A 69360-nucleotide genomic window follows, 5' to 3' on the forward strand; every position below is an offset into this window, starting at 1 on the left:
TTACCAACTGATGAGTTAAATACAATAAAAGTAAAGTAAAAAAAAACAGAATACACTAAAAAGAAAATCACGAATGTTGAAAAAAAACCTTTGATAGCGGAAGTGGAGATCAGTGAGTGTGTTACTTTTAAATTAGACACCAAAAAAAAACAATTTAACTGACCGACAAGGCGTTTATATAGCAGTTAGTCAGCATAAATTGACATGATAGATACTGATAATAATTATGTGTGAACACGTATGTTTTATTTTCAGGGGGAAGAAAAAGTAAAGCTAAAAGAGGATGTCCCGTAAAGCGGAAGTCGAGCACTTCCCGTAGACGAGAGAACGCGCCAATACGATTTTCCGGTTTGCGGGAAGAGGGGCAGCAGCATGGCATCCGAAAGCAGCATGGCTAACGTTAACGGTCGGGAGAGCACGTCCCTGAACGGGGAGCCGGTCGTTAAGCGACCGCGGGAGGGTGTCCCGCAGGAGCACCCACTCAGGACTCCGAAGGAGCCGCAGAACAAAGTGACCGTCGTGCTCGGAGCGCAGTGGGGAGACGAAGGAAAAGGCAAAGTAGTGGACTTACTCGCCATGGATGCGGATATTGTGTGCAGGTGCCAGGTACCAAGCTACGCTGTCGATCTTTTGTCACCTTTTACCCTTAAACACACCACTTCTTACACTTTTCTTGGGCTTGTTGTGAATATAACGCGGGGCTATGGAGAGCCTCGTCACCGTTTAGCTGCAGTTAAATATTCATGACCGACGTCAACAACCTTGGCTGACCTCCCCGGATGTAGAGCTGCTGTGGCGCTAACGAGCACTACTACCTAAGTACGGTCGTTTGTAATCTAATGTGGTGCTTCGAAATCCATACAGTTTTACAGAGTTAGACAAATGACCGTGAACATGACATTATATAATGGAATGACGCACCTACGAATAAAAGTGCTATTGTTTACTTTGTTAAAGCCACACAGCGCCTACAGGAACAGGAGCTTTTAACCCTTTGTTCACACTGAACATGTTTTACCACAACACAACATTGTTGTGTTATGGTCTTATGCTGTGAGCAGGTTATGGATGTTATGTTGTGTTCACAGGGAGGAAACAATGCAGGTCACACCGTGGTTGTGGATTCTGTGGAGTACGACTTCCATCTGCTGCCCAGTGGGGTGCTCAACAAGAAGGCCATCTCATTCATTGGTAAGGGCGAGCCTTGAGTTTTGAAAGTCTCGCTGATGGTGAAGCGTGATGAAGATGCTATAACGCATTAATAATCACCTTTATCAGCGTGAACGTCATACGCAGACAGGCAGACAGTCTTATCAGTCCGTCTGTTTCACGCTGTTAAGGACATTACCCAGATCCTGTGTTATTAAGGCTCGTCTAGATAATAAAAAGACCTCCTAGTCAGTGCAGTTTTACAGCCACAGGAATTAAACCATGTACAGTGTGCTGTTGTGCTTCATTCCTCATCTCTTTATTGTATGTTTTGTTTGGATGTCATGCTTTTAATAGCTTTTGTTTCCAGTAGGCTTACTGTAAAAACAGGAAACTGGGAGAGGGGTGCACTGAGATGTCATCCAAACAAAAGCTGAGGGAAAACATGAGCAGTTTGTTTCCCACACTGGAACACTTGATGCTAAAGTGTATAAGATGAGTTATGCGAGGCTTGTTAAAAGTTCAGTTTCACCTTACAGGTAACGGAGTGGTGATACACCTGCCGGGACTGTTTGAGGAGGCCGAAAAGAATCTGCGTAAAGGCAAAGGTACAGTGTCACAGCATAAAGGATCATTTCAGGGTAGATTTACCCCCCCCAAAAAAAAAAGATATTTGTATTATTAAAACAAAACTGGGACGTATTGTAAAATGGCATTATATAATATTTAAAAAATAAATAAATAAGAGTGAGACGAACCCTTATATATCTTTGTTTTTGGATTTATTTTGGATTTGAAACGGTGAGATGGTGTTGTGTAATATTAAAAACAACATTGTACTAATTAACTTGCTTATTTCACAACCAGCTATGTTAATTAGTAACATTTCTGGCTATAAAAACTGCTTCCCAGAGTGATTTTTTTTATTTTTTTGTAACATTTGCCAGTTTTCAAAATTGCAGATACACAAGGAATGCCATCATTTGATAATAAGCTGATATCTGTGATGGTATGAGTATCTCTCCCTATTTAATGCTGAATAAGATCAGCATTAAATGAGATTTCTCAGGAAAGGCCTTGGATGTTGAAGCAAGATGCTGCAAAAGCACATGCTGCATGTATTCCAGCAGCATGGCTTTCGTAGCAAGAGGCTGGGAGATAAAACTGGCCTTCCTAACAGATCTGAAAACATTTAGAGCTTATTGAAATTAGGAGGCTCCAAACTGGCTGACAGCGTTTCAGAAATAGTGCAGTGAACATGTGTGTTGAATGTCTTCTGACTGTATTGAAAGAGTGTTTGCACCACAACTACAGTGGGGCAAAAAAGTATTTAGTCAGCCACCGATTGTGCAAGTTCCCCCACTTAAAATGATGACAGAGGTCAGTAATTTGCACCAGAGGTACACTTCAACTGTGAGAGACAGAATATGAAAAAAAAATCCATGAATCCACATGGTAGGATTTGTAAAGAATTTATTCGTAAATCAGGGTGGAAAATAAGTATTTGGTCAATAACAAAAATACAACTCAATACTTTGTAACATAACCTTTGTTGGCAATAACAGAGGTCAAACGTTTACTATAGGTCTTTACCAGGTTTGCACACACAGTAGCTGGTATTTTGGCCCATTCCTCCATGCAGATCTTCTCGAGAGCAGTGATGTTTTGGGGCTGTCGCCGAGCAACGCGGACTTTCAACTCCCGCCACAGATTTTCTATGGGGTTGAGGTCTGGAGACTGGCTAGGCCACTCCAGGACTTTCAAATGCTTCTTACGGAGCCACTCCTTTGTTGCCCGGGCGGTGTGTTTTGGATCATTGTCATGTTGGAAGACCCAGCCTCGTTTCATCTTCAAAGTTCTCACTGATGGAAGGAGGTTTTGGCTCAAAATCTCACGATACATGGCCCCATTCATTCTGTCCTTAACACGGATCAGTCGTCCTGTCCCCTTGGCAGAAAAACAGCCCCATAGCATGATGTTTCCACCCCCATGCTTCACAGTAGGTATGGTTTTCTTGGGATGCAACTCAGTATTCTTCTTCCTCCAAACACGACGAGTTGAGTTTATACCAAAAAGTTCTACTTTGGTTTCATCTGACCACATGACATTCTCCCAATCCTCTGCTGTATCATCCATGTGCTCTCTGGCAAACTTCAGACGGGCCTGGACATGCACTGGCTTCAGCAGCGGAACACGTCTGGCACTGCGGGATTTGATTCCCTGCCGTTGTAGTGTGTTACTGATGGTGACCTTTGTTACTTTGGTCCCAGCTCTCTGCAGGTCATTCACCAGGTCTCCCCGTGTGGTTCTGGGATCTTTGCTCACCGTTCTCATGATCATTTTGACCCCACGGGATGAGATCTTGCGTGGAGCCCCAGATCGAGGGAGATTATCAGTGGTCTTGTATGTCTTCCATTTTCTGATGATTGCTCCCACAGTTGATTTTTTCACACCAAGCTGCTTGCCTATTGTAGATTCACTCTTCCCAGTCTGGTGCAGGTCTACAATACTTTTCCTGGTGTCCTTCGAAAGCTCTTTGGTCTTGGCCATGGCAGAGTTTGGAGTCTGACTGTTTGAGGCTGTGGACAGGTGTCTTTTATACAGATGATGAGTTCAAACAGGTGCCATTCATACAGGTAACGAGTGGGGGACAGAAAAGCTTCTTACAGAAGACGTTACAGGTCTGTGAGAGCCAGAGATTTTCCTTGTTTGAGGTGACCAAATACTTATTTTCCACCCTGATTTACGAATAAATTCTTTACAAATCCTACCATGTGAATTCATGGATTTTTTTTTCACATTCTGTCTCTCACAGTTGAAGTGTACCTCTGGTGCAAATTACTGACCTCTGTCATCATTTTAGGTGGGGGAACTTGCACAATCGGTGGCTGACTAAATACTTTTTTGCCCCACTGTATAAAACAAGAGTAAAACAGTTTCTCGACTAACTCCAGCTCCAGCAAATAGTCTTTTCCTTTGCATCTCTATGATGATTAAACTGGATAAAACTGAACAATGTTTGGAACTGTAAATCTGTCATGACAGTCACAAATTTGGGTTTGTGTGCTATTACGATAAATACTCAGGTGTTCAAAAGGCTCAAGGAATGTGTGAAATCCTTCAAAACAGTTTGTCACACCAGACTGAGTCATTTTCACCCTTCCTTAATATTTGGAAATGCTCTAAGGCAAATGAGGAAGAACGGCTGTCCAAAATCCGGTAAAATTGTAAACAAGCATTGTTTCATTATATAAATCATCAGATATTTATTTTACAGGGACTGCAGTCTGCCCACTGCAGAGGAAGGGGAGAAGAGGTGTGCTGCAATATGAAGATGCATAAAAGTGCAGCAACATATATGCCAGTTCTTCTTTAGTTACACTGCAAGGAAGAACAAAAGAAATAAATAAAAAAAAGAAAGAAAGAAATAGTGCAGTGGGTGTCCTCAGTTCACCAATACCCCTTTTCCACTAGTACCTTCTCAGCTCGACTCATTTTCCATTACAATTGAGTACCACTTAATGTGCGGGGAGTCGTTATAGCAACGTAACCGAGAGTCTCGTGATGTCATTTATATGTGACACGAATGCCACAACAAAGGAGCACGTGGAGGCGATGGTATACCTGCTGCTCAGTCTGTGGTTTTTTTGTCACGCTCTGTGATCAGTGTTCTTCTGTGTAACCATTTCACTTGTTGTCAGGTTTCAAAAATGACAGTTTTGATTTTCATTAAGGAGACACTCTCATGACTCTGATGCCACTTACTAGCCAGTTGGTGGCGTGCAGCCTGATGTCACAATTTCGGATTGTCTCAGATTGCTTGGAAACTCCGGCCAAGCAGGTACTAAAAAAGTACCTGGCACCTAATGGAAAACCCTGAAAACAGATCGGACCCGAGTAGGTTCGAGTGGAAAAGGCCTATAAAGTTTACTGAGTGTTAAACGAAGATGTGAGACAGTAAAGTGGTAACCATGCTCTTGTCTCGCCTCTCACTCTCAACATTTAACATCTCACTAGTTCAGTGGTTTTATGCTTTTCATGAAGCAAATGTTTATTAGTCTGTGTGTGTGTGTGTGTGTGCACACGCATCAATAATAATGCAGAAGAAGAGAAAAAAGATGCTTCCTGCAGTAAAAACATTGCACCACGTGAATCGTTGTTTCCTGTGCAGGATTACAAGGATGGGAGGAAAGATTAAAGATTTCAGATCGCGCCCACATCGGTGAGTAAGAGTTTCTCCTCAAAGTTTTGAGTAACACACGTGTTCTTATTGACAGTCCCGTTTGTCCTCCTGTAGTGTTCAACTTCCATCAAGCTGTTGATGGAATCCAGGAGCAGCAGAGGCAGCAGCAAGAAGGGAAAAAGTAAATCAAATATTTTATGACTGTTAATAATAGCATGCAGTATAACAGCATTAAAGACTGGGGATGACTTTGTGTTTAGTGTGCACTTCCTAATAGACTTTGTTGTGTTTATTCGTGCTCCAGTTTAGGGACCACTAAGAAGGGCATCGGTCCTGCCTACTCCTCGAAAGCTGCCCGGAACGGTCTGCGAGTCTGTGACCTCGTCTCAGATTTCAAAGTTTTTGAGGAGAAGTAAGCGCTTTGTTTTTTCTCTACCTCATGTTGCACAGTCTTATCACCTCACCATAACGTGATAATGTGGCCGCCGACAGGAACGCTGTTTAAGTGATTTTGAATCATAGATTGGTCAGATGGCAAGTTTAGGCATACATTTTAAGGATTTTAAAAAAATGGAACATCTCACAGACAAAACATGAGGTGTTATAACACATTAGTCCAGTTATTGTCAGTTTATGCAATCTCCTACCAGCAGGTGGCAGCACCCATCTATGGAAAACAGCTGAAAAAGCTTTTATGGAAACCTTATGTAACATAGTCGTTCTCTCCTGTGTGTCAGGTTAAAACTCTAATCAGTGGAAGCACAGCTGCATAAAGACAGGCTCCACATAAACATGCATTAACGTGTCTAACTAATAATCTGTCCTGCTCGTCATGGTTTGCAGGTTTCGCATGCTGGCGGAACATTTTCGCACCATGTACCCAAACCTTAATGTCGACATCGACAGCGAACTGCAACAGTTGAAGGTGAGATCTGCTTATCACATAGAGGTATTTCATGGTATTATATGGCTCAGGTGTTGGTGTTGGGCCTACATCACAAGAGGAAAAATCACAGGTGTAAAGGTTAATGATGGCTGAATTTCATTTAGCTGCCTGTGTTACTGGGAGTTCTTATATTCATTGTATTCATAGCAGGAAAAACACAGGTGATGTTAACAGGGGTAAGGCTAAGATAGTGGACCTATACCTGTAGTCTGACTATCTTAGCATGTACCGTGCCTGAGTCCCGTCCAGTTTGTTTGATTAGTGTGATAGCTGCATAACATCTTTGTGCATGGCTGTGAGCAGAGTAGCCCCACTCCTCTGCTGTTTAAACCTTTTGTTGTGAGGGTCAACTTATTCAAAGAAAATCAGCTTACAGAGACCGTCTGACCCGACCTCTGTAAACTTTCATCTATCCACAGTTCAGTTTTTTGTTGTCATGCTGTGGCCAGTTTCGATCAGGGAGGGGATGTCAGGGTTTCAGCCATGTTTGCTGGACTTTCATGTATCTGAGAAAAATGATTTCTAATGACAGCACTATAAACGGATTATTTACTTAGTAGTATAGGTAAGTCTTATAGATTTTCATCAAGTGATATTTTTGTGTGTGTTCTCAGGAATACACAGAGAGACTGCGTCCTCTGGTAACTGACGGGGTGTACTTCATGCACAGAGCTCTTACTGGACCCAGTAAGAAAATCCTGGTGGAGGGAGCCAACGCTGCTCTCCTGGATATTGACTTTGGTGAGCATCTACAGGTTTTTAAATATTTGAGTTGAGATGATGGACGTGTTGTGTTTTGTTTGTTTTGTTGCTTCCTCACATTAACAGGTGTTTTTCTGTTCAGGCACGTATCCTTTCGTGACATCTTCTAACTGCACCGTTGGAGGCGTATGCACTGGACTCGGGGTGCCTCCGTCCTATGTTGGCCGAGTGTACGGCGTTGTCAAAGCTTACACCACCCGTGTGGGTGTTGGTGCGTTTCCAACAGAACAGGATAACGTGAGTAAAAAGACACAAATTGTTTTTTTTGTGCTTTAAAAAAAATCCTAGTTACTTCCTGCAGTTTCTACTGTGTGTCCAATATGGACTGTAACATCATCAGTTGCTCAGCCTCTGTGGTCAGCTGCCAACCTGATGTTACAGACGCATGATTGTGGCCAAACTTACGTCAATTCAGATCCCCCAGATTACAGCAAATCCCCGGTACTGTAGAGAGCATGACAGTGGAGTGTGCATGCAGGTGTTACTAGAGATGAATATATGTTTATCTGACTTTCTGTACAAAGTAAAGTTATTAGAGCAAGCAGTATTGGTGTGATTGCCTCTTGAAATCAAGGAATATGCTTCCCATTTATTTATTGTTTTTTTCCCCTCTTTAAACTGACTTTGTGTGTCTCTTTCTTGCTCCGCAGGAGACCGGGAATCTGTTACAGAGTAGAGGCAGAGAGTTCGGTGTGACCACGGGCAGAAGGCGGCGTTGTGGTTGGCTGGACCTGATTTTGGTCAGATATGCCCACATGGTCAATGGCTTCTCTGCGTAAGGAACATTCAAACGATTTCAGAATATTTCCCTCGCTGGCTGATGTAATTACTGGCATCGTTGCTATGTTTAGAAGCAAGTTTCACCATGTGCTCTTTGTGTTGTGATCAAAGCTGAACACAAATTCTTTCTGCAGAATTGCTCTGACGAAGCTGGACATTTTGGACACGCTGCCTGAGATTAAAGTGGCCGTGGCATATAAGGTTAATGGACAACCTCTGCCAAGTTTTCCAGGTAGGATGTTCCCAGGTTTTCTAGATCTGTAGAAAAATGGTATAAATGCAACGGTTCGAAAGAACAGTTTGAGCCCAGTTTAGAGCTTAAAGTCAGGATTTAGTGTTTCTGTGACTCAGTAACTTCTGAAACAAGTGTCACAACAATGTGAAAAGATGTGAGGATGTACACATTCTTCAGCATAGTGCTATCCTTATACATTTGAGTCTAACAGTTGATCGTGTGACATTTTGAAGTCTTTGATTGTTTATGGCTGGTCAGTTATCCAGACCCCTCCACCCAGACAATCACAAACACAACTGTGCTCCATAAAAGGAAGTTGAGATTGATTCCTGACTTCACACAGGATTTGAACAATGCTCTCTGAGGTGGCTGCTCTCTGCTTACATCCATCGTGCCTGTATCTCACATCTCGCTTGTTATTCACCTGATCTGCTGCTGTGGCCCTTAGCAGGCTACATTTGCACATTTCCTACTCAGACCACTTAAACAACAATATGCTGAAAAGTTATTATAGATTTTTCTTTTCTTCTTCTTTTTGTTAGAGATGCCTAGAAACATGTTGCCTACTCCAGCTTTATTGACAGAAATATAATTACTGAAAAGAATCTGGTTTCATGTGAATGGGGGGGGGGGGGGGGGGGGGGTGTCTTTATTTCACATGGGTCAGCTTTTTTTTTTTTCCCCAGCAGGAAGTGCAACATCCTGAGTTTGTCAAAATCTGTTCAGACGCAGCTTTATCGTCTTCATCTCTCTGTTTGTACTGCCAAATAGAAGAAGTTGAATCATGAAGTTAATGAATCAGAAGGGTCTCCTCTGTTTAAAATGGCACCAGAGCTGCACAAAAACAGCACGTTATCATTTCTTTTTGCTCAGTGGGTTTTTGTGGGCCGGTGCGCTGGATTTCCCAGGACCGATTTTTCTCTGAACGATGCTTCTTTTGCAGCAAACATGGACGTTTTGACACAAGTGAAAGTGGAATACGAAACGTTGCCCGGCTGGTGCTGCAGCACGGAGACGGCTCGGAGTTTCGAGGAGCTTCCGGTGCAGGCTCAAAATTATATTCGGTTCATCGAGGACTTCCTGCAAGTGCCAGGTTTGTAAAGAGATACTTTAGTTTAATGGGATGGAAACTGCAGCCAACGTCTTTGTTCGCTTTGCCAAAACCTGCCAATCGAATTTTGGTCCCTGCGTCTTCTCATTTCAGTGAAGTGGGTTGGAGTCGGCAAGTCCAGGGAGAGCATCATCAAACTGTTTTGATCTCTCCGTCTTCTGCTTCCCCCGCCTCCCCCCTGCAGTCCTCGACACCAGCTCAGATGATACCTTGAGGTTTTCATAGGTTTACCAGAAGAGTTTAAAATGCACACTCTACCCGGTAGGAATACTTTACCAGCAAAGGTACCTGTGAAGCCTTTCAGTTGCTGCTTGTCCAACACATCCACGGTAATTCTTCAGATATAATTTATGCATTCCACCGATTCTACGTATTAATGAGGGTCTTGATTTTTAAAAAGCTTGTACAAAAAAGTCAATTATTCTTGAAGCCATTCCTCAGTATATTTTTAACATTGGAGGCTAATTTAGCTCATTTGACATCTGTTCACCATGCAGTTATTTTTTTACCTGTAGAGCCACTGATGAACAGGTGTGGAAGCCGTTTGTATTTAAAAGGTTATTTTCCGACTTTGTTATTAGAGGGTGAGCCATGTTGTGGTTGTGAACTTTTCTATTGAGCAATTTTAGATCACTTTACAAGACCAGACATGAATCAATCTCATTAAGTTTGTAACATGCGCTCTATGGGGATTGTTGGAATGGACGTATTGCTTTGAAACAATTGTTAATAAAAGAAAAAAAAAGCATAAATTGACACTAAGCAACTTTAGTTGAAGACATTTTCACATCCACACACAGATTTGCTACGTTAGTTGATCATTTTATGTATTTGGTCCATCTTGTATGATGCTTACTCAACTTGCTATTAAATAAAAGTCAACAAAAGGAAACCCTGATATTTAGAGAGTCTTCTTCTTTCCTAATGCAGTGAATTGTTTTCTGGAAGCATGTTTTAAAACCTGCTCTGGACAGATCTCAGTATTCCTGATGGTTTTAGCAGACTGAGAGACGAAAGGAGGCTCAGTCTATCAGCAGCTTCATGCATTTTTCAGTCCGCTGTCACCCTGAAATATTTTTTCTCTCAATCTTTCTTGGTTTGCACCCTCTTTAAGTTGACTTCCTCTAGAGTTTAAAAGCTTTTCAGAACGTGGAGGTATTAGATTAGAGTGTAAAGTGGATTCTTTTGCCAATCGATAAGAGGTGTAACTGTACTGGGGCTTCCCAGATATTCAGACTTTCTAATGGGTTAAAGGCCCTGAACAGGCACACAGGTGTTCTCTGCTGCTCATTGGACATCTCAGGATGATGATGGGGTGTTTGTTGGTGGGAAATTAAATGATTAAAGTGTGTAAACTTAATATCTTGTATCAAAACTAGTAAGACGGATGGGGAGATGCAACAACCCACAATTGATTTTGCCATTAAGAGCAGCTTAACTTTAAATACTGAATCACCAGGTTTCTGATGTTTGTGTTTATTTATTTTTTTCAAGTCTTGTTGTTGTTGTAACTTTAAACTTTACAATTACAAAATATTTCCTTTTTTGGTTGGGTTTACTGCTGAACCATCGGGCCGTGCCCCGCCCAACCCTAAAGGTGCCTCCACATAATAAGTGAAATTTCTTGTTGAAAACACTAGACATTGAAGGCTCTGGTTGCCTACATAATCCTCTAACCAATGAACTACCAGGTCATATGTCAGTGGGATTCTGTTCTCTCATTGGTCGTCATTTCAGTGACGACCAACAGTAATCTCAACTATTTTTTTTGTTTTCTTTTTAAATAGCTAAATGTCATTTCCTTTCTATGGCCTCTGATCACCATGGCACTGTGGATCGCTACCAGTATGGATGCAGCTATAAGAGAAACCCACCATATAATGTTACCTACCAGTCCAGTGCCAGGGTGTGGTGTTAGACTCAGTCTGCATGTCAGCTGCATTGCATAGCATTGCCTATATCTCCATATGGCACCACAAAATTATCTGGTTCAAAGTTGGACACACTGGTCACACTGTGGTCCATGCCTTTGGGAGGGGCAAAAATAAATTCACCAAATCACCCCAAATTTTTCCTACCGAACACCACAAAATAGTTTTGAATTCAGTGTAGTCTTGTGCTCTTATTGGCTCAACAATTTCATTATAAATTTATGCAGTTAATTATGAATTTGTTGGAGTGATTGTTTCAGATTTCACTGCTTTGTTTTCTATTATACTTAAACCCATAACAATATGTTAAATACTTAACTTCACAAGCTGGTAAAGGATGAATTCCTGAACCACAGTTTACAATCGGTACATAAAAGTACACGAAGACTTGATTTCTTGATGCTGCTATAAAAAATGAAAAACATCAGTCTGTTGCTGATGTTTGTCCTACTTCTGCACGTTGGAAGTGCATCTTCCCTTAAATTACTAAAATTGCAAACGTCTGCTAATCAGTCAATTTCCAGTCTAAGAAGTCCCTGCATCATCAAAAATGCCAGAAAGTGAGCTTGCAGTAGATGCAAGGAGGCTTAATTGAAAATAAAGTGCTCATAATAGCAGCGTAGTCCTCCTCCTTTCTGCCCCCTTCCCCTCCCTCTCTTTTGTTTACCACCACCTTCCTTTTACATGTAATTGGGAGCACATTTTACATCAGGTCAGTCAGTTTGAGCGTTTGTTGCCTCCAATGTTTGTGCCTGGTTCCTGCTTCCACTTCTCCCGCTGGATGGACCTTTAATGAATTCACCTTCAGATTACCAGATCACACATATAACTGAAAGGACACTTATAAGCACTGGTCAGCGAGAAGTAAGTAACTTATTCGCATGATGACTTTAACTATGAGAAATAACATGAATTGTTATGAATTTTTGATTCCTGCGTAACTTCTCAGAGGAGTATATTTTGGGAGTGCTTTTTCCGTCACTCCCTAAAGTTAAAAAAAAGCTTTTCCAGGTATGATTTATGCAGGAGGTACATTTTAGGGGAGCAACTCCTGATTTTCGCAGAACTCTGTTTACCACTGAATTCTGCATCTGCATTTCTTTCCCCTTTCCTGTAAACCCACTTCTTACTCCGTGCTGTCATGATTTATGCAGTTGGAGTAATAAGACACCTGTTTCACTGCAGTTGGACTGTGTTCAGATTTTGAAAGAACGAGACAGCAGCTCTCACGCAGATTGAATTGAGGAGCTAAACGCATTTAACAGTTTATTTGGCGAGTGCGCGTAATAAATCCAGTGCTGTTGCTCAGCACGCACAGATCGAGTACAAAGTATCTGCAGGAAAAGATGGAGACAGACTTGTCAAGCTTATCTCACTTAGCATAAACTCCTTAGACAAATGCATCTGAATACATAACATAATGCACTTGTCTAAGGAATTGCTATCATGCTGTAATATATACTCACATCCTTTTGTCGCTTAAACTGATAACCCAGCTGGACTAAGGTGTTACTTAGTGTGCTTTTAGTAATCGCTGATTAACATTGATTCATATATTACACCGAACTTTCTTATCAGTAACATGTACATCCTACAAAACTAGTAAAAAGGTGGTGCGCAGTGTAAAATGTAAATGAATCCAGGAACTTTAATTTTAAAAATTGCACATTAAAGATACTCTAAAATGTTGCCTTGCAATTTATTTTGTTTAATATTTTCTGAATAGTGTTTGTTTAAGTTACAGTTCATCCTCTGGGTTGGTTTGCTCGTTAGACATAGGTATTATTATAGATGTAATAACATGTAATAACAATTTTTTACCAAATAAACAAAAACTAATGATACATTCTTTTACATTTTTATTTTATTTCAGTTTTCCAAGTATTTGAAAATCATTTGAATTTAAAAGTTTTCAAAAGTCTTATTTTTATTGTTATATCTGTGAGCTAAGATATATTTTTTTTTACATCTAGTTGTAGTTTTTAGTTTAGTTTTAGGCAACTGTAATATCATTGGAATTAGGTTTTTCTGCATCTACTGCACTGTTTAAGAGCCATAATTGCGTGCATTTGCATGCATGGCAGGAGTAACCTGCACATCTGTGAAGGCACCAGATTCTCTGCGTGTTTGGCAAAAATCTAAAGCCATTCCCATTAAGTTGCGATAAAGTGACAGACCTGAATGAACCGATTATTCTTTGACGTTTAAAAGTTTCACATTTTCACACGTAGTGCTATAATGACCTTATAAATTCAGATTAACATGCCACCGTGTTGATACTCATAACTCTGACTGGGGTTTTTGGTTCTAACACCAAGAAATCCTGGATGTGTCAAATGTTTTTTGCAGTGCATCCCTCAGTTGTTTGCTGTGAATCACACAGTGTAAATAAGCAAGTAAATAAAGCAATTTAAATAAGACAAACACCAGTCACAGAGTTCTTTGAAGAAGTATTAATAAAATCAGCCCACACCAAAAGGAGAAATGGACAGGCATTTCACTCAGCTGTTCTTTTATTGATTTAAACAAACAAACTAAAAGCAGGTTCGCTAAAGAATAGTTGACATGAAACAGCAGTACACACAATCACCACTGACCACCACGGCAGTTGGCTTAGGTGGTCAGTCCCAATATTCTCAATCCCAAAATGTTTTTTCGCCACCACCACCCCACCCTCAGCTCTTCAAATCTCTTTCCCTAATTCAGCTTTAGCGCACAGCAGCACAGTGATCTGTTGTCTGGTTGGATCTTCAGCATCGTTCAACTGTCCTGAAGTTTGGCTTTTTGCACCTGTAGCTGTCGGGGACTTCAGCAGACTGGCTACCGTGGTGAATTGGCAATTTTTGCCAGGGCAGTATCTCAACCTGTGTAGGATCAGCTGAATTACTATTTCAAAGGAACCCTCAGCCTAACCCTGGAAAATGGAGGTGGAAAGATCGCAGTGAATCTGTCCCTAAATTTCTTATGATAACGTACTTTAGACTTCTGGTTAAAATGAATTAGAAGTGTAGGATTATAGATGTGTTGGATTAATTGTTGAGTGGTAATCTTAACTGCCCAACCGGTGAAAACAATCTTCATGTCCTCCTGTGTGAAAAACAGCAAAACCGTTCATCAGATTTAGTGTTAGATGATTAAATAAGGTTCTGGTCACTTTGACACTTTTATCCAGATGAGAGCGATCGTTTCCAGGATGGCAGTGCCTCCAAGCGTTAGGTAAGAGTGGTCACTGAGTTATTTACAGAGCATGAAATGGTCTGTTAACAAATCTCAACCCACTTTAACACTTATGGGACATTTTTTTAAAATAATTAACATCCAGTTAAACAGTTCTCCCCACCGACTTCATTAAGACGCCAATAAAAGGAATATCTTTTGAATGAACGGTGATAAATTTCTCCAGCACAATTCCAAATAATCCTTCTCAAAACACACTGAAGCTGTTCTGATAGCTCAGCGCTTCATTAAGACACTTTATGCTGTCATATAATTTTCTGGACATTTTCCACATTTCAAAGCGGTGTCAACATCAAAACTATTAGTTGAAATATAGTTTTTTTTAAAATACATAAAACTGCTTAGACTGCATAAAGATCACGTTAAAACAAAAATGTTTAAGGTATTTGATTCTTCAAATACCTGTTCACTTTTTTTACAACAGATTGTTACTTCACGTGGTTTCCCACACACCCTGAGCACAAGTTGGCTGCTTTTCCTGCAATCTGTGGCCCAACCCATCCCTAACCATGTCATTTGGGATTGCCAGCTCTCCAGCACTCTGCTTCTTGGTAAAATAGCTCTTCCAGAAACTCAAGTTGTGCACTGTTGAAGAATAATGTTCCCACAAAGCAATTTTTTTCTACAAACTTTGTGGGATGTTACATTCAGGAAATTGCTTTCAATGGCCTTGAGTTCTGAATAAATCAAGTGTCTTTAGCAAAGCGTCATGGGAGCCCATTTTGATCTTAAGTGGGCCTGAACATTGAAACTTTCTTTTCTTTATCAAGTTTAACTACGCATTTAATCCTTCAGATATCTTAATGTAAGACAAATAAGTGCAATGGTATGTCTCAGTTTTTCCACATAAAGAAATTCTGCTTGACTCAATGAAAGAAATCTGTCATCATGACTCTCTGAGCTTAAATTGTAAGCAATACATCTGTAGTTCTGGTTGGTATAGTGTGGTAATGCCCAGGGGAGTGGTCTGTATCAGTATCAGTAGCAATGGCTGTAAAACCTGTAAAAATACAGTAAAACGTCCAAAATAAATGCCCTCCTTAATGTTTTCCTAAGAATGGGCCAGTGGCCCAGACTGGAGTCTTTCCGGGTCGATTCTGATGAACGCACAAGACTTAATTGACATTAAGTGACATGTTGAAGTGAGCAAAAATGTGCTTGTTTAGCATGTAGTTAATACACATGTGGACCTTACAAAAGACTCCAGCTAATGGAAAACTGTTCCAGGGTAAGGCACTGTGAAGATTTATTTATTGTTTTTGTGTTTCCATGGGTGCTTTTTGTGTCTTGATATCTTCAGTATTGTTCTGTAAAAAAATTACAAAAACATAAAGGAAATAAAGTCGAATGAGTAGATCTCTCCAAGCCTTTGATGAGTACTCTCTAAATCTGGGAAGATGGCAAAGTGAAAAGCTGAAACAGAGGCAAACAAAACTTTCTGCAGATGTATTCAAATTTAAACGGAACCTATTATGCTTTGCTGGAACTTTCTGTCATTAATAATAATAATAATAATAATATTTCAGAGACAGAAGCTCATAATGAACATGCTCAGTTTTTCAAACTACAAGGTGCAAGTAAGCACTCCAACATTTTTTTCCCCATCTCTATGCATATGATGTCAGTGAGAATGGTTATCATCCCTAATATAGTCATCTTAGCCACACCTATCTGTCACTTAAGCCTTCTGTTTGCGAGGGGCAGCCAATCAGAAGAAAGTTAGCCACTGTCCAAACTGGTAAGCTGAGGAGCTACACCAAGGCCCGGTATTAGTAAATCATCCAAAGCTACTCTTTCAGATACCAAGAATAAAAGTATAGAGCTGGAAATGAGTGTAATAAATCACCTATAACACCCATCTTCCTGATTTGGGGCGATGTATAATATAACTCCAGGACTCGTAAATCTGCAACAGCAATGTGTTGAGCTGAATGTTACTCTGGATGTCTGAAAGTTCACTTAGTTTTCTTAGAAAGAAACCGTATCCCCAACCCTGTAAACACACACACAGAGGGAACAGCAGCAGTTCTTGCTTGTGAGGAAGACAGGTTATTGAGGGTTGGGTGAAGGGTGGCTGAGCTGGCTTCCCGCTGCAGAGTTTGCAGAGTAACACCAATCAGATGGCAATAAATCTTAAACATTGATCCCACAGAGATACAGAGGTAGCTTTGCAAAACGTGGGATTTCAGCAGAGGTTCTTCTGTAACATGCTCATGCACAGGAGAAACGTTAAAATGACAAAATAAAGCAAACGATCCAAACTGCATCATGTGCATGCGGCACGTCTGAAATCTTTAAAAAAGACACTGAACAAGCTGAGTCTAGCTTCACCACCATCTCCGCCTTCTCTCTCTCTCTGTCTCACTTCAGTTCACTCCCTCACTATCTATATAAAGTCAGTTTGACTGAGTATCTTCTGCTGCGTGTGCACTCAGCACCAGCCATCATTCTCACACACACTCACTCTCACACACACAAACTCCCAGTATGCAGCTGCTCGAACTCCTGAAACGCTTTGCATGAGGTGGCCGTTTCTCTGGAATCTTATGATCCTACATATTGAGGTAAGCACACAGGGGCCGGTCAGTACCATGAATCTTATGGACCCAGAGGGACTCTAAGTGGTAATAAAATGGTATCACTGTGGATGGATAAAGCTTAGCTGCTGCAGAAGCACTGCTGGGACTTAATGCACAGGATAGAACAACTTCCTTCTGTCAGCTGGTCCATGATCAGTCTGTGCTGTAGTCTTATATATGTTTACGTTGAATAACTGCTTTGCTGTGATCAGTGTTTAGATGTTCTTTGGAGTAGTGTAGATAAGTATGTTCTTTAAAGAACTACAGTTACACGGTTACTCACATGCACCTTTGGATATTTGTTCTATTTTACTGACTGTTTTACAAATCTATGAGATTGTATATACAAACCAAATATTTAAGGTGATTTTATGCTGTTAAAGGATGTGCTTCATAAATACTCCTGATTGGAATGCATTTAATTCAGTAAATGGACTGCCCCCTTGTGTAGTCCTAGCAGCTGTAAAAGTCTTCGGAGCCCAAGTGCTTTTTGCAGTCATAGTGTGACAATTTATTGCTCTAATTTTGGATCCAATCCAGCGGACCTGCTGACTACAGCACCACAGTCAACGAACTTCAGAGGATGAGAGCTTCTTTTGTTTTCCTTTTCTGGCTTACAGACCAGTAATGCAAAATGAATAGCAAGTGGCAGACTTATCAAATCCCAGTGAAAATACTACCTTCTTAAATAATTTCCTAAACTTCCCAGAAAGTGTCTGACATATCTGTTGGTTTTTTAGTTCCACCGCTGTTCCACACCAGCACTGTAACTTTTGATCAACATCACCTAAAGGGAATAAACCAAATCATAATTCTCTAACTTTCCATCCAGTGCTGGAAACCCCCCCTTTTTTGGGGGTCATCACTAACTAAAGGCTTCTGTTATACATATGTGTACAGATGATGTATGAAACAACAACAACTGCACTGCCACACCTCAGGGCTTTGTTTCTTTGTCATTGATCCTTGGCGCTGACAGCTATTTTTTTTAAAGGAAGTGAGCCCTTTGCTCCTCTTTACTCATTTGAAACTAACTGCTGAATTACACATAAAAATCTGTCTGTGGTCCCGTGTAGTGTCCCCTCCTTCAGAGTGTGAGGGGGACGGGCTCCCCAGTGGTTACGGCTCTAGGGACTCCATCCTCAGAGCCAGCACAGAGAGGGACTGGAAAAGACGAAAACGGGGGCAACTAGGGCGGCTTAACAGGTGAGCACCACTGTTATGATCGCATCTGTTTTAGCTATTCATGACATGGATCGCTTATCTTTTATAGATACTCATGCAACATCTGTTCAGTTAAAGGCAGGTCACAGAGCAGGCTTTATGTGCTGGATGTTGCATTCAATGTGTGTCAGCAGAGTGGTGATGACTGAGTCCATTTAATGCCTGCTGTGGACCTAATAGTCTGGCTGCTGCAGGCGTGTGGGCAGCCTGGGCTGCTGTCAGGCTCCGTAGTCAGTGTGTAACCAGTCTACTTGTGTGGTTGCTGATATTTCAGCTGCAGCAACTCCAGTGCTGAGGCTGGCAGAGAGAAGCAGCAGCCAACGTTTGGACTGAGTGGAGGTGCAGCCATGCGCTGCTCCACCCTGCTCGCCATCTTGACGGGGGTTCTTCTTTACTTGGTGCTGGGAGCTGTGGTGTTCCGTGCCCTGGAGGCTCCGCAGGAGGAGGGCGTGCACATGAAGCTGCAGGACACACGCCGGGACTTCCTGCTGAACTTCTCCTGTGTCGACTCAGACAAGCTGGAGGTTCTTATAGAGGTACAGAGAGGAGCCATTCACTATCTGGCTTTTATTTCGAAAATGTAAAAATTGTTTCTGTTTCTCTTTTACAATCTCCATCAGGTACAGCGTCATATTGATTGCTACGATACAATACTAAACAATAAGACACGAAACGATACGATACGATACGATACTACATGACACGATATTACCTGATATGATACTGCAACTAACTAAATCGAACAGCATACAGCAAACTTTGAGTTACTGAAACTACACATTTTGCATTCAAAAAGTGACTCTAGCTTTGCCCAGCTGCTGCTTTCTGTTAATCATATATTAACAAACTCCAAACAAGTGTCATGATGACCTCTGATGCCGACTGCCTCTCTAGCTAAAAATACACTTTTGCTGAGTGCGTGACACATACCTGCTTCATGTTTTATACGCACTGGCTGAGTTTGTGGATCCTTAGGATGATCATTCAGATGTGTAACGTGTTCAGTGGAGCTTTGCTGGTGACACAGTGCAGCGGCACAGCACGACGACTATGAGCCAGATAACAGGTGTGGTCAGAGCAGCTATGCAAGGTTCCTTTCATGAGTGTAACTGCGTGACAGCTGATCCACAGATGGGTCGAGCGTTGGCAACCTAGCTGTGATCCTGAGACGCTTGTCCTCACTCTAGAATGAACATTGTAAATTACTGTTTACGCTTGCAAAGCGATCTACGCATGAACTCGGCGACATTTGGGAAAAGGTTAAAGGGATCAAAGGACACTGAAGCACGCAAGCAGGTCTTGTTGTATTTTGTGTTTATTTAGAGGAAGCACATGAGCGATTAGGTGTCTTTTTTTAAAATATCCAAATGAATAGGTGAGCACAGTAAGAAGTCCAAGCTGAAACACTTTCTTGTTTCTCTACTTGTAAAAAGAGCATTTGACAATTTGCTTGATTAAAATCATGTAGATACTAATATATTGTGCTTTTAAAAAAATGCACTCATAATATGCAGCCAGTGATGTGATGATAGCGTCCGTTTGGTTCCATCAGAAAAAGAAAGAAAGGATTGGGATGGTTTGGGTGAACTTTGCACCTCAGTGCACTTATAGAAGTGGGGACACAATGCACTTAATGTCGGCTTACACGAAAACTGCTATTGAGCCACTGTGGATCATGTGTCACCGAACTGATGTTACATTCAGATGTTTCATCTTCTAGTTGCAGTTTCCTCCTCAAGCATCTGTCACATAGCACACCATACTTTATCAAAGATCATGCTATATTTTCTACCAGCAGATATTGATGTGGTTGATCATGTGACATTTATTTTATTGAAGAATTTATTAAACAAAAGTATCATTGCCTTGATGTAGGCATGTTGTGTAATTGTCTAATGTTATTTTTGGACACTGAAAGAATTTTCCGGAGGTCTTCAATTCAGGCAAAATTTGTGCAGCTACTTTCTGATTCGTCACTGTAAATGTTTATCTGAAAACCTTAGGGAGCTCTTCAGATCTTGGCAAGATGACACCACCGTACCAGATAGAGCAGCAGACTCGAGATGTCAGATTTAAATAAGAGCTTCAGCTGTCCCTCCGTATAGACGTTCTTATCACTGCCAACCCCAGATTCTAAATTTATGGATTTGAAAGGCTAATAAATAATGAGGTGTGCTTGGTGAACTTTCTCCACGTGACTTTTTTTCACATGGTCTGGCTATCAGTGCAGGGTCTCCTTTTGTATATCAGTATAAGCTGAGCTTAGATAAGCGAAATTACAACTTTTACAGCTGCCAGTTTGTACGCTGAAATTAAATAAATATAAGAATATAGATAAATATTAAATCTTTCAAGCAATTCATGAAGTCAGTGTGACAACATCCCCTGGCTCAATTTCCTTCTTTATAAAGTTTTGCTGGCTATCTAAACAATCATGTGACATTGACAAATGATTGTCAATAATAAGCAGATTAATTAATACTTCTATATCACATACATTTGATAGCATGTAAAGTATGAACACCATTGTGTTTTCATAGTTGCTGTTTGCATGTATGTTGTGTATTTCACTACATCTGTGAGGGAATTGTGTCATGAAAACCTGAACCTCTCACTTATGGTTAGCATTCCCAGGACGTTTCTTGAACACAGTTACTAAGGATTATATTTCTGGCTCCAAATCATCCCTTTCTGCGGTACACAGAGTACACAGGCTGAGACTGAGGTGCGCATGACTAACCTCATAATTTGCCTCTCGCTTTTAATGTAACTTGAGGAGTAAAAGTAACCTAATTATCGTATGCTAAACCCTCTGGACACAAAACCTCACTGCAGTGTCTTCCTGTATCCACTAGAATGCAGGTAAATTCATGCAAAGTCAGAGCTCACTGATACCCGAACAGTTACAGCACATATCTTGTAATTACAGTGTCACTGATTTGATTCCTACTTCAAACCTACTCTTTTAGTCAGTTGTCACTGCACAAATAGAATTTGAAAGGGTGAGAAGTTCAGTCAGTTTCTGCTAATCTGTTGGGACAGACGTACTTGGCAGTAGACATTTCTACAATCTTCAATCTAAACTTTTAATTGATTGGTTTTAATGATTTCTGCAGAGGCCAAGTTAATTCATAACCTCATCATGCTTAGGTTTATGTTCCGATAATTTAATCAGGGAATTTGATTCTGTGCTGTAAGCGGTTCGATATGCCCGGGACAGAATGGAGCCGTCACAGCTGCTCATCGCCGCTAACTTCCTGCTTTTGATCATGACAGTGCATTTTGTACCCCGTAGCAGGGATGGGTTCATTCATTCGTGTGTTTGTTAATGCCTCTTTTCCAGTGAAACATTAATTATTGGAGTGTTTCATCAACTAAGTACTAACCTTCCCCCCACTGTCCCTTCCCAGGAGGTGGTGGAGGCCACTGGAGCAGGTGTGGATCCCATAGGCAACGCTACATTTGTCAGCAAATGGGATCTGGCCAGTGCCTTTTTTTTCTCAGGGACCATTATCACAACCATCGGTTGGTGTCCAGCTAAAAGTCCTTGTTCATTAAATTTAATTGCATGATGGGACTCATTAATTACATCTGAAGTCTTTAAACAACTGCTCTTCTACCTCTGATCCCACATGTGCAGGTTTTGGAAACATTTCTCCCAAAACAGAAGGAGGGCAGCTGTTCTGCATCTTCTATGCCCTGGTGGGAATCCCAATGTTTGGTATCCTGCTCGCTGGAGTGGGAGACCATCTGGGTACTGGGCTGAGGAAAACTGTGGCCAAGATAGAGAAGCTCTTCCTGGTCAGAGCTTCAAAAAATATTTAAAATGTCTTCTTTACTGCCACTGTAAACATACTTATCCATAGATTTTATAAATAATAGATGGATCTAACATTTGGGTCTGAAGAGTGAAGCCAATGCCTTACATCATCTAAAGCCTACACCTGTATTTGAAAAGAAGAAATTGGTCTCAATTGCATAGAAGCGTTTGGTTCCCTTCATCCAAAACATTTATGGCCTCAGTTGATGGTATCAAGTCTTCTCAGACATAACAAGATTTTTATTTTGTATATTTGGGGTCCAATCAGTGTCAGAAACGTGATAAAATAGGATAAGATTCAGAGTCGGCATAGCTTGGCAGGCTGGTTTCTCAGTCAGACCCAAACCTCGTTCATGACGTCTGGTTTCAAAACGCTAAAGAGGAGATGGCGAAAAGACTGAACTCAAGGCTTAAAAAATGACTTCACAAAGAAATGAGTGACATCACGTCACCACGTCCATCTTTTATATACAGGCTATATATTCATGGAACTAATTGGTTATCCTTTTCTGACAGAAATGGCGAGTTAGTCCCACCATCGTGCGTGTGATCTCAGCTGTCCTGTCCATCCTGTTGGGTTGCGTGCTCTTTGTTGCGCTGCCAATCTTCATTTTTCAAGAGGTGGAGGAGTGGACCCTGCTGGAATCAGCCTACTTCGTGGTTATCACCTTGACCACAGTGGGGTTTGGAGACTATGTTGCAGGTATATAATCAACCACCCACGCTGGTTTGCAGTGGTGCACACAGAATAGGAAAGTGGAAATGGAAAAAGGCCATCTGTCTCAGTATTATTTTAGTTCAAGCGGTGGCCCTTTATCATTCTAGCCAGTTACAAGAAATGGCTTTGGTCTCTGTTGATAGTTCCATTCTTTATAAGAGCTTGAAGGGAGGTGATCCCCACCACCCCCTCACCCCCACCCAATCCATGTGTTTTGATACTGTCAAAGTTTTTAAATGGCTCCTTCTGCTTGTTCTGACATATTTGATTATTATAAAACTTTATTACTGATAAGCTGACATTTGAAACTTTGATGCTTTTATAGGCGGACTTTATTTCAGTACCGGATAATCAGCTGTGCTATTTATTCGAGAGCAGTTCGTCATGTAAATTGCGCAATAATATGTAACTAAGGCTTTCGACAGCTGGAGGAACAAAACACCAAAAAATACAGCATGAGAGAGGCGGCAGTAGGGATAGGCTCCAGCCCCCTCCATGACCCTAAACTAGATAAGTGGGTGGGTGGATCTGGTGTCAGGTTTTTCTTCAGACAGTCAGTGCTCACCCTTACTTTATGCAGAGAGGACAGGTTTATTTCACCCCTGAGGTCACATCAGACCACCAGTATCTCCCCAATAATTAGTCTGCAGGATTTTTTTGTGCTTGTTTTTGTTTTTATTTTTATTAAGATGAGATCCTTTCCACTCTCCACACCCTGTGCACCACCACGGATGCCCATAGCCTGCCACTAGTGTACATCCTGCTTTATTAGGCTCTATAAAAGTGATGCAGCTGAAACACAATCATAGCTTCCAGATCAGTATAGCTTATATCATTTACTTTTTCATACTTTTCTTTTTCGTTGAAGGTATTGATCTGTTGATAAGTAGGAGCTATGACTTAATTAGTCATCCATAAATATAGCTGTCAGTCGTGGTGCATTAAGTTCACTTAGCGCGGACAATGTCGTAAATTATTTATGATGATTTTCTTCACAGATGAATTATTGATTAGCTAGTCTGCTATCTTAACAGTTTATTTACTCCATGGAAATGGATGGCTTCATGGGCGGATGTGTGAATGCGCTGGCCCCTTTTTACCTCCTGCTTCTGTATAATGTGTCTTTGTGTCAAAGGGGATTCAGGAAAGGAAGGCAGCGACCACTGGTACAAACCCTTGGTGTGGTTCTGGATCTTGTTGGGGCTTGCATACTTTGCATCTATCCTCACAATGATTGGTAACTGGCTCCGGGTTCTTTCAAAGAAGACCAGGGCTGAGGTACTCCTGTTCTTTTATGCCTGTTTTATCACCTGCTGTCTCCACTACTTCCTCTCCATCACCTCTGCTTTCATCCTTTTCCTTTCAGATGGAGGAGTTGCGAGCCCACGCCACTGACTGGACTCAGAACATCCAAAATATGTCGGTGGACTTTCGCATGCCAGGAAAAATCGATGACCCCTTTAAACGGCGTAGGAGAAAGCGCCGCCACGGCCCTCGAAGCCATGGTCACAGTGTATCAGCTAACGGGGTGCCTGAGGGGCAAGAAGAGCAGCGTGAGAGTCAGGAAGAGTCTGGGTCATATTCGTCTTCATCATCGTCCTCCTCTAATGAGTCAGGGTCTGGATCGGAGACAGATTCTCAGGCCACTCAGACGGAGCGAGTCCCAGAAGAAAAGCCTGCAGAACCCAAACAGGAGGAGGCTCCTCCTGACCCCCACCTGTCCCAGCCTCTGGACTACTTTGGTGAAAACCTTGCATTTATTGACGAGTCCTCGGATACTCAGAGCGGCAAACTACATTTGGATCCCCTGCTAAATCCAACAAAGCCCAATCCCCGTCAGCCAAAAAGGAGACGCCACAGAAGGCCAGTTCCTCAGAGGAACCACAAAAACAACAGCCCCAACAGCACTAACAAGAAGGAACCCAATAGAAACCCCAGATCCGTTCCAGATTTGCCACCCAAGCCTTGTGAATGATAGCAAATGTATTGAGTCTCGTTTGACAGAGGAGTTTTAATTGTAGAATATATAGTGCCTGCATACAGACATTCAAGATAAAAACAAGATGTCGAAGCCTTAGCCACGTGTGGTTTTGCATTTAATGTTCTTAGCATGTGAGTGTTTATGCCTCCCTTAAAGGTGATGAAGAGATTTTCATGCCAGTGTTCCCTTTACTTGCTGAGGAGTTACTGCTCTCTAGTGGGCCAGGACTGAAGTGCAGTACGACTCTGTGAACAATCTTTATAGTAGTCACAATAAACTTTATACACCAGTGTGCTGAAGAGAGGCTTCTCTGATCTGTGACAGTAACTACTGAATCCCTCCAACAAATAAACAGGTACTCGAGATCCTCTTGTACATTTTTGGTATGTATTGAAATCTTTTTTAAATCCTGTAAACTGCATTATATTTAGATTTTCATGGCCAAATGCATTGAATTCTATTGCACTACATACATCTGCCTAATAAAGTTGTTTTTAATAAAACAAGAAATGAATTGAGCATTTTATTACCAATAGGCAAATATAGTAATCATCTTATTTATATTAAAAAAATATTTTCATTTTAACTGTGGGCCCACTATAATAAAACCCCAAATCTCTATAGTAGATAGTGACAAACAGAGGCTTTTCTGTCATTAGTTTGTTTATCTCTACTTAATTCCTTTTTGTAGTAGGAATGGCAAGGAGGGGTGGAGTATTTACCAACAGGAAAAGGTGCAACACATGGAAATAAATTTAAAAGTTCAATTTTCTTTCTTCTTCACATTTTTCAAAGATTTCCAGCATCATCCCCCATCTCTCACACTTCTGTTCATTCCTGTTTCTGAATTTAAATCCATTGAGCTACTTTGACCGTTCTGTGTAGAATTTGTATGGGGGACATACATGTTAGGTTAACTGTTGATGCTGTGGGTGTGAATGCTTGTGTGTCTCCTCGTGTTAGCTCTATGATGAACTAGTGACCTGTCCAGGGTGTACCTTACCTTTTGCCCTATGACAGGTAGGCTCCAGCCCCCCTGCAAACCTAAACTGGATAAGCAGCTAAGAAACTGGATGAATGGGTTCATTTCAGTTCATACTCCCTGGAAACGCAGGGAGTATGTAAACAGTTCAGTTTGTTTGTCTGGTTGTTTGCCTGTTTGTTAGCAGTCTAGTGTCCACAGTTTACCAGATATCATTTCCAATTTCTGTGTGATGGTAGATACAGGAAACAGCTCAAGGTGATTTCATTTTGGTGAAAATTCAGTCAATGTGAAATTCAGTAAAAACTTTATAATACCCACGATTTTTACGGATGGTCTTCAACCTTCTTCACAATATACAAGGCCTTGTATGAGGGACACGAGTAACTAGGCTGGCTAAGCATTTGACCTTGACCTTCATGGTTGGCGCCCAAGGTCATAGTTGACCTTGAAATAAAGTAATTCAATAAACATATTAAGTAATATATCATATAAAAGGACATAGAGATTACTGTGCAAAACACTTTTTATTTATTCATCATTCATCATTATTTATTTATGACATCACAATGATGCAAGAACGGGCTAATGTATATGTTTGGTAATTGAGGACCAATGGTTTAAAAAAAAACACTGGTAAAATGAAGATGCTTTTAAAAATCACTTTCTAATTTGAGGGGATGATTTGAGAATACTTTATTCTTCCTCAACTGAACAGATGCTTAGTTTAGAGTCAAAAATAATCACATTTGAAGTAAAAGTTTATATTTAGCGTGCAGCCATATTGGCAGAAAACATGGCATATAGCTACAAACAGCAATAAGAAGAAAAAGTATCACTCTAAGCACGATAAAGTAACTCGAGCATTGACTTTAATGCATTCTATAGGCCTGGTTAGGCTGGTGGAGACAAAAGCAGGCATACGCTGTCAGACTTGCATATCACACATAATGCAGTGTATAAATAGCATTATAGCATGGACCTTTGAGTTGTCAGTCTATCCTTTTAAGAATATGCTGTGTAGCTGCTCATTTGACTCGTGTAAATGATAGTCTGTTTGAAATTCTAGCTTGTTTCAACCTGAAAATGGCACCAAGGACAAACACAGTGCAGCAGTACAGTGTGACTGCTGCTCTTTTGTTCTATGTATCCTTTTTTTTAAAGGAAAGCCGGTGTACCTTAATGTTACAAAATATCAGATACACAAAAGTTGAGACTGTCACTAATGTAGATACACACCCCTCCTCCTCCTCAGCTTGTTTCTCTCTAAACACGGCCAGCAGGTGGCGCAAACCTTCAATGTCAAAGATGCAACTGTACTTCACACATCTAATCTGTAACTGAAAACTGAAATTTATCCCTCTGTGTGCGCTTGTTTGTGACCACCTAGATGCCACACTTGCAGCCTGCAGTTATGTCTGCGTGGTGAGTAAGCAGAGCGCAGAAAACAACGGAGTGGTCGACCGGCCTCTGGAAATCTGACACTTTCCCCGCAGGATGTCTAAAAAGAAAAGGCACTGTTCTGGCATTGCAATCAGGAAGTCAGGAGACAGCGATGATGTGCAGTGGCAGTGGGTGACCTTTAACTGGAGGACACTTGCTCAGCTGCTATAACGTCATCAGCACCGCTGCTGCAGTTTCCCCGAGCTGCCACCAGGGGTCGAGTGGTGGCCACATGGGTGGGCTAAAGCACTACTGGCCTGGATTTAAAGAATAATTCCACTCTAAATTAAAATCGAAATAAATAAATATTTTATAGGATTGTAAATATGTAAGCTTTTCTGTATTCAGGTTTAAAAAAAAAGAAGAGACAGACTGTAGTGTAGTGTCAGTTAGAGACATATCCCCAAAGCTGCCCCATAACGAGGACACACTGAAGCTCTAGTCACGGTCCGATACAGGTCATTTCAAACAAAACTGACAGAGTTAGTCAGCACTCACATGACCATCCTGAACATATAATCAAATCAGCCTTCTCTGATCTCACCCCACATTTGCGCACATTGACCTTGCTATTCATAACCACTACAACATGGCATGTGCACAGCAGAGCAGCATAAAACATCTGTGAAGAGAATGTTCCCCCTGTGCTCTCTTGCATTTTTTGGTGATGGCTGAATCTGTATGACCAGCTTTTCTTTTCTTTTTTTTTTAAGTTTTAAGGTGGATCTAAGTGCACTAAATGAGTTCAGCCCCACTCTGGAATCAGCCTGCTACAGCCTGTAGTCTAATAATAAGCGTCTGTAGTATAGGTGGAGACTGTTTTCAGTCAGTCGTGCTGGCTATGACTCACTAATGCAGTGCCCAGTGCCTTTTGTGGATACAGAAAGAAAAAAAGAGCTTCTTGTTAGAATTTATGTAGCCTATCAGCTGACACCTGTCTCAGGTCATGACCCCCTATGAGGAGCACCCGCAGGGACCCCATCTGGCATTCACTGTGTTTTTTTCTATTTCTTTTTTAGGTTTCTGATTCCCGCACATCCACACTCAATGCGCAGTCACGTGTTTAGACCTATATTATTACGCTAAACACAATCGTACAAAACGCTTTAAACAGATTTGTGCGCAAATCTAACGAACATAGCATGACGGGTTTCGCCTCCAACCGGATAATGCAGAGTCTGCAGCAGTGTGATGCAGTCCCGCAGAAGAATTGCAGTCTCTGCAGCACAGGCTGAATGACCTTGCTTCAAGGTCGCAGTGACACCGCCGTCAGTTTTCCCTGTGAGGCGCGCGCCACGAAAATCCTGCCCGCGAGCGCGCCGCATCTATGTAACCACAGCGAGCCTGCTGTCCCGCACCTCGGACACAGCGCTCACTGCTTCAGTTGAAACCAACGTATACTGGGCTATAATTAGAGCCGGATCACGCCGGGCAGCTTTGGGGTGGAGATATCTAAATAATAGGCTACTATGGTTACTCCGATTTCTTTGTCTTTCTTGATTTCCTCCCCCTCCTCTCCACTTTCACCACACCAGTAGAAAAGCTTTTCAACTCTTTCGTGACAACTCCTCTGCTTTCTTAATGCCAGCTGTTGCCAGGCGTGTTGGGGAGCGCAGGGGGCAGCAGACTATTTCTAGAAGCAGGAGGCTTCTAAGTTTGACAAAAGAAAATCGTTTGTTTTCTTTGCTGTATAATAAAATTGCCAAATAAAGTGAACCTTGGTAGAGCAGGCTTACACAAAAGCCCATACAGGATAACACAGGGGGCGAACTTTGTATTCCAAGCAAGTATTTTTCTTTTCTTTCCTTTTTTTTAAATTCAGACTACTATCCTTTAATTATTTTACTTTCTCAACCCTTGGCACAGCTCTCCTCATCTCTTCTTCCTTGGCTCATGTCCAGATGCTGTGCAGCGGCGGAGTGAGACGGGTCAGCGTCACAAGACCAAAAGCATGACTACATTTTCCACAGAGGTGTCCTGGAAAGGACATGCAGCCTCATTTTGTGCCCTATAGCTAATGTGATAATTATAATAATAAAGCATGTTGCAGAAAGCCATTTTCGTTATGGTGTTTTAAGCATAAAGGCTTTCTGAATATAGGCCACAAAACGTATAATAATGCAACAGACCCGTGTTTTTAATCTCACAGCAAATATGAAAGCCGTGGGGTTTTTTTCTTTAGTGTGGAAGGGTTCACTGCTATAAAAAGCACTCAATGGTCTGAAATCAGCACTTTGAAGCAGCTCGTCTAAATGAATGAATACACCTTGACTGTACGCGAATTAACGTGGAGTGGGTCATATTTTTTTCACGAGTTGCAGGCCCTTATTAAAATGCGGATGACGCGGGTTGTAGGTGCGTGCAGACGTAACGGAGACCCAGTGGACGCAAATTGTGGCAGAGGGAGGAGAGCAGGCACGAGATCCAGGCTACGTCACTGAGTTCCGTCAAATGAGCGGAAGAAAGCCAGAGGTGTGCCGGAAGTTGAACTGTTAAAATAAAAGCAGCATTTAGAGTTCGTTTTAAGAATATCAGCGTCTCTATCTTTTTTTAAATGTGTTACGGATTTGACGGAAAGGAGGGAGACTTTTGTACTGGATTATTTTTTATTTTTGGTCATCTTCCCGCTTGGTAAATGTTTGAAAGGTTTAATATGTCGACGGAGTTTTGCTGTGAAATACTCTTACCGGATGTGGATGCTGTTTTTGTTGGAGACTTGACGCTAAGGTTCAGCTACAACCTCAGTTGTGGAAGGCGAAGACGGGAATTTTTTAACAGCAGTGGACGGAGCCGAACAGCCGGGCGAAGACATTGTGTCGCCGGTTGTTGTTATCTCCCTTTTTACATGCTAACATCGTGATGCGATGTGAGAAACGTCGCGAGGCTCTTACGGCGCCATTAATCCAGTTCAACTGCCAGTGGACTTGCAATCCGCAAAGACTTGACTGACCTCAAATATTTAAGAACAAAAACGACCCCGTGATGTTTTTACATTTCCTAGTAAGTATCTTGTCTTAGCCTACACTTCCGAGGTTGAGCACACATGGGGTGTTTTGCCCATTATTAGTGTTTTTTGGACGTGGCAGCTGTCTTGACGACAGCCTGATGTGCATGCACGATTTGCCCGAAAGAGCTCTAAGTTCGCCTGACCACGTTAATGGGGATATGGGACACGAGCCGGAAAATAGTTAATAGCCTACACTGTGGGATAATTTGCAGTGCACGCCATATTTCAAGCTTATAACACATGTATACCTTGGGACTAATTCATGCTTCAATAAATGCTAGAGGAGTCGTTGGTGGTTAGTACTCTAGTCACCAGTAAGCCACACTCGTTAATGTAGAAAATAAAGACCAACATGCAGATGATAAGTGTTTTCTTCTGTTTTTCTTTCTTGCATGCTGTTACTTAAACAGCAAGTTCTCATGTGCAGAATGCCCCTCCGGCACTTCTTCTTCAGTTGTTCACACTTTAACTTCTCTTCTGTGTATTTTAATCTCCCGAGTTATATTTCTCTCGTTTTTAACACACCGAACTATGTAAGTTGTCGAGCCTCCTGGGCCAGGATTGAGATCCCTGATCTTAAGGCATAATCCACTTCGGCAATTAACCTTTCACCGGTCCGAGATCAGTAAGGCAAGGTCACCCCTGGGTGCTGTTCTCCCTGTCTCCACAGTGCGCCGCATTTAAAACCCTTAAACTGAGTTTAATGTCGCGTCTGTGAATGTGATGCCGTGTCACTGACGGAGACCTTGCCCCTGACAAAACCACGATAAGAAAGCTTTAAACGGTTGAAGACATAAGGAGCTTGTCGAGGTGTGATATTTGACTTTTTGCTTATGTAATAGAAAGTGTACTTGGAAATCCATTTATGACAAGGAGCTGTTTGGGTGCAACAGTCTACTGGGATTAGAGTCTGAAACTGAAACGACTTATAAAAATGAAATTGTCAGCTGTTTTAACCTCCAGACAAAATGGGAAAAGCATCTCAGTTTGTTTTCATATATAAGAGCCTTGCACACTTTTAAAGTTGCTTAAAATAGGTGTCCTTTTTTGGGATATGGCATTTTTTTAACAGTCATATTTAGACTTTAACAACAAGCTGGAATACTATTCCATTTGGGGTTTTTGTGTTTGTTTTTAAGCCTAAGTAATTTAATTATTTACATAGCTTTATCACCAAACTTAAGTTTATAACTTTGTATGACTGAAAGACAAGGTGTTGGCTTTTCTCTGTCTGCCCTTCAAGCATTCCTGTGACTGTGACCTTTGGAGTGTGTCACGCAGTGTAAAGGGGGAGGGTATGAGCAGTGTGTGTAAAAATCTGGATAGATAGGCTGGGTTATGTATTTTTGGAAAGACAGTTGGTTTTAGGTGTATCCATACGCCTCATTAGAGAAGAAACAAAAACTGTTGGCAGAGCACATGCTTCCTCTGGATCATGTGAAGATTAGCTCCACAGTTATTGTTAGGAGCCTGCCAATCATTTGCTGCGAGTTTGCATACATTATGGTCATTATGAGGCCGGACGCGGTGTCCTTGTGGGGATTTGACCATTCAAAGCACAAAGGGCAAACATGAAAAGCAAACTCTTTGGCTTGGCTGCAAGTTTTGGGAATACTCTCAGAAGCGTTTGCTTGCTTCGCAGGTGTCCCGGTAACTGCAGACTTCAGCCCACAGCAATATCATTTTACTGAGCTGTCTTCTGGAGTGAGACATACACAGGCTTCAAGCTCCAGGTCACCAAACAGGTAAGCTGTTCCTACGTCACCTTTTATGTTGATGAAATGTTACACCGTTATGCCGTGTTTCAATTGGGATTATGTGTTAACAAGTGCCTCTTTTTCCTCACAATTCAGTCATTATAAAGGTAGACTTTGTGGTAGACTTTCAGCTGACGCCTTTAGGACATGCACAGATATGAGCAAGTTTGTAGAAGGATTGAGGCTGAGTAAAAACAACAGAGAATAATGTTACAGTGCCACAACCGTATTTTTCATTACTTATATATGTTACCCGTATATTATGATGGTTTTGTTGCAGTCATACACTTTCCAGGACATGTTCCTGTTTGAGAAAAGCAGGCTCATCAGCTAAACACAGATACTTCTCTTGGTCTGTTGTCGAAATTATATCATGAGGGCACAAACTTGAAACGACAGGCCGTGATTGCTCTGCAAACAGAAAATATGGGTTAGGGAGGGGCAAGAGGCGGATAGATGACAGAAAGAAAGAACAATTAATGTATCAGCCTGTGGCTCTTCAGTGACACTTTAAATTTCTTTTTTGTTTTGGGGATACTGTGTGAGGGGAAACACATCTTCAGCAGTATACATTTGTGTGTAACACCAGGAGCTAAAAGTTTAGCTGTCTTCCCCTAGATTATTGTAACTTTGTTGTTAGTTTAAGCAAGCTGAAACATTTGATCAAAAATAATATATATTACAGTTTAGAAGTTTAATTGCATCCTTCATTAACAATGCTAACTTATAATTCTGACAATGCCAATCAGATTTCCAGCTGGCAATGAAGCATCTTATATTTGATCAGTATAATTTGGGATCTTCCTTTACTCCATTCAAAAAATATAGTAAATATATGACGCTTAATTTTAAAATGAGACATTTACAAACACGCTTTAGTCAGATGACAGTGTGAAAGTGTTACTATGTGCTTAGCCTGCATCGCCTCCCAGCTGTTAGGGAAAGCCGATTGTAGGCCGGCCCATCTCCGCACATAGCCAGCACGAGCTAGCAGGAGCTGGTGGTCTGGATACTGATTTTTCTGCTGGATCTGTGTCATGATAGCACACCGTGGGGAGACTTATCGTTCAGTGCTGCTCTAGTCACCGCTCAGGTAAGATGCAGCCTAGTCCGGGTTAGAGTGACCAAAATAAACCTCGGCCCTAGGGGGAGAGAGCTGGATAGTCAGGATTAACGTAGGCTAGCTAGCCTAGTTAGCTAACATACAGTTATCATTTATGTATTCGCTACTCTTGAAGCTAGCTCATGCTAACGTTACACCAAACACGCTGGAATTAGTTTACAGCAAACACCACGCGTTTCTATGGCTGATAAAGTAGATAACAGAGCTATTTAGCAGACCTCTTTAGGTTTTACGCGCTGCTTTAGTCGAATCAATGAGTAACCAGAGAGCTATCATCGCATGCTTGTTAACATTTTCTATGAAGAAACCGACATTTCCCAAAGAAGAAGTCGAATTGGCCAGCGGTGCACATGGTGACCTGATGATCTGACTCAAGTCCGAGCAAAGCCAAATGACACTGTTCAGTATCTGTGTTTATGTGCTACTACTGGTACTGTCTGGTTGAGCGATTAACTGAGCTTTCAGTGAGTCCAGGTAGGCTAAACTTTAAACAGGATAAGTTTCTTTGACGTGTCCGAGGCTTGCCAAACAGCTCTCATATACAGAGAGGGCAAACTCCAAAGAAAATTGTATGCCAGCAACCATAGGATTGGGTTATCTGCTGCAGCAATAAGTATGATAAAGGCTTACTTGCTTGGGAAGTACCTACTGACACTGTTAGTAGGACTGACTAACTCTGACTGTTTTTCTCATAGTGTGCTTTCAGTCTGAGGCTCTCTGTTCTGTTCTCAGTGGTTCCCATCAGCAAAGACAGAAAGCTCTTTTCTGATGGTCATGTCTTAGAAGTGCAGTTTGATGTTAAATATGTCTGAACAAGAGGCTGTTTATTATTGACACAGTAGTAATTAGTAGTAATTTTTTAAACTGACAGAGATAAACCACTCAAAGCTGACCAGCCCAGGACTGATGTTTATTGATTATATCACAAAAAGCCTCAGAATCTTCACTGTTTTTGTTGTCACAGTCACATGTTTTGTAATTATACGAGACTTGAGTGGATTATCAGCCCACCTGATAAACAAATAGAAAAATGTTGGATAATTGCAGTAGATTGCTACTATGTGTGCAAGAGAAACTGAGGACTTAACTGGATTGAGGCTATTTAGACTGCAGAAATCCTCCTCAACGTCCTCACGCAGTGATCTATTAACACAGTCATTCAAGTAAGGGTCTGCATTAATGCTTAAGAGGTGAAGCTAAGAGACAGTTCATGCTCACGTTACGGTTACTTTCTCAATTTCACAATTCAAATCAAGAAAACAAAGTTCGTTTCAGGTAGAATAATAAAACATGTCAAGAGTGTTTTGGTGGCAATTTATCAACTGTCTGTCTTTATAGTGATTAAATACAGGCGTGATCCGCTCTCTTCTGAATTGATGACCCTCGCTTGGGCTGGGCAAAGCGGTGGTCAGTTTGTGCATGCAAACACTCGCCCACCAGTTTGTTAAGTTACATAAAGACGAGAAACCTCAGATGCCCCATTGATATTATTACATTATATGTCAGAGATCAGACTGCTCTTAAGCTGATTGTCTTATTTTATATGGATGGTTGACATTAAGAACCCTGACATTTGGCTTTAAAACTAAGTTGAGCTTAAAAGCATTACACAGAATTACTCACAGAGATGCAGATTTTGGTATTAGAAGTGCATGTTCACTTGGGTAATTGAATCTTCTCTTTCATTTTTTATGTCAAACAACATCTTCTGCGTGCTTCTCTCCTTCGCTGGAGTGCATTTCAAGGTGCAGTGCACAGTATGCCATCTCGACTGTGTACTGAGACTCATTAACTTTTTTATACGCTTGTATTGAGATTCATAAACATCCCAAATATAACATGTTTACTATTTTTGCTAGCATAATTTAAGTTAGAACTACAGACTACTACTTTTGCTTACTTATTTGAATACAAGTTATGTGATTGAGTGACTTCTTTATAGCACAGTGGCCTCCATTCACTCACCTTAGACATCTTAATGACTTGAAATATGACAGAGGTGTAGTTCTATTAGGTGCGACGTGTTTTTGATAGCTTTCATTAATATCTTTAGAAGGCAAGATTATGGCCAATATGATGATCATGATTATTTTGTTCAGCATTAAGGTCATGATTATTTGTCATAATTATTCATTAAGATCGTTGACAATATTTTTGTTGCACTTTCATGCATTTCATTTCACGTTTGTACAAATCTTTGTGTCAAAATAAAATTGGACCTACTTATTTATCTAAATTCAGTGTGTTTTTTAGAAGAAACATTTAAAAAAAAAACTGTACTAAATGAACAGGCCACTGATTTCACTTTTGTGTTGCACCACATTCCTGTTTGTTAATGTTCACAAACCAATCTTTGATGACAAATAGTATGAAGTTTTTTACTTAATTCATTGCACCTGCATGATGGATGCGAATAAAACTCAAAGAACTAGATAAACCCTTTCTTTTTCCCCAGTAATGTTTCACATACTCGTCAGGTATTACTACTTCAAGAATCGCTCTTTTGTCCATTATGGTGACCGTTTTCCTGAAGTCTTGCTTACTCACAGTGTTTGGTGGACACACGCCTTTAGCCAAATGGAACGTGATTACTTTGATGATTTCAGTGTGCGGATGGATTTGCTGAGGCTCGGTAAAGGCTCGCTTTTAAGGATGGCTGAGTTGATGTTGGAAAGTTCACTGCAGCAACCATTGCACTATTTATTCATTTATTTTTGGCCTTCATGTCTGTGCATACTGCAGTTTGTGGTTGAATAAGTTGTGTTGCTGAATATGATTTATTTTTGATTAACCTCTCTAAAGTAGGGAGTAATTCTAGTCACTAGATGATTATCTGCTTTCTGCTGTGCCAGACATTTAAATATTTGTTGTGCATCAGCCATTTAATGAAGTGTTACACATCCAGACTAGTCCAGGAAACTTCGAGCTGCCAGGTGCAGCTGCAGTTGGCTCATGCAGTCACATGTTCAGACATTGATTTGCGGAGTGCTTGAATTAATTAATTGTTTTAATTGGTGGAGGATGTATTTTAAATTGTGTGAGAAGCCAAATGGCATTTTCTTGTATGTATGTAGAGGACCAGCCACATATGTAGTATGTCAAAGGTTGAGGAAGGGAGAACTCAAGCATTTGGAGGGACAGTTTATTTTATGTTTGCATCCTCAGACTCCAAATAGGAAGGTTCATACTTATGTTTCATCATCTGAGAGGGGGTCCCCTTGACCAAAGAAGTGAAAACACAAATGAAAGAGACAACACCACTGGCATCTGGGTAAAATATCCCCTTGCTTCTCATTCAAGCCTCATCTCCTGAGCTGAAGTCAGGGGTCTAATCTGTCAGCAGATGACCCTCCCGTCTCTGGATAGCTGGCGACGAGCTGGCTAAACAACAACAACAACAACTGGTTAAAAGCTAACGCTGTGTCAGCTAATGTTAGGCTTGAGTGTCCTAAAGATTGCACTTTCTCTCTGATAAACAGTGTGAGTACATTCTCATGTCATGTATGAGTTCAGAAATATTTGATCCTCTTCAAAGAAACATTCACTTATGCCAGCTGACAGACAAACAAAAACAGCAGCGCGTACTGACAGAAAAGTTCAGGCCATTCTTAACAGCGATACTCGGTGTTGCTTTTATTGGGCAGAAGTACATTTCACTGAATTACAGATTCCTAATAGACTCATTTTACAAAGTTTTAATCATTCAGAATAAATAGACACGGGCACATATTGACATCTGGGTAAACAACAAAGTGACACCCTGTACTCTCTACAGATGAACGGCGACAAGAGTGTTTGAGATGACTGGAGGGAAAAAATGTAAAATTCTAGAAAATATTTCATTGACACTTATCAGTTTTTCATTCCTGATTTCTTTCCAAGTGTCGATATTATTTAAATATATTCAAATTTAGTTTGTACAAAAATGTTTTTATGCAGCAACAGTAGAAGAAACATCTTCCCAGATGCTCTGCGTTTCCCCATAATGGCTGCTGTTATGGGGTACAGTCTAAACGTAATGTGTTTTAATGTCTTTGTCCTACAGTGGCTAAGATTATGCAAAAGTCTGATTACAGCAATTGTAGACTGTGAGCTACAATCTGCTGTAAGATTTTACACACTGTACTTTTAAGCACACATACATATATAGCTCAGGTGGTAGAGCAGGTCTCCTACTAATCAGAAGGTTGGTGGTGCAGGTCAAACATCTTTGGGCAAGATGCATCCATCAGAGTGTAAATGTTGGATAGAAAGAGCATAGAAAAAAACTGCTTGTGAGAATGGGTGAATTAGGCAAGTTGTGAAAAGTGCTTTGAGTGCTCAGAGTAGAAGAGTGCTATATATGAATCAGTCCATTTACCATTTAGTTTAGGGAAGGTTAGTTGAGGTTAATTTGATAGTAGATTAAAGCAGCATTTGCATCACCACAACTTGAAATGTTTTTCTCTCTGCTGCCTGTTTCCTTCTGATTACAGTGTTTATGCTCAAACCATCACAAATCCCACACAGTAGTGCAAACAGTTTGATGGTTTAAAAAGCTTTAAGAAGGACTAAAGACTGGGGTGGGAATATGGTAAAGTGTTGTAGCCCATGAAGGGGCACTACACTACTGAGATGTTTATTTACATCCTTTTTTTCTTTGCTTTATCATTTTATTACTTTTGTTTGTTATCATGAAAATCTGTGACTGATGATTTTCTCAGAGATATAGATGTGAGTTAAAAGTCTCTGTGCTATTATTTACTTTGACATTTCTTTTTCCTTTTGCCCTGCAGACATCATGTCTTCCCGTGAGCGTCGGTCAGATGTCTACATAAAGGCAGAACCAAGTAGTCCAGAGGGAGGCGGGGGAGGTCGGACCAGCCCTGGCGGGGCCTCCTCAGATTCTTCTCATAGCGGAGGCGGAGTGACCCGAGGAGACAACGTTAAACGTTACTCCCCGCCACTGTACACACCAGCTCTGCGTTGCCATTTCAAGGATGAGGGTGGCGATGGGGCAGAGGAGGGCTCCGCTGGAAATGGGGCAGGTCGATGCAAGTACGCCCTGAGCACGCTTCCCAAGAGGCTGTGTCTCGTTTGTGGGGATGTGGCCTCAGGTTACCATTATGGTGTTGCATCGTGTGAGGCCTGTAAAGCATTCTTCAAGAGAACCATTCAAGGTGTGTTGTGGTAAAGTTTGCTTTAGTGACAGGTAAAGCACTTTAAATGTGTTTAAATGTTTTCACAACAAAACATAGAGTATAAAACACGTATTTGTTTTCTAGAATACCGCTAAAACTTCTCATTGATTTTCCAAAAAAAAAAAAGCTATTTTGTCCCAAAAAACAAGAAATGTATGCAGTTTTGAAAATCTTTCATATTGTTGCTTGTTTCTGGGACCTTCATGAACTCCTGACATTATTTCTGTAACTTTCCAGAGAGTGTAACAAAATCACTGTCACACCTCTGTATGAGGATTGGTATAGTCGGAGTGTAGGACATAAAAAAAGAGGAATAGCAGAATGTGTGTGTGGTTGAAAGATAAGAGAGAGTATAGGCACTTGCTTCTTCGCGAATTTATTTGTACATTCGTTGAGATTAACATTTTCTGCTTCTTCATATAGGTAACATTGAATATAGCTGTCCAGCATCAAATGAGTGTGAAATCACTAAAAGGCGCAGAAAGGCTTGCCAGGCATGCCGCTTCACCAAGTGCTTGAAAGTAGGCATGCTTAAAGAGGGTGAGTGTGACCAGACTTTGATTATTATTCCAATATGTTCATTATTGTGCAGTTGCTTAGTTTATTGCTGACCTAAACGAGAACTGCTGATTCTTGCACAATGTAGGAGTTCGTCTGGACAGGGTCAGGGGTGGAAGGCAGAAGTACAAAAGACGCCCAGAAGTGGAGAATGCAACATACCAGAGTGCTCCTCTACCGCTGACAAAGGAGAGCGAAAAAAGTGAGCTTTGATAAATTGTATTATGCTTTTTTGTGTGTGTCATGAAATAGCCTTCAAGGAGTTTCTGCAAATGTGGCACAAAAGTTCCCTTCGAGTCAAGGATGCACTGATTAGTAGTCGGTCATAGGTCACCGTGGCAACACTTTTTTGGCTATAACTCGTGAATTCTTACACTGATGGTGACTAAATTTCACAGAAATGTCTACTGCATATCACTAACAGGCAGAGCGCAGCCCGGGCCAGGAGTAAGTTACTCATGACAAGAAGTTGAAAGAAGATGAAAGATAGTGATGTAGAAAAAAGGGAGAAATACAGATGGATTTGGTTAATTTGGGAGATTTTTTTCCCCTTTGCACTGAGTTAACGTTAAAATGTGGATTTATGTGTTTGGAAATGAACAATTTTCCCCTTAAAAATGTAAAGTTTTAAAGGAAAGCTCCTCAGAAAATAAAAGCAACACACAAAACATTTCAAATAAACTGGAATTAGCTACAACACAGCTCCCCCTAGTGCCTGATGTGGTTCACTGTTAGTCTTCACTCTTTAAATCAGCAGGTCAGGAAAAGCTTTGGCTCTGTAATGATTTTAATTTAATGTAATTTGACCTGGATTGTTCAAGCTACATGAATCTGGCTGTGGTATAAACATAGAATAATGATCATAAGCAGCAGGCAAAGCTGGCAGATCCTAAGCCTATTTTTAAAATCCATATTTATATACTGTACATAGAGCGCTGCGTATAATACAGTGAAGAGTAATGGAGATCATCAAAATATATCTGAATGCGTTTGTTTAGATAATGACAGTGCTGATGTTGTGGGTATCAACATGTCTAAATGTATACAGTAATTAATGCATCGTTTGTTGTGTGTTTTTGTGACAGATTCCTCCAACATCATCGTGTCCCACCTTCTAGTAGCAGAGCCAGAAAAGTTATTTGCCATGCCCGACCCTCTGCAGCCGGACACGGCCCAGCGTACGCTCACCACCCTTTGTGACCTGGCTGACCGTGAGCTGGTTGTGATCATCGGCTGGGCCAAACACATTCCTGGTAAGAGATGCAGAGAGAATAAAGGAGGGGAGGAGAGGCAGCAATAGCATGGCAACAGCGGAAGAGACTTCCAGGCTCGCTGAAGAGCATCAGTCACACCATGACTAGAATATTGATTGTTGTTGTTATGAATGGCCTGCATGAGCGTGGCTCTAAAGGCTGAATAAATTTAAAGAAAATGTACAGTCAAAACAAATCAGTGTGCATTTAATGTCAAGAGACGAGGACCTTATTCTAAGAGCTCAGATGAAATTATTTATTCCCATATGAAGCTGGTTAAAATATCTAAACCATTATTTGGAGCTTGGTACCAGTAAACCCATCATCCTCCATTTAAATGTGTCCCTTTCTTTGTGCTTTCTCCTGCAGGCTTCTTGTCTCTGTCTCTGGCAGACCAGATGTCAGTGCTGCAGTCAGTGTGGCTGGAGGTGCTCGTGCTGGGCGTAGCGTACCGCTCGCTCGGCTGTGAGGACGAGGTGGTGTTCGCAGAGGACTTTGTCCTTGATGAGGAGATGTCACGTGCAGCCGGACTGACAGAGCTTAATGCAGCTATTAGTCAGCTCGCTCGCCGATTCCGTGCCCTTAACGTGGACCGGGAGGAATTTGTCATGCTAAAAGCCATCGCACTCACCAACTCAGGTACTTTTACTGCAGCTGCAGACAAGCAGCTATGGGAACATATAAATCAGAATTCAGTATTTTGACACATCCTTTACTTCTCGCATCTTATGAAGCGTTTTGTTGTAGCTTGTAGTGGTAGGTGCACTGTAACACTGTATATTCCCAGTTTTAAAGGCTAGTCTTCTGCTTTCTTGCAGGTATCCGCACTGTAGCTGAATAACTCACAAATGATCTCTCTGTAGTGTAAATATGATGCGATTTGTTTACCCATCTCATAACCTTTATGTAGTTGTCCCTCAGAGGTCCACCTACAATGAGTGCTAACTACAGGCCCTGCTTGTTGAATAAATAACAACTGACATTAGTTTGTTTGTAGTCAATTACCGGGCAAGGCAGCCTCTCTTTCTGTGACAAAAGCTGAGAACATTTCAGCACCCTCCACACTCCCTCACCATGTGCTCCCTGTTGTTCTGTCAGACTCTGTTTACATCGAGGACATGGAGGCCGTGCAGAAGCTGCGGGACCTCCTCCACCAGGCCCTGCTGGAGATGGAATGTCAGCGGCGCCCAGACGACCCCCAGCGGGCAGGACGTCTTCTTTTAACGTTGCCTCTCCTCCGACAGACTGCTGGCCGTGCTCTGACCACTTTCTACAGCATCAAGACCCGGGGTGGGGTGCCCATGCACAAACTATTCCTGGAGATGCTGGAAGCCATGATGGACTCCCCCTAGAGAGAAACGCAGGAGCAGGAGTAGAGCGGATTCAGAGAAAGCCCCAAACAGAGAGCTACTCTTCAAGAGTGGATGTGTGTTTTATGGAAAAGGACAGCTTTCATTTCAGAATTAATAATGAGGAAACGATCATTATCTCCTTTAGGCCACAGGAAGAAAGGAAAATAATGTGAAGTGGAAATTGGCCATTTACAGAATGATGTAACTGTCAGAGTTCAGTAAAAAGCTCTTCACGTGAGAACATTTAACACAAATGCCAGAATATTTCTTAGTTCTAACCGTTTCACGGCATGTTTCTTCACAGCATCAACCTGCAGTTACTTAACCACTGAAGAACAACATGTAGGTACCGAATAACAGACTGCAACCATGTGGCTTTTGAACTTAAAAATAGTACTACATCTGCTCATGAAAAGCCATAATAACATACCCGGCAAAATGCTTGAGAGTCCAACAAGGGGTCAGAATAAAGTGCACACTAAGTGCTTGTATTTACTATAGTTTAGTGTGCCGTTGTAGGCAAGTCATAGGAATTTCTTGCAATATGTTAAAAGCAATATAACGACTCGAATATTGTCTGTCACATTCAAAATGTGGATCAAATGGTGAGACATCTATTTGTATGCCTCGATTAGTAGTACTTCACTCTTGGGACCCCAAGCGCTGCTTTTTAGAAAAAAACAACAAAAAAATCGAGCTTCTAGTAGAAACCGGTTTGGTCAGGGAAGCCAAATGAGTACATTTAAAAAAAACAAAACAAAAAAAACATTTGAGAAAAAACTGCAGCACTTTGGGGATTAAATTGTGAAGCGGAAGCCGCTGGTGTGAGTGCAGCTGTCTTTTTACAAGTTTGTGCAATGGATTCACAGTCCAGGAGAAGTGTATATGAAGACTGTATGCACATAAAATGCTCCGCTTGGAAGTTAATTTATATGTAAAGTGTTGTATGTAAATCTTACTGGCACACACAAAAAAAGGCTTCCATCCAAGCAAGCATGTGTGTTTGTTCGTATGCAGTCGAAACCAATGAGCTACACTGAGATCAGGGACGAACACGGCTCTTGGACATTAAAGCTAGTGTGGCAACGAGCGATTAGAAAAGAAATGCCTCATCTGCTTTTTAAAAAAAAAAAAAGTATACTGCCCTCTTTACTCCACTAGAATCACAGTTTTTGACTTCAGCAGGTGTGTTTTTGAAGAAAAAAAAGAAAAGGTCTGTCCTGTTTGATTTGTGGGCTGTGACGTGTAACACTAATTTGTATGATTGATACGTGTACGTTGAGACATTGCTGCATTTTTCTGCAGTGGTGAAGAATGTTGCATAGATCTCAGATGCTTTTATATGAGATCAGCTGATCTGTTGAACTTTTGCAAGTGCCCAATTATGGGCTTAGGGCAACAAGAAATGCAACATCTTCCCTTTTGGATGTGTGGAAGTCCTGCTTACTGTTCAGCAGGTTTGTATATTTACAGCATAAATGATCACTGTAGTAAGCTTTCCATGCGATGCAAAGCTACAGTGTCGGATAATAAAATCAAATCCCTAAAAATAATATTTAGTGGCCAAAAGGGCCATTAATCTTTTAGCCATGTACAATTCCACTGAAATAAACAGAAACATGCAATTTGTAGTGGACATTTTAACAAAAAAAACTAACAAAAAACAAAAAAAAAAGCCAGCAAATGTGAGAAAACCACCCACCCCCAATTATAATTTTATTTGTGCAGCTCACAGTGTACTGAAATTTGTAAAGACTTGAAACTTGCTTCTTTTTTTTTTTCTCTTTTTTTCATACAATTTCCTTTTTAGGATTTAAGGGTATTTTATTTACATTGTAAACACACTGTTGTGGGGTTGGATAAAGTGAATGCTGATTGTGTTTTTAATGTAAACAGGTGTGTGTCGTCTGAGGTTGATTGTGATTTTAGGGATCAATTTACTTGGCTCTATAGGTCCGGTGGCATGGTGAGGCTACAGAAGGCTACCTCAGGAGGCAGAGTAAGCCAGATGGCCAAAAAAAAACAAACTGTGGAGACAAATGTAACTCGTGATCTGTTGTCAGTTTTAAAAAGTGGGTAGTGGGCATACCGAATGTCCTGCAGTTCATTTGTTTCTGTTTTCTTTACGGAGTGTATGGCTCATAAATGCCTCGTGAGAGAAAGTGTGTGTGTGTGTGTGTGTGTGTGTGTGTGTGTGTGTGTGTGTGTGTGTGTGTGTGTGTGTGTGTGTGTGTGTGTGTGTGTGTGTCACAGTTGATGTGGTGGTAAAGCTAAAACAGTGCAACTGCTAATCCATGGGTGCTACATAAGCAACAGCTGGCACTGTGGAATGGGAAATCTGGCAAAATGTGACACTGATGGATCTGTTTGGTCTTGTTTTCATAAGTTTGAGCTTATATACGTCTGTCTTTTTAAAAAGAAAAACTTGTGTTCTAGCCATGTTTCTCAAACCTTTTTAAAGATAGCAAAAACATAGATGCCGCTAAGTTTCTCCATATTAACGGGTCATATATGCAAAGGTAGATTTTTCTTTTCTTTTTTTCACTAGCATTTTAGGTACGGCGGGGGTTAGGGTGGAGGGCCATTTGCAGTGTCACTGTTGACGTCATACAGTCATTTGTGGGTCTACTTGCATACGTGCGCATTAATATAAATAAGCAATACAATAAATTTACCAAACCTCACACCTTTCCTTGTATAGCCACGGTGTACATATAAGCATTGCCAGTTATAATTAAGAATAGCTACTAAACGGTATATTATTTAGAAATTCAAATCAATGTTTGTATTTTGAAAGACTATTTAAATGATTAAATTCTATTTTTTACTCAATTTACTGTTGTTTGTTGACACTGCTTTCTTTTTTTTGTGTGATACTGGCTGTGAATTTCTGTGTGTAGGCTATTTTTTTTTTTTTTTTTTCCCCATTTAGATCAAAGTTTGATGTCCGTGTCTAAACTTGTCCACATAAAAATCACTGTGAAAAAAAAAGTGAGATCTTCCACTGTCTGACGCAAAAAGGGAGTGGATTATTGTAGGTGCTTTGTGTTGTGTAATAAATGGACACACCACCACCGCATACCATTGGTCTCATCTCTCCCTGTGGATGTGTATGCATGTGTATTCCGGGGGGGGGGGGGGTGTTTTATGAGGGTACTGTGATGAAGACCACTGTTGAAGCTGTAAGTGTCGTCGTATTTTTGACCATATCACCTTTGGACATGCTCTTAACTGTTGATGAATTGGACCTTGCTTTGCCCCCAGGTTTTCTCTTTAGCACCAGGGGGGTGAAGGCAACAGTGGTCCCAGTGGTAATTGGAGCACTTGGTGCAGTGACCCCCAAGTAGATCCCAGAAACAACATCCAAAGAGCGTCCAGAAGAGTTGTTGGAACAGCAAAGATCCTGCACAGGACTGTGGAGCTTGAGGTTCCTGTGCAACATCCCCCCTTTGTTCCAGTAGCCTCCTGACATGGATCTTGCTAATCCAGGCAAAGTCAGAGTCGGTATGGCCACAGCTATTTGTATGTATAAATATATATTTCATTGTAGACACTTTTTTTTAAGTAAATAGTGAGCAACAGGGACATATTTAATGGTTTATGCCGGTATTTATGGTGAGTTATGGTAATATGAAGTGCAAAATTCATGCCCCTCTCCTCTGTAATTTTTCCATTCTCCAACGCCACCTAGTGACTTGGATTGGAAGATTTTTTTTTTTGGCCTCCAGGTTGTATATTTGCCCCCTTCCTTTATAAAATATATAGCAGATCCTGGTAATATGGGGCATAACGAAACAGAAATGTAAAATAAGTAAAAGAATAATTGTTAGTATTGTCTGCACATCTTTATAAAAGTCTCCCATAGCCAATCATCATATGATCAACTACCTTTGGTCATGTTGTTTACATGTATCATATAGCCTAACTGGCAAATTGTAAGCTAATCTTGTAGTGGCAGCGTAGGTGTGCCTTTACATTTAATTAATTACTACAAAGCAAAAAATTACCAAGAACCTGAACAGGCTGGCGACCAGATTAAAATTTGGAAAGGGCCAGATTTGGCCCCAGGACCATGAGTTTACACATGCTGCTGACTCACAATATAAAAGTCACTATATAAAAGTTGTTGTGGAAATGCTGGATCTCCTCTCAACATCACTACTCTGTCTGTAATTCCCAAATAGAGATTTCTCCCCGGTATTACAGCATTTAGTAATTAAAATCAAACTTATTTTAACAGAGGCCCCCAGTACCCAAATCAGCATGATGAAAATTAATAATAATGGTAGAAAGCATCTCTTTGAAAAAATTTTTAAGAGGAGAGCTGTTTTGTTTTAGTTTTATCCCAGTCTCATCTGCTAACATGGACAGGACAGGGTTTATGACTTATACTGCAGCCAGACCCCAGGGACCAATAGAGATATGCTGTCACACATTTTAATTTTCAAACAGTGAATCAATACAGTTTGGCCCAGTGTTACAACAGAAGCTCACTCACATTTTTGAATAAATGTTTGTGGTTGATCCAAATAATGAAATAACAATTCAGTCTTTAATCATTTAGTATGGTTAACTACATTTAGCCCTGGTTAATTCCATTCGCACACACAAGGCTGTCTTTAAAGTCTAAAAAAACACATAGAAGATGTTTTAACAGATGCCAAAATAGCAGGAGCAGCTTAATGGTGGGCTAAATGTACTGTAGCATATTTTATACACGCAGTCAAAATGTGATGTGAGTAATGAAGGCGTTTGTGTCCCTGAAGAGCCCTTTTAGAGCCTGCTTTTAATTTGTCACAGCAATGGAAACACAGGTGTATAACCAAGGGCTGTGATCGATTTGGGAGGGTTGGCTTCATACACTGTGTGACTACTTCGCTGCTGTGGCTCACTAACAGGCTTCATGGAACCAAACCATCATTTTTTCTGTGAAAAAGGCCTAATAGTATAAAAGTATGAATATTCGCTCTGTGTGATACTGCAAATTTGGATACTGACTCAATGCCAAGTAAATGCAGGGCCAGTATTGCCAATACCAATGCTGACACTTTCAACCCATAAAGCCAGCATATAAGGTATATTTTTGTCATTTACCCCCTCCAAAAAATTACTAACACAATTCAGTGGGAATTTAGGAGGATAGAAACAAAACATCCATCCGATACCCATACCGTCACTGGTATTGATACAATCAATATGTGAACCATCTGCCCACACATATATAACATTTTCCTGACTTTGGTGAAGTCTTCCCTTGCATTGTGCAAAGTTATTTTTCTTTATCGGAACTGCTATAGCTCCACGGGCTACTTTCAGTCTCTAGCCCTAACTGTAGACATGTGGGTTTGCTAGCAGATGGCGCAGTAAATAAAGGCTTAGCGGGCCCAAATCTGGCAACTACGTACCTACAGCCAGACCTAATGTGGGACAGCAGTGTAGGTAACTGTACCCGAGGTAAGAGTGACAAGTGAGCTTTGGGCGTGTCCAAGCGGAAATTAAGGCAGCGCACACGGCACGATAAAAGCCCCACCAACCGCTTTCCTAATACCTTGCTAAATAGCTTGCTAAACAGCTACAATGCTCCCCGTGACATCCGCTGTACTCAGAAGTTCCCGTGTGCTCCAGAGCGCTAGACTACTGCACATTACTCCGACATCCAAAATGCCGATTCAGGTAAGGCTTGCGAGCGTTTCGCTGCCGGACATGCACGAGCCAAATGCGACTGTGTCAGTGCGTTTTACTATAACTTGCTAAATAAAGCGGTTACGTTGTTTATTTGTAGCTCACGATGCTAACTATCCGTGTGAATTCCGTCCCCGTGACAGCCGTTATCTTCATCATTATCGGTTGTTAATAACAGCCGTCCTGTCGGTGCTTGTCTCCGCACCTTCCTCCCCCACCTGTTAAACTCGTTTTGAGCGTAGCTTGCGTGTAAATCAATCTCACCTTCTCTTTAGTCGACTAGGCTTGTTTATTTTATAGATGCACACTCATGGTACTTTTTAAGGCCCGTCAAGGCAGTATTCCGCTATTTTCTTTTGTTTGTTTGTTTGTTTGTTTTAAATACAGCCAAAATCACGGCCAGTATATGTGCACCCAAGTATAAGTATATATGTTGTATTTGGGTCACTTGCAGCTTTTCTGAATTCACTTCACGGCCATGCAAATCGTTGCAACATTGGGTTATTTAACCCATTTTTTGTAGGATAACGTTACTCAAGTGCATTGCAGTTCAGATTATTGTCTCTTGTTATGGGTGATACGGCTTTTTTATGGGCTCAAATTGTGGTCATAAATATTTTGTACTTGTAAATCAGTTTTGTACTTGAAAATCAGTTTTGTACTTGAAAATCAGTTTTGTACTTGAAAATCAGTTTTGTACTTGAAAATCAGTTTTGTACTTGAAAATCAGTTTTGTACTTGAAAATCAGTTTTGTACTTGAAAATCAGGATTTGTATGTGAAACAAGAATTTGTGTGTGCGTAAAAAAAGATTTGTTTGTGGACTTAGCCAAAAAATACGTGTGAAACTCTGCACTCAAGTTTCAAGTTACAAGTACGAATTTTGAACCTATTTGGTCAATGTCATGTCAATCACAAATTTAACAATCCAATCAGAGAACCGATGGGTTCTAATTGTATGATTTGTCGCCCTCCAGTGGCCGTGCAAGATCCTGCAAGCCTTGTTTATTAATAAATAGGAAGCTGAATATTAGATGGGTGTGTTTTTGTATCTATCGTTCGTACGTACGTAGAGAAAAACCCCTCTCCCTCCACTGTGTCATCCTGCAGCACTTCTGTGCAAGTGCAGGCTAAACGTAACACAAATAGCAGTGCATGTAATGTCCTCCAGAGACATGCACATTAGTATTGCTCACTTCAGTAATGTGAAATGTAGGTCACCATTGTTCTGTATTGTCATCTCGCCTCTCATCAGGTGGGTGAACATATTCCTGCAGTGGAGGTCCAGGAGGGGGAGCCAGGGAATAAGGTGGCTATGGATCAACTGTTTAAGGGGAAGAAAGGAGTCCTCTTCGCTGTACCTGGAGCATTTACACCTGGCTGTTCCAAAGTGAGTCCACACTGTTAACAGTGCCTGTACACATTGATAATCAGCTGACCTTATTAATTATTTTTTTTTTTTTGTTTTCAGACTCACCTCCCAGGTTTTGTGGAGCAGGCTGCAGAACTGAAGAATAAAGGTATACAGGAAATAGCATGTATCTCTGTCAACGATGCGTTTGTCATGGCTGCATGGGGAAAAGAGCATGGAGCTGATGGAAAGGTAGAGTACAACTGAACAACCTGCATTTAGATGGCTTTTCTGAACAATTAGAGAGCTCTGTGACATGTTAGTCTTGGACAAAGACCTGGGAAATGGCCAAAATGAACTTTAAGGATGCAGTAATGCTGAGCTTATGGCCACTTTTCCTCTGCAGGTGCGGATGCTGGCTGATCCCACTGGAGCATTCACAAAGGTAAAAACCAATATCTGCTTTATATTCCAGCTCTACTTGAAGCTTTAGTGACTGACTATTAATTCATCTTTCTTTGCCTTAGGCAGTTGACCTGTTACTTGACAGTGATCAAATCGTGCAGGTACTTGGGAATAAGCGATCCAAGAGGTAACCTTTTTTGTTTGTCTTAAATTCCTGAATTTTATTAATAACAAGTTTGCACAGTAAGAAAGTTTATGCACTATATCCCCACAATCGTTCCCACAATCATTCCTGCCTTGAACATAATAAGTACTTTCTGTGCAGTTCTGTGTGCTAACAGTGTCACTACACAATAGTACACTTATGATGACACAGTATGTATGACACAGTATGTTGACTTTATAGCTGTCCAGAATCACTTTACTGCTCACTTAAGAGTGGAGCAGCGAGTGAGTGGAAATGCTTTTACATACGGCCTTTTGCACATTACCTGCTTTTGCACCTCTACCACTGCAATTGATTCATTGTGCAAAGGTTGCAGATAACTGCAGTGTTTGTGAAGTTTCTACTGATTTTTAAATCTTAATTCTGTCCATACTGATTAAAGACAAACTGCACATAACATAACTGTTATTTGTTCTGTTGGTCTTACCTAAAGTAGATTGGAGTGTGTATTTCATGTTGTTTCAGATATTCTATGTTGGTGGAAGACGGAGTTGTAAAGAAGCTCAATGTGGAGCCAGATGGCACTGGGCTGACCTGCAGCCTGGCTTCCAGCATTTTGTCAGCTGAATAAAAGAAGCCGCACACCCCGAGCTACTGTGAAAGTTGCAGTTATAAACCTACTTAAGCTTTCGCCTCCTCAACCCAAAGACTGATGCAAATGCCATGCTGGTGTCAGAAGCTGAGTTAGAAGATGATTAATGCGCACAACCATGACATGAAAGCCAATCCTAAGGACGGTGCATCAGTCTGTGTATACTGTTACTCCCTAGTTAATAAAATGCACACTGAAAGCAATATACACTGTTTTCTTTGCCTGTTTATTACAAAGTGTCTGCCACCTCAGCAACGTGTGACAGGCAAAAATGAAGACGTGCTTATTATAATTTATGATAAACGTGATAATCGAAATACCTCATTAAAAGTTGGTTATGCCCTAGAGGTTTGTCTGTTTATCCTGCGAGATCAAAATCAGGGGGAAATGACGTCACGCGATTTTTGACCTGAAGCCGCAGAGAGCCTGCGCATTGCATTGTGGTCGCCGGTGCTTATACAGAAATCGAAAGCACGTAGCTTTTCAGCTAACTACGTTAATATCAAGCTTGGACGGGAGACTAACGGGTAAGTTGATACGCAGCTGTGGGTTTTTGTTGTGATAAACGCAGACGTGCCCCAAAGGAAGAGGTTATTTGTAAATGAGCTTCATAGGAAAAATAAAAATTAGATTAGTAGCGTTAAAGCTTCATTAGCTCAAGTTAGGCTAATTTGTAGGCGCCTAAAATATGAGCCCCTGATTTCTAGCTTTACAGCATTAACTTGATAGTCTGTGATTATTTTAGGAGCAAGCCCTGGCTTTGAGATGGACATATCTCCCGCCAAGAAGCTGCGGCTATGTAGGAAAAAAAGCAGTAATATAAACTGGAAGCTAGTGAACTTTAGCTCGGTGTGCTAAAACGCTTAGCATTGAAATGTGTTGCGCGCGCAATTCAACTGCTTGTACTGCACTTACGTTAAGCAATCAGGCGAAATATTTCACGGGTGTAGTTGTGTTTGGTGAGTCTGACTAGATGCTACTCTGTAATGACGATCAGTTGGTAACCCCAGATGTTAAGTATATTAGCATTAGCACTCAGAGCTCCATAAAATAAGTCATTGCTGTAGAGAAAGATACGGCACTTGTTGATATGTTCGCACTGTAGGCTTGGTTCATAACTAGAGTTGACATGAGTAGCCAAACATTAAACCATATCATGTTCAACTACTGTCTAAAGAAGTTTCTGTGCCGTCTATCAGTTACTGATAAAAAATATAAGTAAAATTAGATTTGTAATTTTACGAAATATTCTTTCTTTTCACAAAATTGGGTAAGTATTGTTTTCACTTGTCAGATCTGTTTATATTACCGTTTAGCACCTGCTATTATTTGACAGACTCCAAAGAGACCATGTCATCGACATCCCAAAAACATAAAGACTTCGTGGCCGAGCCCATGGGAGAGAAGCCAGTGATGGCTCTGGCAGGCATCGGAGAAGTCCTTGGCAAAAGACTGGAGGATAAGGGTTTTGACAAGGTGACTTGGTTTTTGATTAGCTTCTGCAGTGTGTTTATTCACACAGTAATTTTAAGTTATTTTACCTAGTAGGTATTGATTACTTTGAATAATATTGAAATAATCTTAACTTACAGCAGCAGTATATCACAGCTGACGCAAGCTTAACAGATTAGTTCTTATTTTTGGAAAACTAGCACAACTAAAGTTGTGATGTAAAGAAAAACAAGCTGCAGTTTTTCTTCTGGACATCTGTAAACGTTTGTTGTCGCAGAAGAGTTGTTCTCTTGTCAAATGAGCTATGAATTTGATCAAACACACCCAAACAAATACTCATCTGTGCAGTTTTTCAGGTTCAGTTAAAAACTGGATCTGCTCGTTATCAGAACAGATGTGGCTCATTCTTAAATACTCGCCCATCGGTCTTAATTACATTCTTGTGTTGTGTCTTCACATCCACTTCCACAGGCATATGTCGTCCTCGGACAGTTTCTAGTGCTAAAGAAAGACGAGGAGCTTTTCCGAGATTGGCTGAAGGACACTTGCGGAGCAAATGTCAAACAACAAGGTGACTGCTATGGCTGTCTTAAGGAATGGTGCGATGCCTTCCTATAAACATTCAGTCATTTGTTTTTGTACTTCTGAAGTCTAAGCTGTACATTACCTCTTCTGATTTTCTTTTAATTCAGCCCCTGCTTATAATATCCATGTGGCCCAACTATTGGAATACTATGTGTACTTTCTGTTCAAAATTTAAAAAATGTAAATTTCTAGTGTGTTCATTGTTGACAGTGCGTTAAGAAGTTACCATTTTAAGCTCATTATGGCAGTTTTAGAGGTAAACTCTTTTTAACTTCACGATTTGTTTTCATTTATTTCAGCACATTTCTTTCTATTTAATGTGATGGTTTACCTGTACAATCTACACTAACACCTGTAGTCACCTGATGCTTTTGGGCTGCTTGCACCATTTGCTTGTTTTTAAATGCTACTGGAAGGTTTGATATGAGTTGTCCATTTTTTTTAAGTAGCACATCATCACAGTTTCATGTACTGTAGTTCCACCAGCACTGCTTCAACGATTTCTTGATAAGGATTGTCTGTTTGGCAGAAGATTTGGCTAATTTAATGTGAAACCTGAAAACTAAACCTAAAAAAAGATTCAACTGACACTGGTATTTAGAGATTTATATAGATATATGTATGTGAAGTGTTTTATCTTTGTGTCTTGCAAATGAAGACACACCACAGTCCTACATCTAGTCTACTCTGAGCTTGTTTGGACTTGAAGATTGAAATGTATATAAATAAAGATGCCAATGTAACAAAACAATACTTTCAATAATAAAAGTGTCTCTATTGCTGGTAACTTAGATATTGTGTTTGTTAGAAAGCTCGATATCACAGCTAGTTGTGCTGCTAGTAAAAAAATGCAAACCTTCTGTGGAGGTCGTGAAAGCAAAGTTACGAGTTGGTGAGCGTCAGACAGCAGCCATCCTGATCCAAACCCACAGTGATAGATCTAGCAAAACCATGTTAGCAGCTAATTAAAGTAGGTTAAAAGTAGTAGGCTTTCTTTTCTTTCTGCAACTTACAAGCTGAGTAAGAGCGGAGAAACCCTCTTAATCCACTGTCATGTGACTTACAAATAAAATATCCTTTATTGGTTTAAGTGGCTTTAAATGAAAATCCTACACTGTGTGCATTTTGTTACAACAGTGAGCCTGATATTTAGGTCAGGTCTTCATAGCTGAGCTATGTATTGTCTTTGAATTTCTAGACATGAGATGCCTTAATGCATGTTACTTTAAACATTTAACTTGGTCTAAAGAAGTATAAAGTCCACAACACTGCATGTTCACACTGTATTCCCTAATCTTCCGTTCAAATGCTGAAACCCACCACCAGTTATCAAGCTGTATGAAGATGTAACCAGTGTGTAGCAGCTCTTTGTTATAATGCAGGCCCACGTGTTTGCATTTGACTGTGAAAAGGTTTCAGCTTTTCTATTGCTTTTATTATAAAACAATAAAAAGCAAGTATCACATTTGAACATGTTTTTTTTTCCTGTGCATTTTATCAGAGAACACCCCAAGAGACAGAAAATGTTTGATGACAGGAGGCTTTATTTCAGTGCTTCGTTTCCATGGTTACCCTTTTTTCTGCCAAAGCTCCAGATATTTGCAACATGATGAAAATATGTCACTCATTTTTTTTTTTTCTTTTTGAATGCTCCAAAGCAGGAGGGAGGCGTTTCCAAAAGTTCCAGGTCACGGACACGAGAAGAGCAGTTTTTCGTTTCCTTTTATGAAAGTGGTGTTGAAACTTAACAGCTGACAGTACTTTAGATGGAGAAAGTGACACTGGTTGATCCATGACTTTTCTGGAAACCACTAAGAACCCCTGCTCTGGAGATCCTCTGATCATTTAAAATAACAATGATGCACACTTGTCCTTAAAAGTACATTAAGACTGCTTCATTTACTTGTTTTTATTTTCATGTCTTAAAGAATTAGAAAATTATTATTATGACAGGCTCAGAATAACCGATTAGATGATCTTACTTCAGTGGCTTAGATTAGATGTTGAAAGTCCATAACTCCTGGAATGTGTTTGGGTTTGTGTGTGTGTGCTATTTAACTACAAAATCTCAATTTGACAGTGATCCGATGCACAGAATTGTTGCTCAAGTTTCACAGTAGCACCTATGCATACACACACGTCCACATCCACACTACGGCAATAGTATAGAAATGAGCAAAAAAAGAAGAGGCTAAAATCTTAATACCCTCCCCCACTCCCAAAACCCCCCAAATCAATTGCATGTGTCCAGTTGTAAACAAGTAACTGCCAAGACAGGGCTAAACAGTGAATGACGAAGGTCAACAATAGATTAGATTAGAAAAAAAATGCTGCTACTTGTGAGAGGAGCATCCATGTTATGACCTCTGCCTACGAGTAGACAAAGAATGAAAATGTGTTTGATTACGTGGCATTAGTCTTCTCATTTATGGGGAATTTAAATGGGGAGAGCTGAGACATGTCCTCCATAATACCGAGACCTAATGTAATTTAGGTTCCCAGTTTCAATATGAATCTGTTGCCTGTGACTGGTGGAGAAATAAGATACTTGGTGATCATGTTGTCCCTTCTGGCAGTTACTTGTAACCTATTTGAGCATGAGATGCATGTGTTTCCTTTCAGATGAACGCTCTTTGTTTTTCCCCCTTCCCTTGAGACTTTTAGCAACTTTGTGATTTTTCTAACTCTTTATTGATTAAATGTTAAATTATTCTTGTTTGCCCTCCTCTAACATTGAGACAGATGTTCGCAGTATAAGAATTTAGTTCAAGACATTTTGTAGTTGGTTATGTACTGTACATCGGCAGCTTTTATGCAACGTTACTATAGTACATTAATGTCTTATTCAGATTGGAAGTACATGTACATACTGTACATAGATGTACATACTGTACAGTTGTACTTTTTCATCACAACAATCCCTGATTTGTCTCAAAGCAAAGCGCAGAAGAACTTCTTCTCCCTGAAGGGGTTCTCTGAGGTGGGCACGGGGGTGATCAGGGGGTCGTCGCAGGCGTGTGCGTCGCAGTATGCCATCAGGTCGGCTGCTGCCTTTGATACCTGGAGGTGGAGACGATGGGGTTTAGAGCATTTAATTACATTTTTCCCCTTTACACTTTCCCCTCATCCCGCCTCTGAGTGGTCACAGTAGGGAGCTGGCTGATCCTGGTGATTTGCAGGTAATTTCCCTGTAAAATCAGGAACTTAGTGACTTCCTCCCCACAGTCGCCAAATCCTTGCTTATAATACTGTGTGATTAATATTAAATGAATTTAAAGCACCTTGAGATGCCTCTTGCTGTTATAGGAGTCATCTCAAGGTGCTTTAATAGCGACAGTTATTGATTTTTTGCATGCTGCTTTTAACCCGGGTGGTATAGTGGCATTGCAGACAGAAAATCCTCTATTTGAATCCACCAGCCAGCCTTCTGCGTAGAGTTTGCATGATCTTTGTGTGTTAGATTGGTTATTCTAAAATGGCCATAGGAGTGGCTGGGAATGGTTGTCAGTGTTAGAGCTGCGACAGACTGGTGACCTGTGCGGGGTCCACTTCACCTTTTGCTCCATGGTAGCTGGGACAGGCTCCAGCCTCACCATGAGCCTGAAGTGGATAAACATAAGTAAACGGATGGGAGGATCGATGGATGTTTCAGACCCTCATCCTTGTTGTTTTGAGTTACAGTGGGGCAAAAAAGTATTTAGTCAGCCACCGATTGTGCAAGTTCCCCCACTTAAAATGATGACAGAGGTCAGTAATTTGCACCAGAGGTACACTTCAACTGTGAGAGACAGAATGTGAAAAAAAAATCCATGAATTCACATGGTAGGATTTGTAAAGAATTTATTCGTAAATTAGGGTGGAAAATAAGTATTTGGTCACCTCAAACAAGGAAAATCTCTGGCTCTCACAGACCTGTAACGTCTTCTGTAAGAAGCTTTTCTGTCCCCCACTCGTTACCTGTATGAATGGCGCCTGTTTGAACTCATCATCTGTATAAAAGACACCTGTCCACAGCCTCAAACAGTCAGACTCCAAACTCTGCCATGGCCAAGACCAAAGAGCTTTCGAAGGACACCAGGAAAAGTATTGTAGACCTGCACCAGACTGGGAAGAGTGAATCTACAATAGGCAAGCAGGTTGGTGTGAAAAAATCAACTGTGGGAGCAATCATCAGAAAATGGAAGACATACAAGACCACTGATAATCTCCCTCGATCTGGGGCTCCACGCAAGATCTCATCCCGTGGGGTCAAAATGATCATGAGAACGGTGAGCAAAGATCCCAGAACCACACGGGGGGACCTGGTGAATGACCTGCAGAGAGCTGGGACCAAAGTAACAAAGGTCACCATCAGTAACACACTACAACGGCAGGGAATCAAATCCCGCAGTGCCAGACGTGTTCCGCTGCTGAAGCCAGTGCATGTCCAGGCCCGTCTGAAGTTTGTCAGAGAGCACATGGATGATACAGCAGAGGATTGGGAGAATGTCATGTGGTCAGATGAAACCAAAGTAGAACTTTTTGGTATAAACTCAACTCGTCGTGTTTGGAGGAAGAAGAATACTGAGTTGCATCCCAAGAACACCATACCTACTGTGAAGCATGGGGGTGGAAACATCATGCTATGGGGCTGTTTTTCTGCCAAGGGGACAGGACGACTGATCCGTGTTCAGGACAGAATGAATGGGGCCATGTATCGTGAGATTTTGAGCCAAAACCTCCTTCCATCAGTGAGAACTTTGAAGATGGAACGCGGCTGGGTCTTCCAACATGACAATGATCCAAAACACACCGCCCGGGCAACAAAGGAGTGGCTCCGTAAGAAGCATTTGAAAGTCCTGGAGTGGCCTAGCCAGTCTCCAGACCTCAACCCCATAGAAAATCTGTGGCGGGAGTCGAAAGTCCGTGTTGCTCGGCGACAGCCCCAAAACATCACTGCTCTCGAGAAGATCTGCATGGAAGAATGGGCCAAAATACCAGCTACTGTGTGTGCAAACCTGGTAAAGACCTATAGTAAACGTTTGACCTCTGTTATTGCCAACAAAGGTTATGTTACAAAGTATTGAGTTGTATTTTTGTTATTGACCAAATACTTATTTTCCACCCTGATTTACGAATAAATTCTTTACAAATCCTACCATGTGGATTCATGGATTTTTTTTTTCATATTCTGTCTCTCACAGTTGAAGTGTACCTCTGGTGCAAATTACTGACCTCTGTCATCATTTTAAGTGGGGGAACTTCCACAATCGGTGGCTGACTAAATACTTTTTTGCCCCACTGTATATCTTTATCTTTGCTGTGATCGTTTATATGCATGAGCATTATTTTGGCCTCTGCTCTTTCTCATTTGTATTTTCACAGGTACACTGTGGAACAGTCAGAACATGAAATCTTTGTAGGACCCTCACAAGCCCCGCTACTGTACTGGCTTATAGTTTTAACAATGGCTGGTATTTCCCAAAAAAATACCCCATTTACCCCCCCACCCCCCCACCCCCTCACTCACACACACACACACACAGTAGATAATATTTTGAATGTGTCTGTATGGACATACTACTGTAGATTATGTAAAGAAGATAAAACATAGTAACACCACAAACACATCAACAATTAAAATTCAATATGTTCTTACTTGACTCAAAATTGCTTTGATTGACCGTGAAATGATGTTTGTATGTATGAATGGATAGTTTTCTTAATAAAATCTAAATATGAGCATGAAATGTGCAAACATAAAAGTAACTGAACGTTAACTGAATTATTATTTAGCTCTTGTGCTCCTTATGTGGATCTCTCTCTAACAACAATTTCAACCTTTACATTGAACAGCCAGATGTTTCAAAGGTTTTGAAAGAGTGCTGGACCTCTGTGAAGACAAACCTTCTGCTTCAGGTTCTGATTATTGGCCAGAGGTGCCAGCAGATAAAGCTTATCTCTAAAACTTTGCTCTCATGGTAGCATGAGACAAGTTTGCCTCCTGCTCATTTTAACGCTCGTGGATTATTTCTTACAAAGAGGCAAGGTGCCTCTGCAAGGTGGCTTTGATGCAATTAGGAACATCATGCAAGCCAAACACCATTTGGAAAGCCTCCAGTGGGAAGCCTTCACTTAAAGTATGTTTGAGAAGGTCATCACTGCCTACCCATCATCGCTTACAACAAAATCTTCAAACCAAACTTGCATTTAGTTTGTGCGGCACAATTATTAGCATCTGACAGAACTGACTTATCACAACATATCAAAGAATTCCTTTCTTGATTTTTTTAAAGCAGAAAACTTTCGTTTGTGCTGTTTTGGACCAAACTTCACGATAAATACGTGCGCCTCACCTTTATCCTGCAGAAACTAGCCTCGATCTTCAGTTGCTCCACCAGCTTCCTGGCTTGGCCGACACTCATGGTGCTGTTCACTGGGGTGTCTCCTTTCATCCTAGCCACAAACACGGCGACGTATAGAAGAGACAGGAAAAGCATTCAGTAGATTTGTGCATTTGTTTGACTGAAATGAAAAAATAATTTATCATCTTACTGTTTTTGTGTTGCATGCATCCTTCACTTTGAATGGATTTTTAGAGCCATGAAAAATATTAGAAATACAAATATGGTTGCAGTGAGCTATGGTGGCACTATTCATTGCCATTATACAGGTTTATTAAGAGGATTTTTATTATTATTTTTAAATAACAGCTGCTTAATCAAATGGAATACACATGAGAACCAGTTTTTAGACAAATACATTATATAAAGCTCTTAAGACAAAAAAAACTGTGCTCAAAAATTGCATTATATTATTTATGTATTTAGGCAAGCTGGGCTTTAAGGCAAGCATGAAGCCAGATATTATAAATATCAGTCAATACTGTGTCACAGAATCGGCACAGCTGCCACATTATGTCATCTGATATCTGATATGGGATCAAATTCCCATATATTTTCAAAAATGCAAAGGCAACACACAAACTGGGCCAAATGGTAAGCATCATTCACTATAGCCCACAGATTCTCCCACTATGAACGGGAACAGGCACAGAAATATCAAATGTGGAATGAAATAACCACTGCAGCCATTCACGAAATGATGCCCACATATAACAAATGGGGAAAAACGTGTCACAGATGGAAAAAGGACTGAAATTAAATGGACTGTCAGCAGGAAGGAAAGGGGGGAAAAAAGCATAGCATCAAAGGAACGAATCTATTTGAACCATTCTGGACCTTTCCCCATTGTCTTTTTCCTTCTCCCTCCATCCACCCCCCTTTTCTCCTTACCCGTATTATATTCCTCTTCAGGTGCAGTCTTCCCCCCTCTTCTCTCTTTTTTCCCCTGTCTTTTTCTGCCTCTCTGGTGTCCCTCTGTCAGCTTATGGTTGGTGGTATGAGTGTAGCCGGACCCCACCCCTCACAGACAACAGCCTGGATGGTACCCTGCTCTGTACAGTCCAATGCACTGCAATTCTGCCACAACGAGGGCTAGATTTGCGGTGGATGGATAGGATAACCCCCTCAGCAGTGAGTGGTACCTGCCAGACAGAGGGAGGGGGGAGCATTGGTAAAGGTTTTCTAATGTGGGTGGATTGTACCACGTTTGTGCTGAGGAAATTGGGGCCAACTGGAATCTCTCAGGTTTCAATCTCTGACATGGAGCAGGGCTGTCTGTGTGGTCTGGGATTAGTTTTCAGTGCTAAAATGCTATACACAGCTTGGGACGTGAGCTCCAGTGGTGTGAATCATGATGCGTCTCTGTGCCATTTGTGATGTCCACCCTCTCCTCTGTTGCTATGGGGACTGCTGCAGTCTGGCTCAATGGTTTACATCACATTTTAAATTGGGGAGATGTCGGCTAGCATTTAAATAATTATGTGCTACAGATAATTCAGATTAGTGGCTCAATTTGTACATATTATAATGTTAAAGAAAAAGAAAATGGCAGAAGGGACGTAGATTTTGTCAGAAACCAGATTTTTACGACGCCGTTAGACCAAAGACGCTGTGAAGTTAAGAGCTCCGTTAGCTCACCGCCAACAACAGCTATGGCTGTCGCTATGTACAAGAAGAAGAAAAAACACCACTCTGTGTGTTTAACTCTACAGTGAAGACTGGACTATAAAGTAATAGAATACTGACCATTGCGCAAAGTTAATTATATTAAGAGAAACTCGAGTAGACAGCCTGAAAACCTACAACACGGAGTTGAAGTTTGAAAAAGCAGTCCGACGCCATCTTTGCTATGCTAGTGTTTTCTTGGCTTTAATGGCGCTGTGCTGCTGCCCTTCTCATCTCTTTTTCGACTGTGGAATCTTTTCATTTGTATGGTCTCTGGTTACTGAGATGCGTATCGCGTTCCAGCTAGTTTGTCCGTTTTGCTTGCCATAAGTTGCAACGTTGGTATGAAATAATAATAATAATAATAATAATAATAATAATAATAATAATAATAATAATAATAATAATAATAATAATAATAATAATAATACAGTAGAACAGAATTTAAACTTTGTGTTTGGTGTAAAGTTGCCCAAATCAAAGTGAAATTCATTAAAAATAATTTGTTCTTTTTAAAAATGAGAAGGAAAAAGACATCTGTGCATGTCAGTGAACATTATTTGTGCCATGGTAAGGTGTGAGTGGTTCCCGCATAACCTATAACCACCAGCAATAAATGAGCTCCAGTCACAGGCCATAGCTCATTTATTTGTTTTCTTCTTAAATAATAATTTTCGTGCCTTTTCCCTTTATTAGACAGTGTATTGGTGGAGCGTGGATGGGAAAGCATGGAGAGAGAGAGAGTGGAGGAAGACAATCACAAATTTAATTTCAACTAACTATTGTACTGTATATGGTGCAGACATGACTTATTCTACTGTTGATTACTCTGCTGCAGCGCATACAATGGTGGAAGGTGAAAAGATAAGCTGCTACTGAGGTTCAAGTACTCCATCTGCTGGATGGTGCCGGCAGAATTTAATCAAATCTCAGCAGCAAGAAGCAACATCAAAACCTGAAAGGAAAGCCACTAAAAATGTGTCGTCATTAGTGGCTTTCTAATTATAAAATTCTAGCACGGTAATGCTGCTCTTTTCTAATCTATTTAATGCTAACTGATAAAACATTAACAAAGAACACAGGAAACAGGAATACGTTACATATAATGTTGGATTGAACACATCTGCTGTGCACTATATATGTAATAAACCACACATCACACCATATTGTTTTGATATCATTTTAGTGATATGACTTAGAGGAATAGTTCATGTTCTTATTCTTAACATGTATGGTATAGAATACAGTATATACCAATATAAGCTGTAGAAGTTCACTGCTTTTCAGGTCATTTTTCTGTCGTGTATTTTTCTGCTGAGCAGACCCATTTCAGGCAGCACATCTGAGAAATGAACCCAGCAGGTATTTGGTAACATTACTTGTATTGTGAGAACCAGTTTCAACCCTATGATAGTTTTTTTGTGCTGGCACAAACTCTGAAAAAACAACGACAGCAGGTACAAACCACTACATGACTGCAGGAGCCGTGTCTAAAGCACTCACCAGATGGTCTACCAGAGCTCCTCTTTCATCTCTGCAGGTTATTCTCTGTTATAATTAGTGTGGGTGCACATCCAACAGATAAGTCAGCTAATTATCTGATGCCGTACTAATGAAAAAAAAATGGTGTCAAGCGTAAGTGGGAAAACAATGCAGGAGAAAATAGAGGTGTGGCTCGGTGAAAGGTCAACTTAAAATGTGCATAAATCCAGTTTAGCAAAATTTCAGGTGTTAACTCGGTGTTTCATTTTGCATCCTTTAAATGATGCCTTTAATGACCTTTTATTACACTCCTTTTTACATAATTAACAAAGCTTAATTAAGTTGAACATAATTACTGCCATGCCACACTGGGACCTATGAATCTGGAGACTCAAAGCTGAGAGACAACCAGTCTTATGTCTTTACTGCAGCTTCACTCTATGCACCTGATAGGAAAATGATTTTTAGCAAACACAAATTTAGGACCATTTTCAATAACAAGGCAGAAAAATGGCAGCGAGGATAAGATCTTGTCTTGTTATCTCCCTGCATAAGTAAAGAGGGATAATCACTTTCCTCTCAAACACACTGCAATTTCAAGAGAAACTCTTGTGACCCAGTCACTGCCTTGCTTTTGTCTGAAAGCATGTAGCACGCAGGGCACTTCTCTGCCTCGAGGTTGATGTCAATAAATATTGAAACAATGTTGGTAAAAGACTTTCATTTTAAGCCATTTGGGGCCATTGATTCCGCTGTGGTGCTGAAACGCTGGGTGTGTGTCAGCTCAACAGTCGGTGAAATGCTCGTATCGAAGAGCAAAATGCTTAATGCATTATCTGTGGGACCATTTATGTCTGATGATTTCTAGCTTGTAAAAAGAGCTGGCGCTTTTAAATAAAATCTGTGTGGACATTTTCACATTAAAGCATCCGTTGCAATAGCCTCTGAGTCATCACACATCACTGGTTGATGAGCTATCTTGTAAAATGCCCACACTTTGATAGGAGGCTGGTTTCAGGAGACTGATGCAATTGTAGCGAGTAGATTGTTGCCATCATACCGCCACACACTGTACTAAAGGTGGCAACAGATGTGCAAGCAGCTGAGATAAAGATGTGTCCGACAAAAGCTTCACTATGTAAACATTCAGGAAATTCACCATTGAGTAATATTTGAATGCGCTACAAGCAGTTTCCTGAATATCACATAGTGGTTTTCTCTGATACGTTTTGGAGTAAACTGCAACGATGCGAACATTCTGACGCCTCAAAGACAGCAGTCACCATCTTCACCATAATGGTTTAGATTCATCAGTAGAAACGCAACAGATTACATGTGTGCCAATGAGAAGGAGACAGGTGTAACAGTAAAGCTGCAAGGAGCAGATACAGTGAAACCTGGGGTCAACCATCCAAAGAAAAGGACAAGGCAAAAGAGAGAAGAAGAGAGTAAAGGCAGGGTGGAGTGAGTGGAGATAAGCGCCAGGGCAGCAAGACTGGGAGGAAAGGTTTCCGTGACGACAGTGGGACCTGCTATGATGTCAGCAAGCTGAGCTGGAGGTGACAGAGTTAAAAGATGTTAAGACTTTCAAAGTCTTTCAAAGTCTTAACCATCCCAGGCAAGGCTGGGATGGTTTGGCATGTGCAGAGGAGGTATAGTGGAGAAGATTCATGGATGCAGTGAAGGAAAACATGGAGAGTTGGTGTGACGTTAAAGGATGCTAGACGTAGGGTGAGTTCAAGGCAGATGATACACTGTGGCGAGACCTAAAGGGAGCACGTGAAAGTATAAGGAGGAGGAGGAAACGGCTCTTCTGACTGCAATAAGTTTTCTGGAAATCCATGGAAAAACAGCTCTCGGTTCCTTTGGTCCACAACCTCAGTAAAAGCTATCCTGATGACTTAATGGGCTCACACGCTGGTTTCAGGTCGTACTGAATAAAACATGAAGATCACTGTGTGAATCATGGTCATTATTAGAGCCACAGTCAGATCCACCCCTCGCTCGTCATATCTGGTTCGAAAACACACAGATGGTAACACCAAAAATATTCAGCTTAATGCTTCACAATAGGACATCATGGGAGCTTCTTTTATACTGTCTGTGTTTGCTAGGCAGTACAACATCAGACTGCTAACATGCTCACAATGCTGGCAGGTGGCAGCAAAGACATTAGATAAGGCACTCAAAGGATCCTGAATAGAAATTTATGGGAGAATTCTGAACATGAAAGATAGTTATCACCCATGTAGTCCAATCAACAGCTGAAATGGGAAGGTTTTAAAAGCTGTAATGTGAAACAATGCATGTGCACGTGTAGTACAAGTACAACTTAATGGGGGAAAAAACTTAACTTGGTGCAACGTTTTGCCAAACCTTTTTTTTTCTTGCTTTACTGGATATAACTCTCAATTTATGGCTCTCCCCATTCACTTAGATACAGACTGCAAAGTAAATACATGGATTCAATCCAAGATGGCTGCTAAGTTGATTAGATGGAGAATGAAAGGCTCAATGATAAAGTTTATGTCTACAGAGAAATATGAATGTATGCACCAAATATCAACATAACCAACCAATACATCATGAGTCTTATGATAGTGCTAAAAAAAAGAGCCAGGGAATTACCCCAGTCATTGGGATTCATCTTCCAGGAAACAAAATTTATTATACCGAGGCTTTGCATACACATCACCCCTAACCATGCAATGTTAACTTGTCCACCATTTGTTTGACAATTATAGTGACAATGTAGGATCAAGTGAATAATGTATCACTCGTGGAGGCCTAGGGACTGGTCTGCAACCATCTGGCAAGCAAATATGTGTATTTCCTGACTGGTTGCAAGTGGTTGCTGGGAAGCTGGCTGCTAAAGCACCAGTCATGCAGGTCTACATCTTGTCAGTGACCTCCTGGCAACCATCTGTTGCTATGGAAACATGCTTAATCCCTAACCGGTTGGCAAAAACCTCCTCGTGGCTCCTTTGGTCACTAGCACATTGTATGGTCATAGTTTGAACAGAACCCCTCTGCTCTCTCCTTTTGCCCTCTCCCCGAACCAGTCGCAGCAGATGCATGCCTCTCCAGCAGATGCACGCCTGATTCTGATCGAGATTTCTTTGTGTCAAAAGGGAGTTTTTCCTTCTCACTTTTGCTTGAGATTTTCTCTGTATTATTGTAGGGTACTTACCTAAAAAGATAAAACACTTTGAGTTTAGTGTTTTGATTTGGCGCTGTATAAATCAAATTGCGGTGAAGTGACAGACTTGTCTACGAACACTGTCCAGGACTCTCCAATCTGTCGTGAAACCATGAAAACTGCAACACAGGGTTCACCTTCAAAGCAGAAGTTGTGACTTTTGAAACATGTCAGCTGCAATGCTGAGTTGCAACTTTTACTTTGAAGGTGAACAGTCTCCATTTATGTTTTTCTACTGCCCAAATAGTAGTTAGTATAGTTAGTAGCAAGTATTTGCAGATAAACATGAAAAGTTACAGGCAACCATAGCAACTGGCTAGCAACCAAAGTGATCACTGGTCCAGTCCCAAACCCCTGCCAACCAGCTGGGGAAGACATATTTTTCCCTAGGAAATGGTGGTTGTGTCACATCCAATATGGCTGACAACGTTCTAGCAATGTGTGCAGGAAGTCAGGTGACTTCATGCGACTAGCCTCAATAAATGAATTCATGGATATTTGTGACTACAAAATTCACAAATTGATCTAGACATGTTAGGTGCCTACATTTTGCAAGGTACTGTATTTCAGTATGGACTGATGCACAAGGAAAAGGTTCATTGTGATGTGGTCCCCACAGTTACATATAGTTGATGCAGTATTGCTTTTATTTGAAGCGGTTATTACCAGGCAGATGCTGAGTTGGTTTTAACCTCTCTGTCTCTGATCGATCTGCCCCGGGGTGCTCCATCGCAGTGCTGTGAATCCCAAACCAGTTTTATATAATGATGAGCAAAGCAGATCTGGGTGGGGTGATCATAAGAATCATCAATTGCAATTGGTCATTTGTATTGACGGAAACCTAAGCGTTCAATACTTTCCAAACAGACACTACTGACTCCATTCAGAGAGTGCTGGTGATCGGTCAAGAGGGCGCACATCAGCCTATCACAGTGCACTGGATGTTTGTGTTCTCCGAGCGTTTACAGGTTTTTTTTTTCTTTTTTTAAATGTACAACACACACTCCCAGACATAATCATTTCTCAGAATTTCTTTATTAAAAGAGCCAGTTCCAGTGTGGTTACTAGAAATAAACACGGAGAACAACTTCACAATCCAGCCATCAGGTTTTGCACCACACACTTTAGGGATGCTATTATGGTAACATTATCATATTCAGCTATAACCAACAAAAGAGAGACAAGACAGCAGTTTAATCACTTGATGGGAAATCTTCAGTCATGTCACCAACACAGGAACCCGTGTAATCAGAGCTGCTGCTAATCAAACATGTAAGAAATGGAAGAGAAAGTACATGAATGAACGAGTTTGTTAGCAGCCACTGTCCAGACAGCATTTCCACAAAGAACCTTATTTGCAGCTGGTGTGCTTTTGTGTTGCACAAGACTCCTGCCTGGATAAGAATTTGAACCCACATCACTTTTTTCATCATTTACATTTCAAAACTTTAAGCTTCCAAACTTCATTTCTCTCTGGCAGGTCCCGGAAGCCTCAATGAAGGCCGGTGTACATCAGAGATATATATCAGAAGGCTGACACTGGCTGATTTGCTAGTTACAGATTCTCTGAAGAATATTTAAGAATAACACCACTAGTTTTTTTTGCATATTGTTTTGTGCTACACTATAATTTTTTGATGTATTGTTTTGGACTATTTCTGAGGTCTACTCAATATTCTCAGAGTTTATAAGACTCAAAGCATGTTTATGCTAAGAATATATTCTGTTTTACACGGATAGAAATGAAACCAGGTCTAAATATATTCAGGCAAAATGCCTGAATGTGAAAGTCAGGTAAAGAGTTTTTCTTCAGTTGAAGGAACTTTTTCCTTAGGCATTATTATAGCTCAGGCTTCAACTTGTCGACCAATAAACAAAATAAAACAACAAAAAAACCCCAACAAAAATCACTTTGGGCAACTTGTTCTTGATCTCATGGAGATAAAAAAAAATCCGCAGAAACTCTAGCAGCTAAAACTATGAAGGTTTATGCGCAATACACTTCTGTTTTGAGGCATACCACATTTCTGTAATGCACTTAAAAACAACCCCCCCCCCCCAAAAGTTCGTATTATGTCTAGAACAGCACTGCACCATGACAACAGTGCTGGTTTGGGCTATCATTTACCACTGACGCTGTACTGAAGCCAGTGCTGGTGCAGAGATATTTCGGCTTTCTGAGAACAAGCCCACATTTCGGGAATAAAATGTTCCAAAGTCTTACGTAGATGACTTTTACTGATTTACATCTGAAGAAAATCATGGGAGACAGTATCTGTGGGCTGCATCTGCAAACCATTGGTACATTTCTTGTGTTTACTTCTCTCATAATTACTAACATCGGTAGTCCATCAGTAGCTGTCCAGTAGCTTTGGAGCCAGCATGTCTGGTGCCAACTTCTTAGCATTGATAGCGCATCTGGACTCACATGTGTGTATAAAAACAGTTAAAGATCACTGTGCTAACCACTGTTACTGTGAGCATGCATGATGAAGTTTAGCTAGTGATGAACATCAAAGCACAGCTGAAGCTCACAGGCAGCAATGTTTTAATAACTCGTCATCTACTGATGAAGACTTAAAATGTAATTTCATGGCAATTCATTCAGTAGTTATTTTGACTCTATTTAATAAAAATGTGCTTGTTACAACAATGGCAACACAAAACTGAAACCACTGAATTTAGTGGCTGTAGGTGCAACTGCTGCAAAATTCCCCAATGGTTGTTAGATGCTGTCCCCCAGTTTTTGTCTGCCAGGATTTTCTTCTGCTAGTAATGCTACGTAACAACTGCCTCTCAAACAAGTCAAAATGTGGGCTTATTTGCAAAGAACACTGAAGCAGAACTGCTTCCACATCTGCACCATCACCTGCTGAAAAAAACCTCACGTTGGTTCAAAATCGGTTAGGAATAATCAGCTAATTAGAATTCACCCATAAATTGTTTCTTCTGTGTTTGGAATAGATTTAATCTGCAGAAAAAGACATCACAGACTTTTTAACCACTGTCAGGAATGAGATGAGCTTTTAGAAACTGCTACATTTGACTCTTTCTTTCCATCCAGTCATGCTTGTAAAGGAAGACCAACAGGACAGCTACAGATCCTACAGTTGTGCACGAAGTCGCTTTGAGATTAATACACCGCACCGAGGCAGCACAAAGAAGCCTGGATTGAATTCAAACAATGGAAGCAGGGCCTCTGTATTCGAGCCCACTTTGTATCTGTCACCTTTAGCTTCTGGCATCGGCTAAATGTGACGTGCAGAATAATAGTCTTTGTGATATAGCAGCATTGTATTTGTCACAGTGCACCTCAAAGAATTATGAAGAGTATAGTCGGTACATGAAGGTAAAAATGTTTTCTAAATACGAGGACCAGTTATTACAATATGAAAATATTACATTTGCTTAAGATTAACAATCCATTATGAAAAGGGTGGGAAGGGGGGCACAGAAGAGCATCACAGGTTCGATAACATGAGGTTTTTTTAGGTCTCTGGAGGAAGAAGGACAGCGAATCAGCACAGCATTACTCTGATAGGCAAACCTGAAGAGTTCTTACCCCCTTTAGGAACGGGGTGGTCTACTTTTTCTCTTGAGTTACCCCATCATCATCATCATCATCATCATCATCATCACACCAATGAATCAATATCCTTAAACTCAGTATTTGGTACAGGGAGTAACACAATATCTAAAAAGAAGCAGTAAAATACAAACCAGGTTAATCCAGTTCCCACAAATAAGCAATGCACTGGTTTACACACAGTAACAACTTTCCTCTTTTCAAGTGCAAAAAAAGAGAACAAAAAAAAAAAGAAGAAAAAACTGTACGCACATACGGACACTCACAGAGACACTGGCCCTTCAGTTCATGACAATTAAAGAGAAACTTCCTTTCGATTTGTCTCTCGAGTACAAACATCTGAGGTCAGCAACGACTCGACTGCACAGCAAGTCCATACAGTGTAGAATTCAAAGAAATTGCTTCGGCAGCCACTTTGCATATAAAGTCTGTATAAAAGGAGCAATAGTAAGAGGCCCTCTTCAAACGTTACCCCTTCTCCTAACTGCGAGCTGAGCTGGAGAGACAGGAGGAGCGAACTGCACGTTTGGTTGATGTTTCTCCAGCTGAAATAAAGGCGAGAGGTAAAAACAGGAATACGGCGAGTTGAGCCCCCCCCCCCCCCCCCAAAAAAAAACACCCACCCACCCACTCCCAAGTTTACAGAGGTCTGATAACAGTGGATGCATTGCAACTCAAAGAAGATCCGATCCACATTATCACAGCAGAGTAGGAAGATGTCATTCCGTACAGACGGTCTTTCGTATACAAAACAAAGAGTCATGTAAAAAACAGAAAAACAACAACAACGGGCGTACGTGGGTACACTCCAACATGATGAAGACGGTAGAAAAATATAGACCTTTTCTTAAAGTCACTTAAATCCAAAAAAGTTTCAGGATAACTTCTTAAAGTTTTATTCAAACTGCTTAACCTGAAGGCATTTTGGTTTTAGAAAATTGTATCAGGGGATTTTTTTTAAATTACTAGTTAAAAAATATGGAAGAAGCAACAACTAGGATTTGGTTAACATATTGTAAAATTAATTTAAAAGCTTTGAATTTTGTGAATTTGTCTGCAAATCTGGATTTATTTGGGTCGTAGCTTCCACCTGTAACCTGACATATTGTCACATTGTGGTCAGCTATGAGATTATTAAGAAACATGTTCAAAATCCTTGAACTTTACAGTCATTGGCAAGTCTGCACTACCACTTCTTTCTTCTGTCTTTAAAGGACTAAGAGGCGAGAGCACAGCCTACGACAGCTGGGAGGCTACAGCCCCCCTGCGATTCAGGATAAACAGAATGGTTGGATTAATGGAAAACAAGCACAAATGTCCCCTATTTGTAGACCTTTCTTTGACGGACTGAGTCTTTATTTCTGTGCCTGTTAAACTGAGGCTGGGAAGAGTACTCCACATACTGTATGTCACATATGATATCAGACTAGAAAATGTATAAA

The 69360-nt window shown here is 40.9% G+C and overlaps 6 protein-coding genes across 10 annotated transcripts; 5 read left to right on the forward strand and 1 right to left on the reverse strand.

Annotated features, from left to right (window-relative positions):
- The first annotated feature begins 211 nt into the window (after nucleotides 1-211).
- Nucleotides 212-10064, forward strand: adssl (adenylosuccinate synthase, like). Its single transcript, XM_026182527.1, has 13 exons — nucleotides 212-606; nucleotides 1089-1191; nucleotides 1689-1757; nucleotides 5321-5371; nucleotides 5447-5513; nucleotides 5637-5744; nucleotides 6176-6257; nucleotides 6893-7019; nucleotides 7123-7277; nucleotides 7691-7815; nucleotides 7955-8052; nucleotides 8999-9148; nucleotides 9260-10064. The coding sequence occupies exons 1-13, from the start codon at nucleotides 373-375 to the stop codon at nucleotides 9310-9312; spliced, it is 1422 nt and encodes a 473-aa protein (XP_026038312.1). The 5' UTR covers nucleotides 212-372; the 3' UTR covers nucleotides 9313-10064.
- A 7928-nt stretch (nucleotides 10065-17992) lies between these two features.
- kcnk4b (potassium channel, subfamily K, member 4b) lies at nucleotides 17993-25153 on the forward strand. Its single transcript, XM_026182852.1, has 7 exons — nucleotides 17993-18119; nucleotides 18412-18673; nucleotides 21548-21662; nucleotides 21778-21938; nucleotides 22474-22660; nucleotides 23811-23953; nucleotides 24042-25153. The coding sequence occupies exons 2-7, from the start codon at nucleotides 18485-18487 to the stop codon at nucleotides 24648-24650; spliced, it is 1404 nt and encodes a 467-aa protein (XP_026038637.1). The 5' UTR covers nucleotides 17993-18119; nucleotides 18412-18484; the 3' UTR covers nucleotides 24651-25153.
- Nucleotides 25154-29802: 4649 nt separating this feature from the next.
- esrra (estrogen-related receptor alpha) lies at nucleotides 29803-41559 on the forward strand. 3 transcript variants are annotated; one of them, XM_026181328.1, is made up of 8 exons: nucleotides 29803-30081; nucleotides 31731-31833; nucleotides 37744-38127; nucleotides 38572-38688; nucleotides 38795-38908; nucleotides 39792-39959; nucleotides 40329-40598; nucleotides 41058-41559. In XM_026181328.1, the coding sequence occupies exons 3-8, from the start codon at nucleotides 37749-37751 to the stop codon at nucleotides 41309-41311; spliced, it is 1302 nt and encodes a 433-aa protein (XP_026037113.1). In that variant the 5' UTR covers nucleotides 29803-30081; nucleotides 31731-31833; nucleotides 37744-37748; the 3' UTR covers nucleotides 41312-41559. The 3 variants fall into 3 exon arrangements, with proteins under 3 accessions (XP_026037113.1, XP_026037114.1, XP_026037112.1); XM_026181329.1 differs by lacking the exons at nucleotides 29803-30081; nucleotides 31731-31833 and adding an exon at nucleotides 32582-32938; XM_026181327.1 differs by lacking the exons at nucleotides 29803-30081; nucleotides 31731-31833 and adding an exon at nucleotides 32959-33442.
- A 5123-nt stretch (nucleotides 41560-46682) lies between these two features.
- Nucleotides 46683-49773, forward strand: prdx5 (peroxiredoxin 5). The gene is made up of 6 exons (XM_026181330.1): nucleotides 46683-46984; nucleotides 48248-48382; nucleotides 48464-48595; nucleotides 48750-48788; nucleotides 48871-48935; nucleotides 49440-49773. Exons 1-6 carry the CDS (start codon nucleotides 46889-46891, stop codon nucleotides 49543-49545), a joined length of 573 nt encoding a protein of 190 aa, XP_026037115.1. The 5' UTR covers nucleotides 46683-46888; the 3' UTR covers nucleotides 49546-49773.
- Nucleotides 49774-49970: 197 nt separating this feature from the next.
- banf1 (barrier to autointegration nuclear assembly factor 1) lies at nucleotides 49971-53074 on the forward strand. Of its 3 annotated transcripts, none has more exons than XM_026181333.1 (3): nucleotides 49971-50093; nucleotides 50903-51042; nucleotides 51490-53074. In XM_026181333.1, the coding sequence occupies exons 2-3, from the start codon at nucleotides 50917-50919 to the stop codon at nucleotides 51634-51636; spliced, it is 273 nt and encodes a 90-aa protein (XP_026037118.1). In that variant the 5' UTR covers nucleotides 49971-50093; nucleotides 50903-50916; the 3' UTR covers nucleotides 51637-53074. The 3 variants fall into 3 exon arrangements, with proteins under 3 accessions (XP_026037118.1, XP_026037117.1, XP_026037116.1); XM_026181332.1 differs by having other exon boundaries at nucleotides 50037-50093; nucleotides 50883-51042; XM_026181331.1 differs by lacking the exon at nucleotides 49971-50093 and adding an exon at nucleotides 50386-50525.
- A 55-nt stretch (nucleotides 53075-53129) lies between these two features.
- Nucleotides 53130-59444, reverse strand: gng3 (guanine nucleotide binding protein (G protein), gamma 3). The gene is made up of 3 exons (XM_026181334.1): nucleotides 58878-59444; nucleotides 57939-58038; nucleotides 53130-54663 (listed from the first exon to the last, which is right to left on the reverse strand). The coding sequence occupies exons 2-3, from the start codon at nucleotides 58035-58037 to the stop codon at nucleotides 54535-54537; spliced, it is 228 nt and encodes a 75-aa protein (XP_026037119.1). The 5' UTR covers nucleotide 58038; nucleotides 58878-59444; the 3' UTR covers nucleotides 53130-54534.
- Nucleotides 59445-69360: the final 9916 nt, after the last annotated feature.

This window comes from Astatotilapia calliptera, chromosome 10 (assembly GCF_900246225.1).
Source record: "Astatotilapia calliptera chromosome 10, fAstCal1.2, whole genome shotgun sequence".
Lineage (NCBI taxonomy): Eukaryota > Metazoa > Chordata > Actinopteri > Cichliformes > Cichlidae > Astatotilapia > Astatotilapia calliptera.

Coding starts and splice junctions, on each gene's coding strand:
- adssl (XM_026182527.1), top strand. CDS start 373: ATGGCATCCGAAAGCAGCATGGCTAACGTTAACGGTCGGGAGAGCACG. Junction 1,758..5,320: donor GAATCTGCGTAAAGGCAAAG/GTACAGTGTCAC, acceptor TTTCCTGTGCAG/GATTACAAGGATGGGAGGAA. Junction 5,745..6,175: donor TTCAAAGTTTTTGAGGAGAA/GTAAGCGCTTTG, acceptor CATGGTTTGCAG/GTTTCGCATGCTGGCGGAAC.
- kcnk4b (XM_026182852.1), top strand. CDS start 18,485: ATGCGCTGCTCCACCCTGCTCGCCATCTTGACGGGGGTTCTTCTTTAC. Junction 22,661..23,810: donor GTTTGGAGACTATGTTGCAG/GTATATAATCAA, acceptor TTTGTGTCAAAG/GGGATTCAGGAAAGGAAGGC. Junction 23,954..24,041: donor CAAAGAAGACCAGGGCTGAG/GTACTCCTGTTC, acceptor TTTTCCTTTCAG/ATGGAGGAGTTGCGAGCCCA.
- esrra (XM_026181327.1), top strand. CDS start 33,385: ATGTGCTACTACTGGTACTGTCTGGTTGAGCGATTAACTGAGCTTTCA. Junction 38,689..38,794: donor AGTAGGCATGCTTAAAGAGG/GTGAGTGTGACC, acceptor TGCACAATGTAG/GAGTTCGTCTGGACAGGGTC. Junction 40,599..41,057: donor CATCGCACTCACCAACTCAG/GTACTTTTACTG, acceptor TTGTTCTGTCAG/ACTCTGTTTACATCGAGGAC.
- prdx5 (XM_026181330.1), top strand. CDS start 46,889: ATGCTCCCCGTGACATCCGCTGTACTCAGAAGTTCCCGTGTGCTCCAG. Junction 48,383..48,463: donor TTACACCTGGCTGTTCCAAA/GTGAGTCCACAC, acceptor TTTTGTTTTCAG/ACTCACCTCCCAGGTTTTGT. Junction 48,596..48,749: donor AGCATGGAGCTGATGGAAAG/GTAGAGTACAAC, acceptor TTTCCTCTGCAG/GTGCGGATGCTGGCTGATCC.
- banf1 (XM_026181331.1), top strand. CDS start 50,441: ATGTGTTGCGCGCGCAATTCAACTGCTTGTACTGCACTTACGTTAAGC. Junction 50,526..50,902: donor CACGGGTGTAGTTGTGTTTG/GTGAGTCTGACT, acceptor ATTATTTGACAG/ACTCCAAAGAGACCATGTCA. Junction 51,043..51,489: donor AGGATAAGGGTTTTGACAAG/GTGACTTGGTTT, acceptor CCACTTCCACAG/GCATATGTCGTCCTCGGACA.
- gng3 (XM_026181334.1), bottom strand. CDS start 58,037: ATGAAAGGAGACACCCCAGTGAACAGCACCATGAGTGTCGGCCAAGCC. Junction 54,664..57,938: donor CTAGTTTCTGCAGGATAAAG/GTGAGGCGCACG, acceptor CTCCACCTCCAG/GTATCAAAGGCAGCAGCCGA.